This window comes from Perissodus microlepis, chromosome 6 (assembly GCF_051167445.1).
Source record: "Perissodus microlepis isolate ML-2025 ecotype Zambia chromosome 6, ASM5116744v1, whole genome shotgun sequence".
Lineage (NCBI taxonomy): Eukaryota > Metazoa > Chordata > Actinopteri > Cichliformes > Cichlidae > Perissodus > Perissodus microlepis.
In genome coordinates this window covers 36,051,693-36,122,982 of record NC_140466.1, presented here as the reverse complement: position 1 = coordinate 36,122,982, position 71,290 = coordinate 36,051,693, and positions in this window count along the sequence as shown.

Sequence of the window (71,290 nt, the reverse complement as noted above, 5' to 3'; positions counted from 1 at the left end):
TGCGTGTCACAAAGTCTTTTTCTGCCTGCGTGTCACAAAGTCTAGTTCTGCCTGCGTGTCACAAAGTCTTTTTCTGCCTGCGTGTCACAAAGTCTTTTTCCCGCGTGCGTGTCACAAAGTCTAGTTCTGCCTGCGTGTCACAAAGTCTTTTTCTGCCTGCGTGTCACAAAGTCTTTGTTCTGCCTGCGTGTCACAAAGTCTTTTTCCCGCGTGCGTGTCACAAAGTCTAGTTCTGCATGCGTGTCACAAAGTCTAGTTCTGCCTGCGTGTCACAAAGTCTTTTTCTGCCTGCGTGTCACAAAGTCTTTTTCTGCCTGCGTGTCACAAAGTCTAGTTCTGCCTGCGTGTCACAAAGTCTTTTTCTGCCTGCGTGTCACAAAGTCTAGTTCTGCCTGCGTGTCACAAAGTCTTTTTCTGCCTGCGTGTCACAAAGTCTTTTTCCCGCTTGCGTGTCACAAAGTCTTTTTCTGCCTGCGTGTCACAAAGTCTTTTTCTGCCTGCGTGTCACAAAGTCTAGTTCTGCCTGCGTGTCACAAAGTCTTTTTCTGCCTGCGTGTCACAAAGTCTAGTTCTGCCTGCGTGCCACAAAGTCTTTTTCTGCCTGCGTGTCACAAAGTCTAGTTCTGCCTGCGTGTCACAAACTCTTTTTCTGCCTGCGTGTCACAAAGTCTAGTTCTGCCTGCGTGTCACAAACTCTTTTTCTGCCTCTGTGTCACAAAGTCTTGTTCTGCCTGCGTGCCACAAAGTCTTTTTATGCCTGCGTGTCACAAAGTCTACTTCTGTTTGCGTGTCACAAAGTCTTTTTCTGCCTGCGTGTCACAAAGTCTTTTTCTGCCTGCGTGTCACAAAGTGTTTTTCTGCCTGCTTGTCACAAAGTCTTGTTCTGCCTGCGTGTCACAAAGTCTTTTTCTGCCTGCGTGTCAAAAAGTCTATTTCTATGGAACGCCAGGACTGCCATAATGAATTAATTAAATACACCATTAAATAATTAATTAAATGTGTCAATAATTAATTAATTAAATGTGTCAATAATTAATTAATTAAATGTGTCAATAAGTAATTAAAATGTGAAATACATAAATAATTAATTAAATGTGTCAACAATTAATTAATTACATGTGTCAAAACTATTTATTTAATTAATTAATTCCAATTTTAATTAATTATTGCCACATTTAATTAATTATTTAATGGTCTATTTAATTAATTCATTATGGCAATCCTGGCGTTCCATATATTTCTGCCTGCGTGTCACAAATTCTTTTTCTGCATGCGTGTCACAAAGTATTGTTCTGCACGCGTGTCACAAAGTCTAGTTCTGCCTGCGTGTCACAAAGTCTATTCCTATGGAACGCCAGGACTGCCATAATGAATTAATTAAATACACCATTAAATAATTAATTAAATGTGTCAATAATTAATTAATTAAATGTGTCAATAATTAATTAATTAAATGTGTCAATAATTAATTAATTACATGTGTCAAAACTATTTATTTAATTAATTAATTCCAATTTTAATTAATTATTGCCACATTTAATTAATTATTTAATGGTCTATTTAATTAATTCATTATGGCAATCCTGGCGTTCCATATATTTCTGCCTGCGTGTCACAAAGTCTAGTTCTGCATGCGTGTCACAAAGTCTAGTTCTGCATGCGTGTCACAAAGTCTTTGTTCTGCATGCGTGTCACAAAGTCTTTTTCCCGCTTGCGTGTCACAAAGTCTTGTTCTGCATGCGTGTCACAAAGTCTATTTCTGCCTCTGTGTCACAAAGTCTTGTTCTGCCTGCGTGTCACAAAGTCTTTTTCTGCCTGCGTGTCACAAAGTCTAGTTCTGCCTGCGTGTCACAAAGTCTAGTTCTGCCTGCGTGTCACAAATTCTTTTTCTGCCTGCGTGTCACAAAGTCTAGTTCTGCCTGCGTGTCACAAAGTCTTTTTCTGCCTCTGTGTCACAAAGTCTTGTTCTGCCTGCGTGCCACAAAGTCTTTTTCTGCCTGCGTGTCACAAAGTCTAGTTCTGTTTGCGTGTCACAAAGTCTTTTTCTGCCTGCGTGTCACAAAGTCTTTTTCTGCCTGCGTGTCACAAAGTCTTGTTCTGCCTGCGTGTCAAAAAGTCTATTTCTATGGAACGCCAGGACTGCCATAATGAATTAATTAAATACACCATTAAATAATTAATTAAATGTGTCAATAATTAAGTAATTAAATTTGTCAATAATTAATTAATTACATGTGTCATAACTATTTATTTAATAAATTAATTCCAATTTTAATTAATTATTGCCACATTTAATTAATTATTTAATGGTGTATTTAATTAATTCATTATGGAAGTCCTGGCGTTCCATATATTTCTGCCTGCGTGTCACAAAGTCTTTTTCTGCTTGCGTGTCACAAAGTCTAGTTCTGCATGCGTGTCACAAAGTCTTTGTTCTGCCTGCGTGTCACAAAGTCTTGTTCTGCATGCGTGTCACAACGTCTAGTTCTTCATGCGTGTCACAAAGTCTTGTTCTGCCTGCGTGTCACAAAGTCTAGTTCTGCCTGCGTGTCACAAAGTCTAGTTCTTCATGCGTGTCACAAAGTCTTGTTCTGCCTGCGTGTCACAAAGTCTTTTTCTACCTGCGTGTCACAAAGTCTTTTTCTATGGAACGCCAGGACTGCCATAATGAATTAATTAAATACACCATTAAATAATTAATTAAATGTGTCAATAATTAATTAATTAAATGTGTCAATAATTAATTAATTAAATGTGTCAATAAGTAATTAAAATGTGAAATACATAAATAATTAATTAAATGTGTCAATAATTAATTAATTACATGTGTCAAAACTATTTATTTAATTAATTAATTCCAATTGTAATTAATTATTGCCACATTTAATTAATTATTTAATGGTCTATTTAATTAATTCATTATGGCAATCCTGGCGTTCCATATATTTCTGCCTGCGTGTCACAAAGTCTAGTTCTGCATGCGTGTCACAAAGTCTAGTTCTGCCTGCGTGTCACAAAGTCTTTTTCTGCCTGCGTGTCACAAAGTCTTTTTCTGCATCCGTGTCACAAAGTCTAGTTCTGCCTGCGTGTCACAAAGTCTAGTTCTGCCTGCGTGTCACAAAGTCTTTTTCTGCCTGCGTGTCACAAAGTCTAGTTCTGCCTGCGTGTCACAAAGTCTTTTTCTGCCTGCGTGTCACAAAGTCTTTTTCCCGCGTGCGTGTCACAAAGTCTAGTTCTGCCTGCGTGTCACAAAGTCTTTTTCTGCCTGCGTGTCACAAAGTCTTTGTTCTGCCTGCGTGTCACAAAGTCTTTTTCCCGCGTGCGTGTCACAAAGTCTAGTTCTGCATGCGTGTCACAAAGTCTAGTTCTGCCTGCGTGTCACAAAGTCTTTTTCTGCCTGCGTGTCACAAAGTCTTTTTCTGCCTGCGTGTCACAAAGTCTAGTTCTGCCTGCGTGTCACAAAGTCTTTTTGTGCCTGCGTGTCACAAAGTCTAGTTCTGCCTGCGTGTCACAAAGTCTTTTTCTGCCTGCGTGTCACAAAGTCTTTTTCCCGCTTGCGTGTCACAAAGTCTTTTTCTGCCTGCGTGTCACAAAGTCTTTTTCTGCCTGCGTGTCACAAAGTCTAGTTCTGCCTGCATGTCACAAAGTCTTTTTCTGCCTGCGTGTCACAAAGTCTAGTTCTGCCTGCGTGCCACAAAGTCTTTTTCTGCCTGCGTGTCACAAAGTCTTGTTCTGCCTGCGTGCCACAAAGTCTTTTTATGCCTGCGTGTCACAAAGTCTACTTCTGTTTGCGTGTCACAAAGTCTTTTTCTGCCTGCGTGTCACAAAGTCTTTTTCTGCCTGCGTGTCACAAAGTGTTTTTCTGCCTGCTTGTCACAAAGTCTTGTTCTGCCTGCGTGTCACAAAGTCTTTTTCTGCCTGCGTGTCAAAAAGTCTATTTCTATGGAACGCCAGGACTGCCATAATGAATTAATTAAATACACCATTAAATAATTAATTAAATGTGTCAATAATTAATTAATTAAATGTGTCAATAATTAATTAATTAAATGTGTCAATAAGTAATTAAAATGTGAAATACATAAATAATTAATTAAATGTGTCAATAATTAATTAATTACATGTGTCAAAACTATTTATTTAATTAATTAATTCCAATTTTAATTAATTATTGCCACATTTAATTAATTGTTTAATGGTCTATTTAATTAATTCATTATGGCAATCCTGGCGTTCCATATATTTCTGCCTGCGTGTCACAAAGTCTAGTTCTGCATGCGTGTCACAAAGTATTGTTCTGCACGCGTGTCACAAAGTCTAGTTCTGCCTGCGTGTCACAAAGTCTATTCCTATGGAACGCCAGGACTGCCATAATGAATTAATTAAATACACCATTAAATAATTAATTAAATGTGTCAATAATTAATTAATTAAATGTGTCAATAATTAATTAATTAAATGTGTCAATAATTAATTAATTACATGTGTCAAAACTATTTATTTAATTAATTAATTCCAATTTTAATTAATTATTGCCACATTTAATTAATTATTTAATGGTCTATTTAATTAATTCATTATGGCAATCCTGCCGTTCCATATATTTCTGCCTGCGTGTCACAAAGTCTAGTTCTGCATGCGTGTCACAAAGTCTAGTTCTGCATGCGTGTCACAAAGTCTTTGTTCTGCATGCGTGTCACAAAGTCTTTTTCCCGCTTGCGTGTCACAAAGTCTTGTTCTGCATGCGTGTCACAAAGTCTATTTCTGCCTCTGTGTCACAAAGTCTTGTTCTGCCTGCGTGTCACAAAGTCTTTTTCTGCCTGCGTGTCACAAAGTCTAGTTCTGCCTGCGTGTCACAAAGTCTAGTTCTGCCTGCGTGTCACAAATTCTTTTTCTGCCTGCGTGTCACAAAGTCTAGTTCTGCCTGCGTGTCACAAAGTCTTTTTCTGCCTCTGTGTCACAAAGTCTTGTTCTGCCTGCGTGCCACAAAGTCTTTTTCTGCCTGCGTGTCACAAAGTCTAGTTCTGTTTGCGTGTCACAAAGTCTTTTTCTGCCTGCGTGTCACAAAGTCTTTTTCTGCCTGCGTGTCACAAAGTCTTGTTCTGCCTGCGTGTCAAAAAGTCTATTTCTATGGAACGCCAGGACTGCCATAATGAATTAATTAAATACACCATTAAATAATTAATTAAATGTGTCAATAATTAAGTAATTAAATTTGTCAATAATTAATTAATTACATGTGTCATAACTATTTATTTAATAAATTAATTCCAATTTTAATTAATTATTGCCACATTTAATTAATTATTTAATGGTGTATTTAATTAATTCATTATGGAAGTCCTGGCGTTCCATATATTTCTGCCTGCGTATCACAAAGTCTTTTTCTGCTTGCGTGTCACAAAGTCTAGTTCTGCATGCGTGTCACAAAGTCTTTGTTCTGCCTGCGTGTCACAAAGTCTTGTTCTGCATGCGTGTCACAACGTCTAGTTCTTCATGCGTGTCACAAAGTCTTGTTCTGCCTGCGTGTCACAAAGTCTTTTCTGCCTGCGTGTCACAAAGTCTTTTTCTATGGAACGCCAGGACTGCCATAATGAATTAATTAAATACACCATTAAATAATTAATTAAATGTGTCAATAATTAATTAATTAAATGTGTCAATAATTAATTAATTAAATGTGTCAATAAGTAATTAAAATGTGAAATACATAAATAATTAATTAAATGTGTCAATAATTAATTAATTACATGTGTCAAAACTATTTATTTAATTAATTAATTCCAATTTTAATTAATTATTGCCACATTTAATTAATTATTTAATGGTCTATTTAATTAATTCATTATGGCAATCCTGGCGTTCCATATATTTCTGCCTGCGTGTCACAAAGTCTAGTTCTGCATGCGTGTCACAAAGTCTAGTTCTGCCTGCGTGTCACAAAGTCTTTTTCTGCCTGCGTGTCACAAAGTCTTTTTCTGCATCCGTGTCACAAAGTCTAGTTCTGCCTGCGTGTCACAAAGTCTAGTTCTGCCTGCGTGTCACAAAGTCTTTTTCTGCCTGCGTGTCACAAAGTCTAGTTCTGCCTGCGTGTCACAAAGTCTTTTTCTGCCTGCGTGTCACAAAGTCTTTTTCTGCCTGCGTGTCACAAAGTCTTTGTTCTGCCTGCGTGTCACAAAGTCTTTTTCCCGCGTGCGTGTCACAAAGTCTAGTTCTGCATGCGTGTCACAAAGTCTAGTTCTGCCTGCGTGTCACAAAGTCTTTTTCTGCCTGCGTGTCACAAAGTCTTTTTCTGCCTGCGTGTCACAAAGTCTAGTTCTGCCTGCGTGTCACAAAGTCTTTTTCTGCCTGCGTGTCACAAAGTCTAGTTCTGCCTGCGTGTCACAAAGTCTTTTTCTGCCTGCGTGTCACAAAGTCTTTTTCCCGCTTGCGTGTCACAAAGTCTTTTTCTGCCTGCGTGTCACAAAGTCTTTTTCTGCCTGCGTGTCACAAAGTCTAGTTCTGCCTGCGTGTCACAAAGTCTTTTTCTGCCTGCGTGTCACAAAGTCTAGTTCTGCCTGCGTGCCACAAAGTCTTTTTCTGCCTGCGTGTCACAAAGTCTAGTTCTGCCTGCGTGTCACAAACTCTTTTTCTGCCTGCGTGTCACAAAGTCTAGTTCTGCCTGCGTGTCACAAACTCTTTTTCTGCCTCTGTGTCACAAAGTCTTGTTCTGCCTGCGTGTCACAAAGTCTTTTTATGCCTGCGTGTCACAAAGTCTACTTCTGTTTGCGTGTCACAAAGTCTTTTTCTGCCTGCGTGTCACAAAGTCTTTTTCTGCCTGCGTGTCACAAAGTGTTTTTCTGCCTGCTTGTCACAAAGTCTTGTTCTGCCTGCGTGTCACAAAGTCTTTTTCTGCCTGTGTGTCAAAAAGTCTATTTCTATGGAACGCCAGGACTGCCATAATGAATTAATTAAATACACCATTAAATAATTAATTAAATGTGTCAATAATTAATTAATTAAATGTGTCAATAATTAATTAATTAAATGTGTCAATAAGTAATTAAAATGTGAAATACATAAATAATTAATTAAATGTGTCAATAATTAATTAATTACATGTGTCAAAACTATTTATTTAATTAATTAATTCCAATTTTAATTAATTATTGCCACATTTAATTAATTATTTAATGGTCTATTTAATTAATTCATTATGGCAATCCTGGCGTTCCATATATTTCTGCCTGCGTGTCACAAAGTCTAGTTCTGCCTCTGTGTCACAAAGTCTTGTTCTGCCTGCGTGTCACAAAGTCTTTTTCTGCCTGCGTGTCACAAAGTCTAGTTCTGCCTGCGTGTCACAAAGTCTAGTTCTGCCTGCGTGTCACAAATTCTTTTTCTGCCTGCGTGTCACAAAGTCTAGTTCTGCCTGCGTGTCACAAAGTCTTTTTCTGCCTCTGTGTCACAAAGTCTTGTTCTGCCTGCGTGCCACAAAGTCTTTTTCTGCCTGCGTGTCACAAAGTCTAGTTCTGTTTGCGTGTCACAAAGTCTTTTTCTGCCTGCGTGTCACAAAGTCTTTTTCTGCCTGCGTGTCACAAAGTCTTGTTCTGCCTGCGTGTCAAAAAGTCTATTTCTATGGAACGCCAGGACTGCCATAATGAATTAATTAAATACACCATTAAATAATTAATTAAATGTGTCAATAATTAAGTAATTAAATTTGTCAATAATTAATTAATTACATGTGTCATAACTATTTATTTAATAAATTAATTCCAATTTTAATTAATTATTGCCACATTTAATTAATTATTTAATGGTGTATTTAATTAATTCATTATGGAAGTCCTGGCGTTCCATATATTTCTGCCTGCGTGTCACAAAGTCTTTTTCTGCTTGCGTGTCACAAAGTCTAGTTCTGCATGCGTGTCACAAAGTCTTTGTTCTGCCTGCGTGTCACAAAGTCTTGTTCTGCATGCGTGTCACAACGTCTAGTTCTGCCTGCGTGTCACAAAGTCTAGTTCTTCATGCGTGTCACAAAGTCTTGTTCTGCATGCGTGTCACAACGTCTAGTTCTGCATGCGTGTCACAAAGTCTAGTTCTGCCTGCGTGTCACAAAGTCTTTTTCTGCCTGCGTGTCACAAAGTCTATTTCTATGGAACGCCAGGACTGCCATAATGAATTAATTAAATACACCATTAAATAATTAATTAAATGTGTCAATAATTAATTAATTAAATGTGTCAATAATTAATTAATTAAATGTGTCAATAAGTAATTAAAATGTGAAATACATAAATAATTAATTAAATGTGTCAATAATTAATTAATTACATGTGTCAAAACTATTTATTTAATTAATTAATTCCAATTTTAATTAATTATTGCCACATTTAATTAATTATTTAATGGTCTATTTAATTAATTCATTATGGCAATCCTGGCGTTCCATATATTTCTGCCTGCGTGTCACAAAGTCTACTTCTGCATGCGTGTCACAAAGTCTAGTTCTGCCTGCGTGTCACAAAGTCTTTTTCTGCCTGCGTGTCACAAAGTCTTTTTCTGCCTGCGTGTCACAAAGTCTAGTTCTGCCTGCGTGTCACAAAGTCTTTTTCTGCCTGCGTGTCACAAAGTCTTTTTCCCGCGTGCGTGTCACAAAGTCTAGTTCTGCCTGCGTGTCACAAAGTCTTTTTCTGCCTGCGTGTCACAAAGTCTTTGTTCTGCCTGCGTGTCACAAAGTCTTTTTCCCGCGTGCGTGTCACAAAGTCTAGTTCTGCCTGCGTGTCACAAAGTCTTTTTCTGCCTGCGTGTCACAAAGTCTTTTTCTGCCTGCGTGTCACAAAGTCTAGTTCTGCCTGCGTGTCACAAAGTCTTTTTCTGCCTGCGTGTCACAAAGTCTAGTTCTGCCTGCGTGTCACAAAGTCTTTTTCTGCCTGCGTGTCACAAAGTCTTTTTCCCGCTTGCGTGTCACAAAGTCTTTTTCTGCCTGCGTGTCACAAAGTCTTTTTCTGCCTGCGTGTCACAAAGTCTAGTTCTGCCTGCGTGTCACAAAGTCTTTTTCTGCCTGCGTGTCACAAAGTCTAGTTCTGCCTGCGTGCCACAAAGTCTTTTTCTGCCTGCGTGTCACAAAGTCTAGTTCTGCCTGCGTGTCACAAACTCTTTTTCTGCCTGCGTGTCACAAAGTCTAGTTCTGCCTGCGTGTCACAAACTCTTTTTCTGCCTCTGTGTCACAAAGTCTTGTTCTGCCTGCGTGCCACAAAGTCTTTTTATGCCTGCGTGTCACAAAGTCTACTTCTGTTTGCGTGTCACAAAGTCTTTTTCTGCCTGCGTGTCACAAAGTCTTTTTCTGCCTGCGTGTCACAAAGTGTTTTTCTGCCTGCTTGTCACAAAGTCTTGTTCTGCCTGCGTGTCACAAAGTCTTTTTCTGCCTGCGTGTCAAAAAGTCTATTTCTATGGAACGCCAGGACTGCCATAATGAATTAATTAAATACACCATTAAATAATTAATTAAATGTGGCAATAATTAATTAATTAAATGTGGCAATAATTAATTAATTAAATGTGTCAATAAGTAATTAAAATGTGAAATACATAAATAATTAATTAAATGTGTCAATAATTAATTAATTACATGTGTCAAAACTATTTATTTAATTAATTAATTCCAATTTTAATTAATTATTGCCACATTTAATTAATTATTTAATGGTCTATTTAATTAATTCATTATGGCAATCCTGGCGTTCCATATATTTCTGCCTGCGTGTCACAAAGTCTAGTTCTGCATGCGTGTCACAAAGTCTAGTTCTGCATGCGTGTCACAAAGTCTAGTTCTGCCTGCGTGTCACAAAGTCTTTTTCTGCCTGCGTGTCACAAAGTTTATTTCTGCATCCGTGTCACAAAGTCTAGTTCTGCATGCGTGTCACAAAGTCTAGTTCTGCCTGCGTGTCACAAAGGCTTTTTCTGCCTGCGTGTCACAGTCTAGTTCTGCCTGCGTGTCACAAAGTCTTTTTCTGCCTCCGTGTCACAAAGTCTTTTTCTACCTGCGTGTCACAAAGTCTTTTTCCCGCGTGCGTGTCACAAAGTCTAGATCTGCCAGCGTGTCACAAAGTCTAGTTCTGCATGCGTGTCACAAAGTCTAGTTCTGCCTGCGTGTCACGAAGTCTAGTTCTGCCTGCGTGTCACAAAGTCTTGTTCTGCATGCGTGTCACAAAGTCTAGTTCTGCATGCGTGTCACAAAGTCTAGTTCTGCCTGCGTGTCACAAAGTCTTTTTCTGCCTGCGTGTCACAAAGTCTAGTTCTGCCTGCGTGTCACAAAGTCTTTTTCTGCCTGCGTGTCACAAAGTCTTTTTCTACCTGCGTGTCACAAAGTCTTTTTCCCGCGTGCGTGTCACAATGTCTAGTTCTGCCAGCGTGTCACAAAGTCTAGTTCTGCCTGCGTGTCACGAAGTCTAGTTCTGCCTGCGTGTCACAAAGTCTTTTTCTGCCTGCGTGTCACAAAGTCTAGTTCTGCCTGCGTGTCACAAAGTCTTTGTTCTGCCTGCGTGTCACAAAGTCTTTTTCCCGCGTGCGTGTCACAAAGTCTAGTTCTGCATGCGTGTCACAAAGTCTAGTTCTGCCTGCGTGTCACAAAGTCTAGTTCTGCACGCGTGTCACAAAGTCTAGTTCTGCACGCGTGTCACAAAGTCTAGTTCTGCATGTGTGTCACAAAGTCTACTTCTGCCTGCGTTTCACAAAGTCTAGTTCTGCACGCGTGTCACAAAGTCTTGTTCTGCACGCGTGTCACAAAGTCTTGTTCTGCACGCGTGTCACAAAGTCTATTCCTACGGAACGCCAGGACTACCATAATGAATTAATTAAATACACCATTAAATAATTAATTAAATGTGTCAATAATTATTTAATTAAATGTGTCAATAATTAATTAATTAAATGTGTCAATAATTAATTAATTACATGTGTCAAAACTATTTATTTAATTAATTAATTCCAATTTTAATTAATTATTGCCACATTCAATTTATTATTTAATGGTCTATTTAATTAATTCATTATGGCAATCCTGGCGTTCCATATATTTCTGCCTGCGTGTCACAAAGTCTAGTTCTGCATCCGTGTCACAAAGTCTAGTTCTGCATGCGTGTCACAAAGTCTAGTTCTGCATGCGTGTCACAAAGTCTAGTTCTGCCTGCGTGTCACAAAGTCTAGTTCTGCACGCGTGTCACAAAGTCTTGTTCTGCACGCGTGTCACAAAGTCTAGTTCTGCACGCGTGTCACAAAGTCTAGTTCTGCACGCGTGTCACAAAGTCTTGTTCTGCATGCGTGTCACAAAATCTTGTTCTGCCTGCGTGTCACAAAGTCTATTCCTACGGAACGCCAGGACTGCCATAATGAATTAATTAAATACACCATTAAATAATTAATTAAATGTGTCAATAATTAATTAATTAAATGTGTCAATAATTAATTAATTACATGTGTCAATAATTAATTAATTACATGTGTCAAAACTATTTATTTAATTAATTAATTCCAATTTTAATTAATTATTGCCACATTCAATTTATTATTTAATGGTCTATTTAATTAATTCATTATGGCAATCCTGGCGTTCCATATATTTCTGCCTGCGTGTCACAAAGTCTAGTTCTGCATGCGTGTCACAAAGTCTAGTTCTGCCTGCGTGTCACAAAGTCTAGTTCTGCCTGCGTGTCACAAAGTCTTTTTCTGCCTGCGTGTCACAAAGTCTTTGTTCTGCCTGCGTGTCACAAAGTCTTTTTCCCGCGTGCGTGTCACAAAGTCTAGTTCTGCATGCGTGTCACAAAGTCTAGTTCTGCCTGCGTGTCACAAAGTCTTTTTCTGCCTGCGTGTCACAAAGTCTTTTTCTGCCTGCGTGTCACAAAGTCTAGTTCTGCCTGCGTGTCACAAAGTCTTTTTCTGCCTGCGTGTCACAAAGTCTAGTTCTGCCTGCGTGTCACAAAGTCTTTTTCTGCCTGCGTGTCACAAAGTCTTTTTCCCGCTTGCGTGTCACAAAGTCTTTTTCTGCCTGCGTGTCACAAAGTCTTTTTCTGCCTGCGTGTCACAAAGTCTAGTTCTGCCTGCGTGTCACAAAGTCTTTTTCTGCCTGCGTGTCACAAAGTCTAGTTCTGCCTGCGTGCCACAAAGTCTTTTTCTGCCTGCGTGTCACAAAGTCTAGTTCTGCCTGCGTGTCACAAACTCTTTTTCTGCCTGCGTGTCACAAAGTCTAGTTCTGCCTGCGTGTCACAAACTCTTTTTCTGCCTCTGTGTCACAAAGTCTTGTTCTGCCTGCGTGCCACAAAGTCTTTTTATGCCTGCGTGTCACAAAGTCTACTTCTGTTTGCGTGTCACAAAGTCTTTTTCTGCCTGCGTGTCACAAAGTCTTTTTCTGCCTGCGTGTCACAAAGTGTTTTTCTGCCTGCTTGTCACAAAGTCTTGTTCTGCCTGCGTGTCACAAAGTCTTTTTCTGCCTGCGTGTCAAAAAGTCTATTTCTATGGAACGCCAGGACTGCCATAATGAATTAATTAAATACACCATTAAATAATTAATTAAATGTGTCAATAATTAATTAATTAAATGTGTCAATAATTAATTAATTAAATGTGTCAATAAGTAATTAAAATGTGAAATACATAAATAATTAATTAAATGTGTCAATAATTAATTAATTACATGTGTCAAAACTATTTATTTAATTAATTAATTCCAATTTTAATTAATTATTGCCACATTTAATTAATTATTTAATGGTCTATTTAATTAATTCATTATGGCAATCCTGGCGTTCCATATATTTCTGCCTGCGTGTCACAAAGTCTAGTTCTGCATGCGTGTCACAAAGTCTAGTTCTGCATGCGTGTCACAAAGTCTAGTTCTGCCTGCGTGTCACAAAGTCTTTTTCTGCCTGCGTGTCACAAAGTTTATTTCTGCATCCGTGTCACAAAGTCTAGTTCTGCATGCGTGTCACAAAGTCTAGTTCTGCCTGCGTGTCACAAAGGCTTTTTCTGCCTGCGTGTCACAAAGTCTAGTTCTGCCTGCGTGTCACAAAGACTTTTTCTGCCTCCGTGTCACAAAGTCTTTTTCTACCTGCGTGTCACAAAGTCTTTTTCCCGCGTGCGTGTCACAAAGTCTAGATCTGCCAGCGTGTCACAAAGTCTAGTTCTGCATGCGTGTCACAAAGTCTAGTTCTGCCTGCGTGTCACGAAGTCTAGTTCTGCCTGCGTGTCACAAAGTCTTGTTCTGCATGCGTGTCACAAAGTCTAGTTCTGCATGCGTGTCACAAAGTCTAGTTCTGCCTGCGTGTCACAAAGTCTTTTTCTGCCTGCGTGTCACAAAGTCTAGTTCTGCCTGCGTGTCACAAAGTCTTTTTCTGCCTGCGTGTCACAAAGTCTTTTTCTACCTGCGTGTCACAAAGTCTTTTTCCCGCGTGCGTGTCACAAAGTCTAGTTCTGCCAGCGTGTCACAAAGTCTAGTTCTGCATGCGTGTCACAAAGTCTAGTTCTGCCTGCGTGTCACGAAGTCTAGTTCTGCCTGCGTGTCACAAAGTCTTTTTCTGCCTGCGTGTCACAAAGTCTAGTTCTGCCTGCGTGTCACAAAGTCTTTGTTCTGCCTGCGTGTCACAAAGTCTTTTTCCCGCGTGCGTGTCACAAAGTCTAGTTCTGCATGCGTGTCACAAAGTCTAGTTCTGCCTGCGTGTCACAAAGTCTAGTTCTGCACGCGTGTCACAAAGTCTAGTTCTGCACGCGTGTCACAAAGTCTAGTTCTGCATGTGTGTCACAAAGTCTACTTCTGCCTGCGTTTCACAAAGTCTAGTTCTGCACGCGTGTCACAAAGTCTTGTTCTGCACGCGTGTCACAAAGTCTTGTTCTGCACGCGTGTCACAAAGTCTATTCCTACGGAACGCCAGGACTGCCATAATGAATTAATTAAATACACCATTAAATAATTAATTAAATGTGTCAATAATTATTTAATTAAATGTGTCAATAATTAATTAATTAAATGTGTCAATAATTAATTAATTACATGTGTCAAAACTATTTATTTAATTAATTAATTCCAATTTTAATTAATTATTGCCACATTCAATTTATTATTTAATGGTCTATTTAATTAATTCATTATGGCAATCCTGGCGTTCCATATATTTCTGCCTGCGTGTCACAAAGTCTAGTTCTGCATGCGTGTTACAAAGTCTAGTTCTGCATGCGTGTCACAAAGTCTAGTTCTGCATGCGTGTCACAAAGTCTAGTTCTGCCTGCGTGTCACAAAGTCTAGTTCTGCACGCGTGTCACAAAGTCTTGTTCTGCACGCGTGTCACAAAGTCTAGTTCTGCACGCGTGTCACAAAGTCTAGTTCTGCACGCTTGTCACAAAGTCTTGTTCTGCATGCGTGTCACAAAATCTTGTTCTGCCTGCGTGTCACAAAGTCTATTCCTACGGAACGCCAGGACTGCCATAATGAATTAATTAAATACACCATTAAATAATTAATTAAATGTGTCAATAATTAATTAATTAAATGTGTCAATAATTAATTAATTACATGTGTCAATAATTAATTAATTACATGTGTCAAAACTATTTATTTAATTAATTAATTCCAATTTTAATTAATTATTGCCACATTCAATTTATTATTTAATGGTCTATTTAATTAATTCATTATGGCAATCCTGGCGTTCCATATATTTCTGCCTGCGTGTCACAAAGTCTTTGTTCTGCATGCGTGTCACAAAGTCTTTGTTCTGCATGCTTGTCACAAAGTCTTTGTTCTGCCTGCGTGTCACAAAGTCTTGTTCTGCATGCGTGTCACAAAGTCTTTTTCTGCCTCTGTGTCACAAAGTCTTGTTCTGCCTGCGTGTCACAAAGTCTTTTTCTGCCTGCGTGTCACAAAGTCTAGTTCTGCCTGCGTGTCACAAAGTCTAGTTCTGCCTGCGTGTCACAAAGTCTTGTTCTGCCTGCGTGTCACAAATTCTTTTTCTCCCTGCGTGTCACAAAGTCTTTTTCTGCCTGCGTGTCACAAAGTCTTTTTCTGCCTGCGTGTCACAAAGTCTAGTTCTGCCTGCGTGTCACAAAGTCTTGTTCTGCCTGCGTGTCACAAAGTCTTTGTTCTGCCTGCGTGTCACAAAGTCTTTTTCCCGCGTGCGTGTCACAAAGTCTAGTTCTGCATGCGTGTCACAAAGTCTAGTTCTGCCTGCGTGTCACAAAGTCTAGTTCTGCACGCGTGTCACAAAGTCTTGTTCTGCACGCGTGTCACAAAGTCTAGTTCTGCACGCGTGTCACAAAGTCTTGTTCTGCATGCGTGTCACAAAATCTTGTTCTGCCTGCGTGTCACAAAGTCTATTCCTATGGAACGCCAGGACTGCCATAATGAATTAATTAAATACACCATTAAATAATTAATTAAATGTGTCAATAATTAATTAATTAAATGTGTCAATAATCAATTAATTAAATGTGTCAATAATCAATTAATTACATGTGTCAAAACTATTTATTTAATTAATTAATTCCAATTTTAATTAATTATTGCCACATTTAATTAATTTATTATGGCAGTCCTGGCGTTCCATATATTTCTGCCTGCGTGTCACAAAGTCTAGTTCTGCATGCGTGTCACAAAGTCTAGTTCTTCATGCGTGTCACAAAGTCTTTGTTCTGCATGCGTGTCACAAAGTCTTTTTCCCGCTTGCGTGTCACAAAGTCTTTGTTCTGCCTGCGTGTCACAAAGTCTTGTTCTGCATGCGTGTCACAAAGTCTATTTCTGCCTCTGTGTCACAAAGTCTTGTTCTGCCTGCGTGTCACAAAGTCTTTTTCTGCCTGCGTGTCACAAAGTCTAGTTCTGCCTGCGTGTCACAAAGTCTTTTTCTGCCTGCGTGTCACAAAGTCTAGTTCTGCCTGCGTGTCACAAATTCTTTTTCTGCCTGCGTGTCAAGAAGTCTTTTTCTGCCTGCGTGTCACAAAGTCTTTTTCTGCCTGCGTGTCACAAAGTCTAGTTCTGCCTGCGTGTCACAAAGTCTTTTTCTGCCTCTGTATCAGAAAGTCTTGTTCTGCCTGCGTTCCACAAAGTCTTTTTCTGCCTGCGTGTCACAAAGTCTAGTTCTGCCTGCGTGTCACAAAGTCTTTTTCTGCCTGCGTGTCACAAAGTCTAGTTCTGCCTGCGTGTCACAAATTCTTTTTCTGCCTGCGTGTCAAGAAGTCTTTTTCTGCCTGCGTGTCACAAAGTCTTTTTCTGCCTGCGTGTCACAAAGTCTAGTTCTGCCTGCGTGTCACAAAGTCTTTTTCTGCCTGCGTGTCAAAAAGTCTATTTCTATGGAACGCCAGGACTGCCATAATGAATTAATTAAATACACCATTAAATAATTAATTAAATGTGTCAATAATTAATTAATTAAATGTGTCAATAATTAATTAATTAAATGTGTCAATAAGTAATTAAAATGTGAAATACATAAATAATTAATTAAATGTGTCAATAATTAATTAATTACATGTGTCAAAACTATTTATTTAATTAATTTTTCCAATTTTAATTAATTATTGCCACATTTAATTAATTATTTAATGGTCTATTTAATTAATTCATTATGGCAATCCTGGCGTTCCATATATTTCTGCCTGCGTGTCACAAAGTCTAGTTCTGCATGCGTGTCACAAAGTCTAGTTCTGCCTGCGTGTCACAAAGTCTTGTTCTGCCTGCGTGTCACAAAGTTTATTTCTGCATTCGTGTCACAAAGTCTAGTTCTGCATGCGTGTCACAAAGTCTAGTTCTGCCTGCGTGTCACAAAGTCTTTTTCTGCCTGCGTGTCACAAAGTCTACTTCTGCCTGCGTGTCACAAAGTCTAGTTCTGCCAGCGTGTCACAAAGTCTAGTTCTGCATGCGTGTCACAAAGTCTAGTTCTGCCTGCGTGTCACGAAGTCTAGTTCTGCCTGCGTGTCACAAAGTCTTTTTCTGCCTGCGTGTCACAAAGTCTTTGTTCTGCCTGCTTGTCAAAAAATCTTGTTCTGCCTGCGTGTCACAAAGTCTATTCCTATGGAACGCCAGGACTGCCATAATGAATTAATTAAATACACCATTAAATAGTTAATTAAATGTGTCAATAATTAATTAATTAAATGTGTCAATAATTAATTAATTACATGTGTCAAAACTATTTATTTAATTAATTATTTCCAATTTTAATTAATTATTGCCACATTCAATTAATTATTTAATGGTCTATTTAATTAATTCATTATGGCAATCCTGGCGTTCCATATATTTCTGCCTGCGTGTCACAAAGTCTAGTTCTGCATGCGTGTCACAAAGTCTTTGTTCTGCATGCGTGTCACAAAGTCTTTTTCCCGCTTGCGTGTCACAAAGTCTTTGTTCTGCCTGCGTGTCACAAAGTCTTGTTCTGCATGCGTTTCACGAAGTCTATTTCTGCCTCTGTGTCACAAAGTCTTGTTCTGCCTGCGTGTCACAAAGTCTTTTTCTGCCTGCGTTTCACAAAGTCTAGTTCTGCCTGCGTGTCACAAAGTCTTTTTCTGCCTGCGTGTCACAAAGTCTAGTTCTGTCTGCGTGTCACAAATTCTTTTTCTTCCTGCGTGTCACAAAGTGTAGTTCTGCCTGCGTGTCACAAAGTCTTGTTCTGCACGCGTGTCACAAAGTCTTGTTCTGCCTGCGTGCCACAAAGTCTTTTTCTGCCTGCGTGTCACAAAATCTTGTTCTGCCTGCGTGTCACAAAGTCTATTCCTATGGAACGCCAGGACTGCCATAATGAATTAATTAAATACACCATTAAATAATTAATTAAATGTGTCAATAATTAATTAATTAAATGTGTCAATAATTCATTAATTAAATGTGTCAATAATTAATTAATTACATGTGTAAAACTATTTATTTAATTAATTAATTCCAATTTTAATTAATTATTGCCACATTTAATTAATTATTTAATGGTCTATTTAATTAATTCATTATGGCAATCCTGGCGTTCCATATATTTCTGCCTGCGTGTCACAAAGTCTAGTTCTGCATGCGTGTCACAAAGTCTTTGTTCTGCATGCTTGTCACAAAGTCTTTTTCCCGCTTGCGTGTCACAAAGTCTTTGTTCTGCCTGCGTGTCACAAAGTCTTGTTCTGCATGCGTTTCACGAAGTCTATTTCTGCCTCTGTGTCACAAAGTCTTGTTCTGCCTGCGTGTCACAAAGTCTTTTTCTGCCTGCGTTTCACAAAGTCTAGTTCTGCCTGCGTGTCACAAAGTCTTTTTCTGCCTGCGTGTCACAAAGTCTAGTTCTGTCTGCGTGTCACAAATTCTTTTTCTTCCTGCGTGTCACAAAGTCTTTTTCTGCCTGCGTGTCACAAAGTCTTTTTCTGCCTGCGTGTCACAAAGTCTAGTTCTGCCTGCGTGTCACAAAGTCTTTTTCTGCCTGCGTGTCACAAAGTCTAGTTCTGCCTGCGTGTCACAAAGTCTTTGTTCTGCCTGCGTGTCACAAAGTCTAGTTCTGCATGCGTGTCACAAAGTCTTTTTCTGCCTGCGTGTCACAAAGTCTTTGTTCTGCCTGCGTGTCACAAAGTCTTTTTCTGCCTGCGTGTCACAAAGTCTTTTTCTGCCTGCGTGTCACAAAGTCTTTTTCTGCCTGCGTGTCACAAAGTCTAGTTCTGCCTGCGTGTCACAAAGTCTTTGTTCTGCCTGCGTGTCACAAAGTCTAGTTCTGCATGCGTGTCACAAAGTCTTTGTTCTGCATGCGTGTCACAAAGTCTTGTTCTGCATGCGTGTCACAAAGTCTATTTCTGCCTCTGTGTCACAAAGTCTTGTTCTGCCTGCGTGTCACAAAGTCTTTTTCTGCCTGCGTGTCACAAAGTCCAGTTCTGCCTGCGTGTCACAAAGTCTTTTTCTGCCTGCGTGTCACAAAGTCTAGTTCTGCCTGCGTGTCACAAAGTCTTTTTCTGCCTGCGTGTCACAAAGTCTATTTCTGCATCCGTGTCACAAAGTCTAGTTCTGCCTGCGTGTCACAAAGTCTTTTTCTGCCTGCGTGTCACAAAGTCTAGTTCTGCCTGCGTGTCACAAAGTCTTTTTCTGCCTGCGTGTCACAAAGTCTTTGTTCTGCCTGCGTGTCACAAAGTCTTTTTTCCGCGTGCGTGTCACAAAGTCTTTGTTCTGCATGCGTGTCACAAAGTCTAGTTCTGCCTGCGTGTCACAAAGTCTAGTTCTGCACGCGTGTCACAAAGTCTTGTTCTGCACGCGTGTCACAAAGTCTAGTTCTGCACGCGTGTCACAAAGTCTTGTTCTGCATGCGTGTCACAAAATCTTGTTCTGCCTGCGTGTCACAAAGTCTATTCCTATGGAACGCCAGGACTGCCATAATGAATTAATTAAATACACCATTAAATAATTAATTAAATGTGTCAATAATTAATTAATTAAATGTGTCAATAATTAATTAATTACATGTGTCAAAACTATTTATTTAATTAATTAATTCCAATTTTAATTAATTATTGCCACATTTAATTAATTATTTAATGGTCTATTTAATTAATCCATTATGGCAATCCTGGCGTTCCATATATTTCTGCCTGCGTGTCACAAAGTCTAGTTCTGCATGCGTGTCACAAAGTCTAGTTCTGCATGCGTGTCACAAAGTCTTTGTTCTGCATGCGTGTCACAAAGTCTTTTTCCCGCTTGCGTGTCACAAAGTCTTTGTTCTGCCTGCGTGTCACAAAGTCTTGTTCTGCATGCGTGTCACAAAGTCTATTTCTGCCTCTGTGTCACAAAGTCTTGTTCTGCCTGCATGTCACAAAGTCTAGTTCTGCCTGCGTGTCACAAAGTCTTTGTTCTGCATGCGTGTCACAAAGTCTTTTTCCCGCTTGCGTGTCACAAAGTCTTTGTTCTGCCTGCGTGTCACAAAGTCTTGTTCTGCATGCGTGTCACAAAGTCTATTTCTGCCTCTGTGTCACAAAGTCTTTTTCTGCCTGCGTGTCACAAAGTCTAGTTCTGCCTGCGTGTCACAAAGTCTTTGTTCTGCATGCGTGTCACAAAGTCTTTTTCCCGCTTGCGTGTCACAAAGTCTTTGTTCTGCCTGCGTGTCACAAAGTCTTGTTCTGCATGCGTGTCACAAAGTCTATTTCTGCATCCGTGTCACAAAGTGTAGTTCTGCATGCGTGTCAAAAAGTCTAGTTCTGCCTGCGTGTCACAAAGTCTTTTTCTGCTTGCGTGTCACAAAGTCTAGTTCTGCCTGCGTGACACAAAGTCTAGTTCTGCATGCGTGTCACAAAGTCTTTGTTCTGCCTGCGTGTCACAAAGTCTAGTTCTGCCTTCGTGTCACAGAGTCTTTGTTCTGCATGCGTGTCACAAAGTCTTTTTCCCGCGTGCGTGTCACAAAGTCTAGTTCTGCCAGCGTGTCACAAAGTCTAGTTCTGCATGCGTGTCACAAAGTCTTTTTCCCGCGTGCGTGTCGCAAAGTCTAGTTCTGCCTGCGTGTCACAAAGTCTAGTTCTGCATGCGTGTCACAAAGTCTAGTTCTGCCTGCGTGTCACAAAGTCTAGTTCTGCACGCGTGTCACAAAGTCTTGTTCTGCACGCGTGTCACAAAGTCTATTTCTGCACGCGTGTCACAAAGTCTTGTTCTGCATGCGTGTCACAAAATCTTGTTCTGCCTGCGTGTCACAAAGTCTATTCCTATGGAACGCCAGGACTGCCATAATGAATTAATTAAATGTGTCAATAATTAATTAATTAAATGTGTCAATAATTAATTAATTAAATGTGTCAATAATTAATTAATTACATGTGTCAAAACTATTTATTTAATTAATTATTTCCAATTTTAATTAATTATTGCCACATTCAATTAATTATTTAATGGTCTATTTAATTAATTCATTATGGCAATCCTGGCGTTCCATATATTTCTGCCTGCGTGTCACAAAGTCTAGTTCTGCATGCGTGTCACAAAGTCTTTGTTCTGCATGCTTGTCACAAAGTCTTTTTCCCGCTTGCGTGTCACAAAGTCTTTGTTCTGCCTGCGTGTCACAAAGTCTTGTTCTGCATGCGTGTCACGAAGTCTATTTCTGCCTCTGTGTCACAAAGTCTTGTTCTGCCTGCGTGTCACAAAGTCTTTTTCTGCCTGCGTTTCACAAAGTCTTTTTCTGCCTGCGTGTCACAAAGTCTAGTTCTGTCTGCGTGTCACAAATTCTTTTTCTTCCTGCGTGTCACAAAGTCTTTTTCTGCCTGCGTGTCACAAAGTCTTTTTCTGCACGCGTGTCACAAAGTCTTGTTCTGCCTGCGTGCCACAAAGTCTTTTTCTGCCTGCGTGTCACAAAATCTTGTTCTGCCTGCGTGTCACAAAGTCTATTCCTATGGAACGCCAGGACTGCCATAATGAATTAATTAAATACACCATTAAATAATTAATTAAATGTGTCAATAATTAATTAATTAAATGTGTCAATAATTCATTAATTAAATGTGTCAATAATTAATTAATTACATGTGTAAAACTATTTATTTAATTAATTAATTCCAATTTTAATTAATTATTGCCACATTTAATTAATTATTTAATGGTCTATTTAATTAATTCATTATGGCAATCCTGGCGTTCCATATATTTCTGCCTGCGTGTCACAAAGTGTAGTTCTGCATGCGTGTCACAAAGTCTAGTTCTGCATGCGTGTCACAAAGTCTAGTTCTGCCTGCGTGTCACAAAGTCTTTTTCTGCCTGCGTGTCACAAAGTCTATTTCTGCATCCGTGTCACAAAGTCTAGTTCTGCATGCGTGTCACAAAGTCTAGTTCTGCCTGCGTGTCACAAAGTCTTTTTCTGCCTGCGTGTCACAAAGTCTAGTTCTGCCTGCGTGTCACAAAGTCTTTTTCTGCCTGCGTGTCACAAAGTCTAGTTCTGCCTGCGTGTCACAAAGTCTTTTTCTGCCTGCGTGTCACAAATTCTTTTTCTGCCTGCGTGTCACAAAGTCTTTTTCTGCCTGCGTGTCACAAAGTCTAGTTCTGCCTGCGTGTCACAAAGTCTTTTTCTGCCTGCGTGTCACAAAGTCTAGTTCTGCCTGCGTGTCACAAAGTCTTTTTCTGCCTCTGTGTCACAAAGTCTTGTTCTGCCTGCGTGTCACAAAGTCTTTTTCTGCCTGCGTGTCACAAAGTCTTTGTTCTGCCTGCGTGTCACAAAGTCTTTTTCTGCCTCTGTGTCACAAAGTCTTTTTCAGCCTGCGTGTCACAAAGTCTTTTTCTGCCTGCGTGTCACAAAGTCTTTTTCTGCCTGCGTGTCACAAAGTCTAGTTCTGCCTGCGTGTCACAAAGTCTTTTTCTGCCTGCGTGTCACAAAGTCTAGTTCTGCCTGCGTGTCACAAAGTCTTTTTCTGCCTCTGTGTCACAAAGTCTTGTTCTGCCTGCGTGCCACAAAGTCTTTTTCTGCCTGCGTGTCACAAAGTCTAGTTCTGTTTGCGTGTCACAAAGTCTTTTTCTGCCTGCGTGTCACAAAGTCTTTTTCTGCATGCGTGTCACAAAATCTTGTTCTGCCTGCGTGTCAAAAAGTCTATTTCTATGGAACGCCAGGACTGCCATAATGAATTAATTAAATACACCATTAAATAATTAATTAAATGTGGCAATAATTAAGTAATTAAATGTGTCAATAATTAATTGATTACATGTGTCATAACTATTTTTTTAATAAATTAATTCCAATTTGAATTAATTATTGCCACATTTAATTAATTATTTAATGGTGTATTTAATTAATTCATTATGGCAGTCCTGGCGTTCCATATATTTCTGCCTGCGTGTCACAAAGTCTTTTTCTGCTTGCGTGTCACAAAGTCTAGTTCTGCCTGCGTGTCACAAAGTCTAGTTCTGCCTGCGTGACACAAAGTCTAGTTCTGCATGCGTGTCACAAAGTCTTTGTTCTGCCTGCGTGTCACAAAGTCTAGTTCTGCCTGCGTGTCACAGAGTCTTTGTTCTGCATGCGTGTCACAAAGTCTTTTTCCCGCGTGCGTGTCACAAAGTCTAGTTCTGCCAGCGTGTCACAAAGTCTAGTTCTGCCTGCGTGTCACAAAGTCTAGTTCTGCACGCGTGTCACAAAGTCTTGTTCTGCACGCGTGTCACAAAGTCTAGTTCTGCATGCGTGTCACAAAGTCTAGTTCTGCATGCGTGTCACAAAGTCTTTGTTCTGCATGCGTGTCACAAAGTCTTTTTCCCGCTTGCGTGTCACAAAGTCTTTGTTCTGCCTGCGTGTCACAAAGTCTTGTTCTGCATGCGTGTCACAAAGTCTATTTCTGCATCCGTGTCACAAAGTGTAGTTCTGCATGCGTGTCAAAAAGTCTAGTTCTGCCTGCGTGTCACAAAGTCTTTTTCTGCTTGCGTGTCACAAAGTCTAGTTCTGCCTGCGTGACACAAAGTCTAGTTCTGCATGCGTGTCACAAAGTCTTTGTTCTGCCTGCGTGTCACAAAGTCTAGTTCTGCCTGCGTGTCACAGAGTCTTTGTTCTGCATGCGTGTCACAAAGTCTTTTTCCCGCGTGCGTGTCACAAAGTCTAGTTCTGCCAGCGTGTCACAAAGTCTAGTTCTGCATGCGTGTCACAAAGTCTTTTTCCCGCGTGCGTGTCGCAAAGTCTAGTTCTGCCTGCGTGTCACAAAGTCTAGTTCTGCCTGCGTGTCACAAAGTCTAGTTCTGCACGCGTGTCACAAAGTCTTGTTCTGCACGCGTGTCACAAAGTCTAGTTCTGCATGCGTGTCACAAAGTCTAGTTCTGCATGCGTGTCACAAAGTCTTTGTTCTGCATGCGTGTCACAAAGTCTTTTTCCCGCTTGCGTGTCACAAAGTCTTTGCTCTGCCTGCGTGTCACAAAGTCTTCTTCTGCATGCGTGTCACAAAGTCTATTTCTGCATCCGTGTCACAAAGTGTAGTTCTGCATGCGTGTCAAAAAGTCTAGTTCTGCCTGCGTGTCACAAAGTCTTTTTCTGCTTGCGTGTCACAAAGTCTAGTTCTGCCTGCGTGACACAAAGTCTAGTTCTGCATGCGTGTCACAAAGTCTTTGTTCTGCCTGCGTGTCACAAAGTCTAGTTCTGCCTGCGTGTCACAGAGTCTTTGTTCTGCATGCGTGTCACAAAGTCTTTTTCCCGCGTGCGTGTCACAAAGTCTAGTTCTGCCAGCGTGTCACAAAGTCTAGTTCTGCATGCGTGTCACAAAGTCTTTTTCCCGCGTGCGTGTCGCAAAGTCTAGTTCTGCCTGCGTGTCACAAAGTCTAGTTCTGCATGCGTGTCACAAAGTCTAGTTCTGCCTGCGTGTCACAAAGTCTAGTTCTGCATGCGTGTCACAAAGTCTAGTTCTGCCTGCGTGTCACAAAGTCTAGTTCTGCACGCGTGTCACAAAGTCTTGTTCTGCCTGCGTGTCACAAAGTCTATTCCTATGGAACGCCAGGACTGCCATAATGAATTAATTAAATACACCATTAAATAGTTAATTAAATGTGTCAATAATTAATTAATTAAATGTGTCAATAATTAATTAATTACATGTGTCAAAACTATTTATTTAATTAATTATTTCCAATTTTAATTAATTATTGCCACATTCAATTAATTATTTAATGGTCTATTTAATTAATTCATTATGGCAATCCTGGCGTTCCATATATTTCTGCCTGCGTGTCACAAAGTCTAGTTCTGCATGCGTGTCACAAAGTCTTTGTTCTGCATGCTTGTCACAAAGTCTTTTTCCCGCTTGCGTGTCACAAAGTCTTTGTTCTGCCTGCGTGTCACAAAGTCTTGTTCTGCATGCGTGTCACGAAGTCTATTTCTGCCTCTGTGTCACAAAGTCTTGTTCTGCCTGCGTGTCACAAAGTCTTTTTCCCGCCTGCGTTTCACAAAGTCTAGTTCTGCCTGCGTGTCACAAAGTCTAGTTCTGTCTGCGTGTCACAAATTCTTTTTCTTCCTGCGTGTCACAAAGTCTTTTTCTGCCTGCGTGTCACAAAGTCTTTTTCTGCACGCGTGTCACAAAGTCTTGTTCTGCCTGCGTGCCACAAAGTCTTTTTCTGCCTGCGTGTCACAAAATCTTGTTCTGCCTGCGTGTCACAAAGTCTATTCCTATGGAACGCCAGGACTGCCATAATGAATTAATTAAATACACCATTAAATAATTAATTAAATGTGTCAATAATTAATTAATTAAATGTGTCAATAATTCATTAATTAAATGTGTCAATAATTAATTAATTACATGTGTAAAACTATTTATTTAATTAATTAATTCCAATTTTAATTAATTATTGCCACATTTAATTAATTATTTAATGGTCTATTTAATTAATTCATTATGGCAATCCTGGCGTTCCATATATTTCTGCCTGCGTGTCACAAAGTGTAGTTCTGCATGCGTGTCACAAAGTCTAGTTCTGCATGCGTGTCACAAAGTCTAGTTCTGCCTGCGTGTCACAAAGTCTTTTTCTGCCTGCGTGTCACAAAGTCTATTTCTGCATCCGTGTCACAAAGTCTAGTTCTGCATGCGTGTCACAAAGTCTAGTTCTGCCTGCGTGTCACAAAGTCTTTTTCTGCCTGCGTGTCACAAAGTCTAGTTCTGCCTGCGTGTCACAAAGTCTTTTTCTGCCTGCGTGTCACAAAGTCTTTTTCCCGCGTGCGTGTCACAAAGTCTAGTTCTGCCAGCGTGTCACAAAGTCTAGTTCTGCCTGCGTGTCACAAAGTCTAGTTCTGCCTGCGTGTCACGAAGTCTAGTTCTACCTGCGTGTCACAAAGTCTTTTTCTGCCTGCGTGTCACAAAGTCTAGTTCTGCCTGCGTGTCACAAAGTCTTTTTCTGCCTGCGTGTCACAAAGTCTTTGTTCTGCCTGCGTGTCACAAAGTCTTTTTTCCGCGTGCGTGTCACAAAGTCTTTGTTCTGCATGCGTGTCACAAAGTCTAGTTCTGCCTGCGTGTCACAAAGTCTAGTTCTGCACGCGTGTCACAAAGTCTTGTTCTGCACGCGTGTCACAAAGTCTAGTTCTGCACGCGTGTCACAAAGTCTTGTTCTGCATGCGTGTCACAAAATCTTGTTCTGCCTGCGTGTCACAAAGTCTATTCCTATGGAACGCCAGGACTGCCATAATGAATTAATTAAATACACCATTAAATAATTAATTAAATGTGTCAATAATTAATTAATTAAATGTGTCAATAATTAATTAATTACATGTGTCAAAACTATTTATTTAATTAATTAATTCCAATTTTAATTAATTATTGCCACATTTAATTAATTATTTAATGGTCTATTTAATTAATCCATTATGGCAATCCTGGCGTTCCATATATTTCTGCCTGCGTGTCACAAAGTCTAGTTCTGCATGCGTGTCACAAAGTCTAGTTCTGCATGCGTGTCACAAAGTCTTTGTTCTGCATGCGTGTCACAAAGTCTTTTTCCCGCTTGCGTGTCACAAAGTCTTTGTTCTGCCTGCGTGTCACAAAGTCTTGTTCTGCATGCGTGTCACAAAGTCTATTTCTGCCTCTGTGTCACAAAGTCTTGTTCTGCCTGCGTGTCACAAAGTCTTTTTCTGCCTGCGTGTCACAAAGTCTAGTTCTGCCTGCGTGTCACAAAGTCTTTGTTCTGCATGCGTGTCACAAAGTCTTTTTCCCGCTTGCGTGTCACAAAGTCTTTGTTCTGCCTGCGTGTCACAAAGTCTTGTTCTGCATGCGTGTCACAAAGTCTTTTTCCCGCGTGCGTGTCACAAAGTCTAGTTCTGCCAGCGTGTCACAAAGTCTAGTTCTGCCTGCGTGTCACAAAGTCTAGTTCTGCCTGCGTGTCACGAAGTCTAGTTCTACCTGCGTGTCACAAAGTCTTTTTCTGCCTGCGTGTCACAAAGTCTAGTTCTGCCTGCGTGTCACAAAGTCTTTTTCTGCCTGCGTGTCACAAAGTCTTTGTTCTGCCTGCGTGTCACAAAGTCTTTTTTCCGCGTGCGTGTCACAAAGTCTTTGTTCTGCATGCGTGTCACAAAGTCTAGTTCTGCCTGCGTGTCACAAAGTCTAGTTCTGCACGCGTGTCACAAAGTCTTGTTCTGCACGCGTGTCACAAAGTCTAGTTCTGCACGCGTGTCACAAAGTCTTGTTCTGCATGCGTGTCACAAAATCTTGTTCTGCCTGCGTGTCACAAAGTCTATTCCTATGGAACGCCAGGACTGCCATAATGAATTAATTAAATACACCATTAAATAATTAATTAAATGTGTCAATAATTAATTAATTAAATGTGTCAATAATTAATTAATTACATGTGTCAAAACTATTTATTTAATTAATTAATTCCAATTTTAATTAATTATTGCCACATTTAATTAATTATTTAATGGTCTATTTAATTAATCCATTATGGCAATCCTGGCGTTCCATATATTTCTGCCTGCGTGTCACAAAGTCTAGTTCTGCATGCGTGTCACAAAGTCTAGTTCTGCATGCGTGTCACAAAGTCTTTGTTCTGCATGCGTGTCACAAAGTCTTTTTCCCGCTTGCGTGTCACAAAGTCTTTGTTCTGCCTGCGTGTCACAAAGTCTTGTTCTGCATGCGTGTCACAAAGTCTATTTCTGCCTCTGTGTCACAAAGTCTTGTTCTGCCTGCGTGTCACAAAGTCTTTTTCTGCCTGCGTGTCACAAAGTCTAGTTCTGCCTGCGTGTCACAAAGTCTTTGTTCTGCATGCGTGTCACAAAGTCTTTTTCCCGCTTGCGTGTCACAAAGTCTTTGTTCTGCCTGCGTGTCACAAAGTCTTGTTCTGCATGCGTGTCACAAAGTCTATTTCTGCATCCGTGTCACAAAGTGTAGTTCTGCATGCGTGTCAAAAAGTCTAGTTCTGCCTGCGTGTCACAAAGTCTTTTTCTGCTTGCGTGTCACAAAGTCTAGTTCTGCCTGCGTGACACAAAGTCTAGTTCTGCATGCGTGTCACAAAGTCTTTGTTCTGCCTGCGTGTCACAGAGTCTTTGTTCTGCATGCGTGTCACAAAGTCTTTTTCTGCCTGCGTGTCACAAAGTCTAGTTCTGCCTGCGTGTCACAAAGTCTAGTTCTGCCTGCGTGTCACAAAGTCTTTTTCTGCCTGCGTGTCACAAAGTCTTTTTCCCGCTTGCGTGTCACAAAGTCTTTGTTCTGCCTGCGTGTCACAAAGTCTTGTTCTGCATGCGTGTCACAAAGTCTTTTTCTGCCTGCGTGTCACAAAGTCTAGTTCTGCCTGCGTGTCACAAAGTCTTTGTTCTGCATGCGTGTCACAAAGTCTTTTTCCCGCTTGCGTGTCACAAAGTCTTTGTTCTGCCTGCGTGTCACAAAGTCTTGTTCTGCATGCGTGTCACAAAGTCTATTTCTGCATCCGTGTCACAAAGTGTAGTTCTGCATGCGTGTCAAAAAGTCTAGTTCTGCCTGCGTGTCACAAAGTCTTTTTCTGCTTGCGTGTCACAAAGTCTAGTTCTGCCTGCGTGACACAAAGTCTAGTTCTGCATGCGTGTCACAAAGTCTAGTTCTGCCTGCGTGTCACAGAGTCTTTGTTCTGCATGCGTGTCACAAAGTCTTTTTCCCGCGTGCGTGTCACAAAGTCTAGTTCTGCCAGCGTGTCACAAAGTCTAGTTCTGCATGCGTGTCACAAAGTCTTTTTCCCGCGTGCGTGTCGCAAAGTCTAGTTCTGCCTGCGTGTCACAAAGTCTAGTTCTGCATGCGTGTCACAAAGTCTAGTTCTGCCTGCGTGTCACAAAGTCTAGTTCTGCACGCGTGTCACAAAGTCTTGTTCTGCACGCGTGTCACAAAGTCTATTTCTGCACGCGTGTCACAAAGTCTTGTTCTGCATGCGTGTCACAAAATCTTGTTCTGCCTGCGTGTCACAAAGTCTATTTCTATGGAACGCCAGGACTGCCATAATGAATTAATTAAATACACCATTAAATAGTTAATTAAATGTGTCAATAATTAATTAATTAAATGTGTCAATAATTAATTAATTACATGTGTCAAAACTATTTATTTAATTAATTATTTCCAATTTTAATTAATTATTGCCACATTCAATTAATTATTTAATGGTCTATTTAATTAATTCATTATGGCAATCCTGGCGTTCCATATATTTCTGCCTGCGTGTCACAAAGTCTAGTTCTGCACGCGTGTCACAAAGTCTAGTTCTGCATGCGTGTCACAAAGTCTACTTCTGCCTGCGTGTCACAAAGTCTAGTTCTGCACGCGTGTCACAAAGTCTTGTTCTGCACGCGTGTCACAAAGTCTTGTTCTGCACGCGTGTCACAAAGTCTAGTTCTGCATGCGTGTCACAAAGTCTTGTTCTGCCTGCGTGTCACAAAGTCTATGCCTACGGAACGCCAGGACTACCATAATGAATTAATTAAATACACCATTAAATAATTAATTAAATGTGTCAATAATTATTTAATTAAATGTGTCAATAATTAATTAATTAAATGTGTCAATAATTAATTAATTACATGTGTCAAAACTATTTATTTAATTAATTAATTCCAATTTTAATTAATTATTGCCACATTCAATTTATTATTTAATGGTCTATTTAATTAATTCATTATGGCAATCCTGGCGTTCCATATATTTCTGCCTGCGTGTCACAAAGTCTAGTTCTGCATGCGTGTCACAAAGTCTAGTTCTGCATGCGTGTCACAAAGTCTAGTTCTGCATGCGTGTCACAAAGTCTAGTTCTGCCTGCGTGTCACAAAGTCTAGTTCTGCACGCGTGTCACAAAGTCTTGTTCTGCACGCGTGTCACAAAGTCTTGTTCTGCACGCGTGTCACAAAGTCTAGTTCTGCACGCGTGTCACAAAGTCTAGTTCTGCACGCGTGTCACAAAATCTTGTTCTGCCTGCGTGTCACAAAGTCTATTCCTACGGAACGCCAGGACTGCCATAATGAATTAATTAAATACACCATTAAATAATTAATTAAATGTGTCAATAATTAATTAATTAAATGTGTCAATAATTAATTAATTACATGTGTCAATAATTAATTAATTACATGTGTCAAAACTATTTATTTAATTAATTAATTCCAATTTTAATTAATTATTGCCACATTCAATTTATTATTTAATGGTCTATTTAATTAATTCATTATGGCAATCCTGGCGTTCCATATATTTCTGCCTGCGTGTCACAAAGTCTTTGTTCTGCATGCGTGTCACAAAGTCTTTGTTCTGCATGCTTGTCACAAAGTCTTTGTTCTGCCTGCGTGTCACAAAGTCTTGTTCTGCATGCGTGTCACAAAGTCTTTTTCTGCCTGCGTGTCACAAAGTCTAGTTCTGCCTGCGTGTCACAAAGTCTAGTTCTGCCTGCGTGTCACAAAGTCTTGTTCTGCCTGCGTGTCACAAATTCTTTTTCTCCCTGCGTGTCACAAAGTCTTTTTCTGCCTGCGTGTCACAAAGTCTTTTTCTGCCTGCGTGTCACAAAGTCTAGTTCTGCCTGCGTGTCACAAAGTCTTGTTCTGCCTGCGTGTCACAAAGTCTTTGTTCTGCCTGCGTGTCACAAAGTCTTTTTCCCGCGTGCGTGTCACAAAGTCTAGTTCTGCATGCGTGTCACAAAGTCTAGTTCTGCCTGCGTGTCACAAAGTCTTTTTCTGCCTGCGTGTCACAAAGTCTTTTTCTGCCTGCGTGTCAGAAAGTCTAGTTCTGCCTGCGTGTCACAAAGTCTTTTTCTGCCTGCGTGTCACAAAGTCTAGTTCTGCCTGCGTGTCACAAAGTCTTTTTCTGCCTGCGTGTCACAAAGTCTTTTTCCCGCTTGCGTGTCACAAAGTCTTTTTCTGCCTGCGTGTCACAAAGTCTTTTTCCCGCGTGCGTGTCACAAAGTCTAGTTCTGCATGCGTGTCACAAAGTCTAGTTCTGCCTGCGTGTCACAAAGTCTAGTTCTGCCTGCGTGTCACAAAGTCTTTTTCTGCCTGCGTGTCACAAAGTCCAGTTCTGCCTGCGTGTCACAAAGTCTTTTTCTGCATCCGTGTCACAAAATCTAGTTCTGCATGCGTGTCACAAAGTCTTTGTTCTGCCTGCGTGTCACAAAGTCTTTTTCCCGCGTGCGTGTCACAAAGTCTAGTTCTGCACGCGTGTCACAAAGTCTAGTTCTGCACGCGTGTCACAAAGTCTTGTTCTGCATGCGTGTCACAAAATCTTGTTCTGCCTGCGTGTCACAAAGTCTATTCCTATGGAACGCCAGGACTGCCATAATGAATTAATTAAATACACCATTAAATAATTAATTAAATGTGTCAATAATTAATTAATTAAATGTGTCAATAATTAATTAATTAAATGTGTCAATAATTAATTAATTACAATTTTCTAAACTATTTATTTAATTAATTAATTCCAATTTTAATTAATTATTGCCACATTTAATTAATTTATTATGGCAGTCCTGGCGTTCCATATTTTTCTGCCTGCGTGTCACAAAGTCTAGTTCTGCATGCGTGTCACAAAGTCTAGTTCTGCATGCGTGTCACAAAGTCTTTGTTCTGCATGCGTGTCACAAAGTCTTTTTCCCGCTTGCGTGTCACAAAGTCTTTGTTCTGCCTGCGTGTCACAAAGTCTTTTTCTGCATGCGTGTCACAAAGTCTATTTCTGCCTCTGTGTCACAAAGTCTTGTTCTGCCTGCGTGTCACAAAGTCTTTTTCTGCCTGCGTGTCACAAAGTCTAGTTCTGCCTGCGTGTCACAAAGTCTTGTTCTGCCTGCGTGTCACAAAGTCTAGTTCTGCCTGCGTGTCACAAATTCTTTTTCTGCCTGCGTGTCACAAAGTCTTTTTCTGCCTGCGTGTCACAAAGTCTTTTTCTGCCTGCGTGTCACAAAGTCTAGTTCTGCCTGCGTGTCACAAAGTCTTTTTCTGCCTGCGTGTCACAAAGTCTAGTTCTGCCTGCGTGTCACAAACTCTTTTTCTGCCTCTGTGTCACAAAGTCTTGTTCTGCCTGCGTGCCACAAAGTCTTTTTATGCCTGCGTGTCACAAAGTCTACTTCTGTTTGCGTGTCACAAAGTCTTTTTCTGCCTGCGTGTCACAAAGTCTTTTTTTGCCTGCGTGTCACAAAGTGTTTTTCTGCCTGCTTGTCACAAAGTCTTGTTCTGCCTGCGTGTCACAAAGTCTTTTTCTGCCTGCGTGTCAAAAAGTCTATTTCTATGGAACGCCAGGACTGCCATAATGAATTAATTAAATACACCATTAAATAATTAATTAAATGTGGCAATAATTAATTAATTAAATGTGGCAATAATTAATTAATTAAATGTGTCAATAAGTAATTAAAATGTGAAATACATAAATAATTAATTAAATGTGTCAATAATTAATTAATTACATGTGTCAAAACTATTTATTTAATTAATTAATTCCAATTTTAATTAATTATTGCCACATTTAATTAATTATTTAATGGTCTATTTAATTAATTCATTATGGCAATCCTGGCGTTCCATATATTTCTGCCTGCGTGTCACAAAGTCTAGTTCTGCCTGCGTGTCACAAAGTCTAGTTCTGCATGCGTGTCACAAAGTCTAGTTCTGCCTGCGTGTCACAAAGTCTTTTTCTGCCTGCGTGTCACAAAGTTTATTTCTGCATCCGTGTCACAAAGTCTAGTTCTGCATGCGTGTCACAAAGTCTAGTTCTGCCTGCGTGTCACAAAGTCTTTTTCTGCCTGCGTGTCACAAAGTCTAGTTCTGCATGCGTGTCACAAAGTCTAGTTCTGCCTGCGTGTCACAAAGTCTTTTTCTGCCTGCGTGTCACAAAGTCTTTTTCTGCCTGCGTGTCACAAAGTCTAGTTCTGCCTGCGTGTCACAAAGTCTTTTTCTGCCTGCGTGTCACAAAGTCTAGTTCTGCCTGCGTGTCACAAAGTCTTTTTCTGCCTGCGTGTCACAAAGTCTTTTTCCCGCTTGCGTGTCACAAAGTCTTTTTCTGCCTGCGTGTCACAAAGTCTTTTTCTGCCTGCGTGTCACAAAGTCTAGTTCTGCCTGCGTGTCACAAAGTCTTTTTCTGCCTGCGTGTCACAAAGTCTAGTTCTGCCTGCGTGCCACAAAGTCTTTTTCTGCCTGCGTGTCACAAAGTCTAGTTCTGCCTGCGTGTCACAAACTCTTTTTCTGCCTGCGTGTCACAAAGTCTAGTTCTGCCTGCGTGTCACAAACTCTTTTTCTGCCTCTGTGTCACAAAGTCTTGTTCTGCCTGCGTGCCACAAAGTCTTTTTATGCCTGCGTGTCACAAAGTCTACTTCTGTTTGCGTGTCACAAAGTCTTTTTCTGCCTGCGTGTCACAAAGTCTTTTTCTGCCTGCGTGTCACAAAGTGTTTTTCTGCCTGCTTGTCACAAAGTCTTGTTCTGCCTGCGTGTCACAAAGTCTTTTTCTGCCTGCGTGTCAAAAAGTCTATTGCTATGGAACGCCAGGACTGCCATAATGAATTAATTAAATGTGTCAATAATTAATTAATTAAATGTGTCAATAATTAATTAATTAAATGTGTCAATAATTAATTAATTAAATGTGTCAATAAGTAATTAAAATGTGAAATACATAAATAATTAATTAAATGTGTCAATAATTAATTAATTACATGTGTCAAAACTATTTATTTAATTAATTAATTCCAATTTTAATTAATTATTGCCACATTTAATTAATTATTTAATGGTCTATTTAATTAATTCATTATGGCAATCCTGGCGTTCCATATATTTCTGCCTGCGTGTCACAAAGTCTAGTTCTGCATGCGTGTCACAAAGTCTAGTTCTGCATGCGTGTCACAAAGTCTAGTTCTGCCTGCGTGTCACAAAGTCTTTTTCTGCCTGCGTGTCACAAAGTTTATTTCTGCATCCGTGTCACAAAGTCTAGTTCTGCATGCGTGTCACAAAGTCTAGTTCTGCCTGCGTGTCACAAAGGCTTTTTCTGCCTGCGTGTCACAAAGTCTAGTTCTGCCTGCGTGTCACAAAGTCTTTTTCTGCCTGCGTGTCACAAAGTCTTTTTCTACCTGCGTGTCACAAAGTCTTTTTCCCGCGTGCGTGTCACAAAGTCTAGATCTGCCAGCGTGTCACAAAGTCTAGTTCTGCATGCGTGTCACAAAGTCTAGTTCTGCCTGCGTGTCACGAAGTCTAGTTCTGCCTGCGTGTCACAAAGTCTTGTTCTGCATGCGTGTCACAAAGTCTAGTTCTGCATGCGTGTCACAAAGTCTAGTTCTGCCTGCGTGTCACAAAGTCTTTTTCTGCCTGCGTGTCACAAAGTCTAGTTCTGCCTGCGTGTCACAAAGTCTTTTTCTACCTGCGTGTCACAAAGTCTTTTTCCCGCGTGCGTGTCACAAAGTCTAGTTCTGCCAGCGTGTCACAAAGTCTAGTTCTGCACGCGTGTCACAAAGTCTAGTTCTGCATGCGTGTCACAAAGTCTACTTCTGCCTGCGTGTCACAAAGTCTAGTTCTGCACGCGTGTCACAAAGTCTTGTTCTGCACGCGTGTCACAAAGTCTTGTTCTGCACGCGTGTCACAAAGTCTAGTTCTGCATGCGTGTCACAAAGTCTTGTTCTGCCTGCGTGTCACAAAGTCTATTCCTACGGAACGCCAGGACTGCCATAATGAATTAATTAAATACACCATTAAATAATTAATTAAATGTGTCAATAATTATTTAATTAAATGTGTCAATAATTAATTAATTAAATGTGTCAATAATTAATTAATTACATGTGTCAAAACTATTTATTTAATTAATTAATTCCAATTTTAATTAATTATTGCCACATTCAATTTATTATTTAATGGTCTATTTAATTAATTCATTATGGCAATCCTGGCGTTCCATATATTTCTGCCTGCGTGTCACAAAGTCTAGTTCTGCATGCGTGTCACAAAGTCTAGTTCTGCATGCGTGTCACAAAGTCTAGTTCTGCATGCGTGTCACAAAGTCTAGTTCTGCCTGCGTGTCACAAAGTCTAGTTCTGCACGCGTGTCACAAAGTCTTGTTCTGCACGCGTATCACAAAGTCTAGTTCTGCACGCGTGTCACAAAGTCTAGTTCTGCACGCGTGTCACAAAGTCTTGTTCTGCATGCGTGTCACAAAATCTTGTTCTGCCTGCGTGTCACAAAGTCTATTCCTACGGAACGCCAGGACTGCCATAATGAATTAATTAAATACACCATTAAATAATTGATTAAATGTGTCAATAATTAATTAATTAAATGTGTCAATAATTAATTAATTACATGTGTCAATAATTAATTAATTACATGTGTCAATAATTAATTAATTACATGTGTCAAAACTATTTATTTAATTAATTAATTCCAATTTTAATTAATTATTGCCACATTCAATTTATTATTTAATGGTCTATTTAATTAATTCATTATGGCAATCCTGGCGTTCCATATATTTCTGCCTGCGTGTCACAAAGTCTTTGTTCTGCATGCGTGTCACAAAGTCTTTGTTCTGCATGCTTGTCACAAAGTCTTTGTTCTGCCTGCGTGTCACAAAGTCTTGTTCTGCATGCGTGTCACAAAGTCTTTTTCTGCCTGCGTGTCACAAAGTCTAGTTCTGCCTGCGTGTCACAAAGTCTAGTTCTGCCTGCGTGTCACAAAGTCTTGTTCTGCCTGCGTGTCACAAATTCTTTTTCTCCCTGCGTGTCACAAAGTCTTTTTCTGCCTGCGTGTCACAAAGTCTTTTTCTGCCTGCGTGTCACAAAGTCTAGTTCTGCCTGCGTGTCACAAAGTCTTGTTCTGCCTGCGTGTCACAAAGTCTTTGTTCTGCCTGCGTGTCACAAAGTCTTTTTCCCGCGTGCGTGTCACAAAGTCTAGTTCTGCATGCGTGTCACAAAGTCTAGTTCTGCCTGCGTGTCACAAAGTCTTTTTCTGCCTGCGTGTCACAAAGTCTTTTTCTGCCTGCGTGTCACAAAGTCTAGTTCTGCCTGCGTGTCACAAAGTCTTTTTCTGCCTGCGTGTCACAAAGTCTAGTTCTGCCTGCGTGTCACAAAGTCTTTTTCTGCCTGCGTGTCACAAAGTCTTTTTCCCGCTTGCGTGTCACAAAGTCTTTTTCTGCCTGCGTGTCACAAAGTCTTTTTCTGCCTGCGTGTCACAAAGTCTAGTTCTGCCTGCGTGTCACAAAGTCTTTTTCTGCCTGCGTGTCACAAAGTCTAGTTCTGCCTGCGTGCCACAAAGTCTTTTTCTGCCTGCGTGTCACAAAGTCTAGTTCTGCCTGCGTGTCACAAACTCTTTTTCTGCCTGCGTGTCACAAAGTCTAGTTCTGCCTGCGTGTCACAAACTCTTTTTCTGCCTCTGTGTCACAAAGTCTTGTTCTGCCTGCGTGCCACAAAGTCTTTTTATGCCTGCGTGTCACAAAGTCTAGTTCTGCACGCGTGTCACAAAGTCTTGTTCTGCACGCGTGTCACAAAGTCTAGTTCTGCACGCGTGTCACAAAGTCTTGTTCTGCATGCGTGTCACAAAATCTTGTTCTGCCTGCGTGTCACAAAGTCTATTTCTATGGAACGCCAGGAATGCCATAATGAATTAATTAAATACACCATTAAATAATTAATTAAATGTGTCAATAATTAATTAATTACATGTGTCAAAACTATTTATTTAATTAATTAATTCCAATTTTAATTAATTATTGCCACATTTAATTAATTATTTAATGGTCTATTTAATTAATTCATTATGGCAATCCTGGCGTTCCATATATTTCTGCCTGCGTGTCACAAAGTCTAGTTCTGCATGCGTGTCACAAAGTCTAGTTCTGCATGCGTGTCACAAAGTCTAGTTCTGCCTGCGTGTCACAAAGTCTTTTTCTGCCTGCGTGTCACAAAGTTTATTTCTGCATCCGTATCACAAAGTCTAGTTCTGCATGCGTGTCACAAAGTCTAGTTCTACCTGCGTGTCACAAAGGCTTTTTCTGCCTGCGTGTCACAAAGTCTAGTTCTGCCTGCGTGTCACAAAGTCTTTTTCTGCCTGCGTGTCACAAAGTCTTGTTCTGCATGCGTGTCACAAAGTCTAGTTCTGCATGCGTGTCACAAAGTCTAGTTCTGCCTGCGTGTCACAAAGTCTTTTTCTGCCTGCGTGTCACAAAGTCTAGTTCTGCCTGCGTGTCACAAAGTCTTTTTCTGCCTGCGTGTCACAAAGTCTTTTTCCCGCATGCGTGTCACAAAGTCTTTTTCCCGCGTGCGTGTCACAAAGTCTAGTTCTGCCAGCGTGTCACAAAGTCTAGTTCTGCATGCGTGTCACAAAGTCTAGTTCTGCCTGCGTGTCACGAAGTCTAGTTCTGCCTGCGTGTCACAAAGTCTTTTTCTGCCTGCGTGTCACAAAGTCTAGTTCTGCCTGCGTGTCACAAAGTCTTTGTTCTGCCTGCGTGTCACAAAGTCTTTTTCCCGCGTGCGTGTCACAAAGTCTAGTTCTGCATGCGTGTCACAAAGTCTAGTTCTGCCTGCGTGTCACAAAGTCTAGTTCTGCACGCGTGTCACAAAGTCTAGTTCTGCACGCGTGTCACAAAGTCTAGTTCTGCATGCGTGTCACAAAGTCTACTTCTGCCTGCGTGTCACAAAGTCTAGTTCTGCACGCGTGTCACAAAGTCTTGTTCTGCACGCGTGTCACAAAGTCTTGTTCTGCACGCGTGTCACAAAGTCTAGTTCTGCATGCGTGTCACAAAGTCTTGTTCTGCCTGCGTGTCACAAAGTCTATTCCTACGGAACGCCAGGACTACCATAATGAATTAATTAAATACACCATTAAATAATTAATTAAATGTGTCAATAATTATTTAATTAAATGTGTCAATAATTAATTAATTAAATGTGTCAATAATTAATTAATTACATGTGTCCAAATTATTTATTTAATTAATTAATTCCAATTTTAATTAATTATTACCACATTCAATTTATTATTTAATGGTCTATTTAATTAATTCATTATGGCAATCCTGGCGTTCCATATATTTCTGCCTGCGTGTCACAAAGTCTAGTTCTGCATGCGTGTCACAAAGTCTAGTTCTGCATGCGTGTCACAAAGTCTTTGTTCTGCATGCGTGTCACAAAGTCTTTTTCCCGCTTGCGTGTCACAAAGTCTTTGTTCTGCCTGCGTGTCACAAAGTCTTTTTCCCGCATGCGTGTCACAAAGTCTAGTTCTGCCTGCGTGTCACAAAGTCTAGTTCTGCACGCGTGTCACAAAGTCTTGTTCTGCACGCGTGTCACAAAGTCTAGTTCTGCACGCGTGTCACAAAGTCTAGTTCTGCACGCGTGTCACAAAGTCTTGTTCTGCATGCGTGTCACAAAATCTTGTTCTGCCTGCGTGTCACAAAGTCTATTCCTACGGAACGCCAGGACTGCCATAATGAATTAATTAAATACACCATTAAATAATTAATTAAATGTGTCAATAATTAATTAATTAAATGTGTCAATAATTAATTAATTACATGTGTCAATAATTAATTAATTACATGTGTCAAAACTATTTATTTAATTAATTAATTCCAATTTTAATTAATTATTGCCACATTCAATTTATTATTTAATGGTCTATTTAATTAATTCATTATGGCAATCCTGGCGTTCCATATATTTCTGCCTGCGTGTCACAAAGTCTTTGTTCTGCATGCGTGTCACAAAGTCTTTGTTCTGCATGCTTGTCACAAAGTCTTTGTTCTGCCTGCGTGTCACAAAGTCTTGTTCTGCATGCGTGTCACAAAGTCTTTTTCTGCCTCTGTGTCACAAAGTCTTGTTCTGCCTGCGTGTCACAAAGTCTTTTTCTGCCTGCGTGTCACAAAGTCTAGTTCTGCCTGCGTGTCACAAAGTCTAGTTCTGCCTGCGTGTCACAAAGTCTTGTTCTGCCTGCGTGTCACAAATTCTTTTTCTCCCTGCGTGTCACAAAGTCTTTTTCTGCCTGCGTGTCACAAAGTCTAGTTCTGCCTGCGTGTCACAAAGTCTTGTTCTGCCTGCGTGTCACAAAGTCTTTGTTCTGCCTGCGTGTCACAAAGTCTTTTTCCCGCGTGCGTGTCACAAAGTCTAGTTCTGCATGCGTGTCACAAAGTCTAGTTCTGCCTGCGTGTCACAAAGTCTAGTTCTGCACGCGTGTCACAAAGTCTTGTTCTGCACGCGTGTCACAAAGTCTAGTTCTGCACGCGTGTCACAAAGTCTTGTTCTGCATGCGTGTCACAAAATCTTGTTCTGCCTGCGTGTCACAAAGTCTATTCCTATGGAACGCCAGGACTGCCATAATGAATTAATTAAATACACCATTAAATAATTAATTAAATGTGTCAATAATTAATTAATTAAATGTGTCAATAATTAATTAATTAAATGTGTCAATAATTAATTAATTACATGTGTCAAAACTGTTTATTTAATTAATTAATTCCAATTTTAATTAATTATTGCCACATTTAATTAATTTATTATGGCAGTCCTGGCGTTCCATATATTTCTGCCTGCGTGTCACAAAGTCTAGTTCTGCATGCGTGTCACAAAGTCTAGTTCTGCATGCGTGTCACAAAGTCTTTGTTCTGCATGCGTGTCACAAAGTCTTTTTCCCGCTTGCGTGTCACAAAGTCTTTGTTCTGCCTGCGTGTCACAAAGTCTTGTTCTGCATGCGTGTCACAAAGTCTATTTCTGCCTGCGTGTCACAAAGTCTAGTTCTGCCTGCGTGTCACAAAGTCTTGTTCTGCCTGCGTGTCACAAAGTCTTTGTTCTGCCTGCGTGTCACAAAGTCTTTTTCCCGCATGCGTGTCACAAAGTCTAGTTCTGCATGCGTGTCACAAAGTCTAGTTCTGCCTGCGTGTCACAAAGTCTAGTTCTGCACGCGTGTCACAAAGTCTTGTTCTGCACGCGTGTCACAAAGTCTAGTTCTGCACGCGTGTCACAAAGTCTTGTTCTGCATGCGTGTCACAAAATCTTGTTCTGCCTGCGTGTCACAAAGTCTATTCCTATGGAACGCCAGGACTGCCATAATGAATTAATTAAATACACCATTAAATAATTAATTAAATGTGTCAATAATTAATTAATTAAATGTGTCAATAATTAATTAATTAAATGTGTCAATAATTAATTAATTACATGTGTCAAAACTATTTATTTAATTAATTAATTCCAATTTTAATTAATTATTGCCACATTTAATTAATTTATTATGGCAGTCCTGGCGTTCCATATATTTCTGCCTGCGTGTCACAAAGTCTAGTTCTGCCTGCGTGTCACAAAGTCTAGTTCTGCATGCGAGTCACAAAGTCTTTGTTCTGCATGCGTGTCACAAAGTCTTTTTCCCGCTTGCGTGTCACAAAGTCTTTGTTCTGCCTGCGTGTCACAAAGTCTTGTTCTGCATGCGTGTCACAAAGTCTATTTCTGCCTCTGTGTCACAAAGTCTTGTTCTGCCTGCGTGTCACAAAGTCTTTTTCTGCCTGCGTGTCACAAAGTCTAGTTCTGCCTGCGTGTCACAAAGTCTTTTTCTGCCTGCGTGTCACAAAGTCTAGTTCTGCCTGCGTGTCACAAATTCTTTTTCTGCCTGCGTGTCACAAAGTCTTTTTCTGCCTGCGTGTCACAAAGTCTTTTTCTGCCTGCGTGTCACAAAGTCTAGTTCTGCCTGCGTGTCACAAAGTCTTTTTCTGCCTGCGTGTCACAAAGTCTAGTTCTGCCTGCGTGTCACAAAGTCTTTTTCTGCCTGCGTGTCACAAAGTCTAGTTCTGCCTGCGTGTCACAAACTCTTTTTCTGCCTCTGTGTCACAAAGTCTTGTTCTGCCTGCGTGCCACAAAGTCTTTTTATGCCTGCGTGTCACAAAGTCTACTTCTGTTTGCGTGTCACAAAGTCTTTTTCTGCCTGCGTGTCACAAAGTCTTTTTCTGCCTGCGTGTCACAAATTCTTTTTCTGCCTGCGTGTCACAAAGTCTTTTTCTGCCTGCGTGTCACAAAGTCTTTTTCTGCCTGCGTGTCACAAAGTCTAGTTCTGCCTGCGTGTCACAAAGTCTTTTTCTGCCTGCGTGTCACAAAGTCTAGTTCTGCCTGCGTGTCACAAAGTCTTTTTCTGCCTGCGTGTCACAAAGTCTAGTTCTGCCTGCGTGTCACAAACTCTTTTTCTGCCTCTGTGTCACAAAGTCTTGTTCTGCCTGCGTGCCACAAAGTCTTTTTATGCCTGCGTGTCACAAAGTCTACTTCTGTTTGCGTGTCACAAAGTCTTTTTCTGCCTGCGTGTCACAAAGTCTTTTTCTGCCTGCGAGTCACAAAGTGTTTTTCTGCCTGCTTGTCACAAAGTCTTGTTCTGCCTGCGTGTCACAAAGTCTTTTTCTGCATGCGTGTCAAAAAGTCTATTTCTATGGAACGCCAGGACTGCCATAATGAATTAATTAAATACACCATTAAATAATTAATTAAATGTGTCAATAATTAATTAATTAAATGTGTCAATAATTAATTAATTAAATGTGTCAATAAGTAATTAAAATGTGAAATACATAAATAATTAATTAAATGTGTCAATAATTAATTAATTACATGTGTCAAAACTATTTATTTAATTAATTAATTCCAATTTTAATTAATTATTGCCACATTTAATTAATTATTTAATGGTCTATTTAATTAATTCATTATGGCAATCCTGGCGTTCCATATATTTCTGCCTGCGTGTCACAAAGTCTAGTTCTGCATGCGTGTCACAAAGTCTAGTTCTGCATGCGTGTCACAAAGTCTAGTTCTGCCTGCGTGTCACAAAGTCTTGTTCTGCCTGCGTGTCACAAAGTTTATTTCTGCATCCGTGTCACAAAGTCTAGTTCTGCATGCGTGTCACAAAGTCTAGTTCTGCCTGCGTGTCACGAAGTCTAGTTCTGCCTGTGTGTCACAAAGTCTTTTTCTGCCTGCGTGTCACAAAGTCTATTTCTGCATCCGTGTCACAAAGTCTAGTTATGCATGCGTGTCACAAAGTCTAGTTCTGCCTGCGTGTCACAAAGTCTTTTTCTACCTGCGTGTCACAAAGTCTAGTTCTGCCTGCGTGTCACAAAGTCTTTTTCTGCCTGCGTGTCACAAAGTCTTTTTCTACCTGCGTGTCACAAAGTCTTTTTCCCGCGTGCGTGTCACAAAGTCTAGTTCTGCCAGCGTGTCACAAAGTCTAGTTCTGCATGCGTGTCACAAAGTCTAGTTCTGCCTGCGTCTCACGAAGTCTAGTTCTGCCTGCGTGTCACAAAGTCTTTGTTCTGCCTGCGTGTCACAAAGTCTTTTTCCCGCGTGCGTGTCACAAAGTCTTGTTCTGCCTGCGTGCCACAGTCTTTTTCTGCCTGCGTGTCACAAAATCTTGTTCTGCCTGCGTGTCACAAAGTCTATTCCTATGGAACGCCAGGACTGCCATAATGAATTAATTAAATACACCATTAAATAATTTATTAAATGTCTCAATAATTAATTAATTAAATTTGTCAATAATTAATTAATTAAATGTGTCAATAATTAATTAATTACATGTGTAAAACTATTTATGTAATTAATTAATTCCAATTTTAATTAATCTTTGCCACATTTAATTAATTATTTAATGGTCTATTTAATTAATTCATTATGGCAATCCTGGCGTTCCATATATTTCTGCCTGCGTGTCACAAAGTCTAGTTCTGCATGCGTGTCACAAAGTCTAGTTCTGCATGCGTGTCACAAAGTCTAGTTCTGCCTGCGTGTCACAAAGTCTTTTTCTGCCTGCGTGTCACAAAGTCTATTTCTGCATCCGTGTCACAAAGTCTAGTTCTGCCTGCGTGTCACAAAGTCTAGTTCTGCCTGCGTGTCACAAAGTCTTTTTCTGCCTGCGTGTCACAAAGTCTAGTTCTGCCTGCGTGTCACAAAGTCTTTTTCTGCCTGCGTGTCACAAAGTCTTTTTCTACCTGCGTGTCACAAAGTCTTTTTCCCGCGTGCGTGTCACAAAGTCTAGTTCTGCATGCGTGTCACAAAGTCTAGTTCTGCCTGCGTGTCACGAAGTCTAGTTCTGCCTGCGTGTCACAAAGTCTTTTTCTGCCTGCGTGTCACAAAGTCTAGTTCTGCCTGCGTGTCACAAAGTCTTTTTCTGCCTGCGTGTCACAAAGTCTTTGTTCTGCCTGCGTGTCACAAAGTCTTTTTCCCGCGTGCGTGTCACAAAGTCTAGTTCTGCATGCGTGTCACAAAGTCTAGTCCTGCCTGCGTGTCACAAAGTCTAGTTCTGCACGCGTGTCACAAAGTCTTGTTCTGCACGCGTGTCACAAAGTCTAGTTCTGCACGCGTGTCACAAAGTCTTGTTCTGCATGCGTGTCACAAAATCTTGTTCTGCCTGCGTGTCACAAAGTCTATTCCTATGGAACGCCAGGACTGCCATAATGAATTAATTAAATACAACATTAAATAGTTAATTAAATGTGTCAATAATTAATTAATTAAATGTGTCAATAATTAATTAATTACATGTGTCAAAACTATTTATTTAATTAATTATTTCCAATTTTAATTAATTATTGCCACATTCAATTAATTATTTAATGGTCTATTTAATTAATTCATTATGGCAATCCTGGCGTTCCATATATTTCTGCCTGCGTGTCACAAAGTCTAGTTCTGCATGCGTGTCACAAAGTCTTTGTTCTGCATGCGTGTCACAAAGTCTTTTTCCCGCTTGCGTGTCACAAAGTCTTTGTTCTGCCTGCGTGTCACAAAGTCTTGTTCTGCATGCGTTTCACGAAGTCTATTTCTGCCTCTGTGTCACAAAGTCTTGTTCTGCCTGCGTGTCACAAAGTCTTTTTCTGCCTGCGTTTCACAAAGTCTAGTTCTGCCTGCGTGTCACAAAGTCTTTTTCTGCCTGCGTGTCACAAAGTCTAGTTCTGTCTGCGTGTCACAAATTCTTTTTCTTCCTGCGTGTCACAAAGTCTTTTTCTGCCTGCGTGTCACAAAGTCTAGTTCTGCCTGCGTGTCACAAAGTCTAGTTCTTCCAGCGTGTCACAAAGTGTAGTTCTGCCTGCGTGTCACAAAGTCTTGTTCTGCACGCGTGTCACAAAGTCTTGTTCTGCCTGCGTGCCACAAAGTCTTTTTCTGCCTGCGTGTCACAAAATCTTGTTCTGCCTGCGTGTCACAAAGTCTATTCCTATGGAACGCCAGGACTGCCATAATGAATTAATTAAATACACCATTAAATAATTAATTAAATGTGTCAATAATTAATTAATTAAATGTGTCAATAATTCATTAATTAAATGTGTCAATAATTAATTAATTACATGTGTAAAACTATTTATTTAATTAATTAATTCCAATTTTAATTAATTATTGCCACATTTAATTAATTATTTAATGGTCTATTTAATTAATTCATTATGGCAATCCTGGCGTTCCATATATTTCTGCCTGCGTGTCACAAAGTCTAGTTCTGCATGCGTGTCACAAAGTCTTTGTTCTGCATGCTTGTCACAAAGTCTTTTTCCCGCTTGCGTGTCACAAAGTCTTTGTTCTGCCTGCGTGTCACAAAGTCTTGTTCTGCATGCGTGTCACGAAGTCTATTTCTGCCTCTGTGTCACAAAGTCTTGTTCTGCCTGCGTGTCACAAAGTCTTTTTCTGCCTGCGTTTCACAAAGTCTAGTTCTGCCTGCGTGTCACAAAGTCTTTTTCTGCCTGCGTGTCACAAAGTCTAGTTCTGTCTGCGTGTCACAAATTCTTTTTCTTCCTGCGTGTCACAAAGTCTTTTTCTGCCTGCGTGTCACAAAGTCTTTTTCTGCCTGCGTGTCACAAAGTCTAGTTCTGCCTGCGTGTCACAAAGTCTAGTTCTTCCAGCGTGTCACAAAGTGTAGTTCTGCCTGCGTGTCACAAAGTCTTGTTCTGCACGCGTGTCACAAAGTCTAGTTCTGCCTGCGTGTCACAAAGTCTTTTTCTGCCTGCGTGTCACAAAGTCTAGTTCTGCCTGCGTGTCACAAAGTCTTTTTCTGCCTGCGTGTCACAAAGTCTTTTTCCCGCGTGCGTGTCACAAAGTCTAGTTCTGCCAGCGTGTCACAAAGTCTAGTTCTGCATGCGTGTCACAAAGTCTAGTTCTGCCTGCGTGTCACGAAGTCTAGTTCTGCCTGCGTGTCACAAAGTCTTTTTCTGCCTGCGTGTCACAAAGTCTAGTTCTGCCTGCGTGTCACAAAGTCTTTTTCTGCCTGCGTGTCACAAAGTCTTTGTTCTGCCTGCGTGTCACAAAGTCTTTTTCCCGCGTGCGTGTCACAAAGTCTTTGTTCTGGAAGCGTGTCACAAAGTCTAGTTCTGCCTGCGTGTCACAAAGTCTAGTTCTGCACGCGTGTCACAAAGTCTTGTTCTGCACGCGTGTCACAAAGTCTAGTTCTGCACGCGTGTCACAAAGTCTTGTTCTGCATGCGTGTCACAAAATCTTGTTCTGCCTGCGTGTCACAAAGTCTATTCCTATGGAACGCCAGGACTGCCATAATGAATTAATTAAATACACCATTAAATAATTAATTAAATGTGTCAATAATTAATTAATTAAATGTGTCAATAATTAATTAATTACATGTGTCAAAACTATTTATTTAATTAATTAATTCCAATTTTAATTAATTATTGCCACATTTAATTAATTATTTAATGGTCTATTTAATTAATCCATTATGGCAATCCTGGCGTTCCATATATTTCTGCCTGCGTGTCACAAAGTCTAGTTCTGCATGCGTGTCACAATGTCTAGTTCTGCATGCGTGTCACAAAGTCTTTTTCCTGCATGCGTGTCACAAAGTCTTGTTCTGCATGCGTGTCACAAAGTCTATTTCTGCCTCTGTGTCACAAAGTCTTGTTCTGCCTGCGTGTCACAAAGTCTTTTTCTGCCTGCGTGTCACAAAGTCTATTTCTGCATCCGTGTCACAAAGTCTAGTTATGCATGCGTGTCACAAAGTCTAGTTCTGCCTGCGTGTCACAAAGTCTTTTTCTACCTGCGTGTCACAAAGTCTAGTTCTGCCTGCGTGTCACAAAGTCTTTTTCTGCCTGCGTGTCACAAAGTCTTTTTCTACCTGCGTGTCACAAAGTCTTTTTCCCGCGTGCGTGTCACAAAGTCTAGTTCTGCCAGCGTGTCACAAAGTCTAGTTCTGCATGCGTGTCACAAAGTCTAGTTCTGCCTGCGTCTCACGAAGTCTAGTTCTGCCTGCGTGTCACAAAGTCTTTGTTCTGCCTGCGTGTCACAAAGTCTTTTTCCCGCGTGCGTGTCACAAAGTCTTGTTCTGCCTGCGTGCCACAGTCTTTTTCTGCCTGCGTGTCACAAAATCTTGTTCTGCCTGCGTGTCACAAAGTCTATTCCTATGGAACGCCAGGACTGCCATAATGAATTAATTAAATACACCATTAAATAATTAATTAAATGTCTCAATAATTAATTAATTAAATTTGTCAATAATTAATTAATTAAATGTGTCAATAATTAATTAATTACATGTGTAAAACTATTTATTTAATTAATTAATTCCAATTTTAATTAATTATTGCCACATTTAATTAATTATTTAATGGTCTATTTAATTAATTCATTATGGCAATCCTGGCGTTCCATATATTTCTGCCTGCGTGTCACAAAGTCTAGTTCTGCATGCGTGTCACAAAGTCTAGTTCTGCATGCGTGTCACAAAGTCTAGTTCTGCCTGCGTGTCACAAAGTCTTTTTCTGCCTGCGTGTCACAAAGTCTATTTCTGCATCCGTGTCACAAAGTCTAGTTCTGCCTGCGTGTCACAAAGTCTAGTTCTGCCTGCGTGTCACAAAGTCTTTTTCTGCCTGCGTGTCACAAAGTCTAGTTCTGCCTGCGTGTCACAAAGTCTTTTTCTGCCTGCGTGTCACAAAGTCTTTTTCTACCTGCGTGTCACAAAGTCTTTTTCCCGCGTGCGTGTCACAAAGTCTAGTTCTGCATGCGTGTCACAAAGTCTAGTTCTGCCTGCGTGTCACGAAGTCTAGTTCTGCCTGCGTGTCACAAAGTCTTTTTCTGCCTGCGTGTCACAAAGTCTAGTTCTGCCTGCGTGTCACAAAGTCTTTTTCTGCCTGCGTGTCACAAAGTCTTTGTTCTGCCTGCGTGTCACAAAGTCTTTTTCCCGCGTGCGTGTCACAAAGTCTAGTTCTGCATGCGTGTCACAAAGTCTAGTCCTGCCTGCGTGTCACAAAGTCTAGTTCTGCACGCGTGTCACAAAGTCTTGTTCTGCACGCGTGTCACAAAGTCTAGTTCTGCACGCGTGTCACAAAGTCTTGTTCTGCATGCGTGTCACAAAATCTTGTTCTGCCTGCGTGTCACAAAGTCTATTCCTATGGAACGCCAGGACTGCCATAATGAATTAATTAAATACAACATTAAATAGTTAATTAAATGTGTCAATAATTAATTAATTAAATGTGTCAATAATTAATTAATTACATGTGTCAAAACTATTTATTTAATTAATTATTTCCAATTTTAATTAATTATTGCCACATTCAATTAATTATTTAATGGTCTATTTAATTAATTCATTATGGCAATCCTGGCGTTCCATATATTTCTGCCTGCGTGTCACAAAGTCTAGTTCTGCATGCGTGTCACAAAGTCTTTGTTCTGCATGCGTGTCACAAAGTCTTTTTCCCGCTTGCGTGTCACAAAGTCTTTGTTCTGCCTGCGTGTCACAAAGTCTTGTTCTGCATGCGTTTCACGAAGTCTATTTCTGCCTCTGTGTCACAAAGTCTTGTTCTGCCTGCGTGTCACAAAGTCTTTTTCTGCCTGCGTTTCACAAAGTCTAGTTCTGCCTGCGTGTCACAAAGTCTTTTTCTGCCTGCGTGTCACAAAGTCTAGTTCTGTCTGCGTGTCACAAATTCTTTTTCTTCCTGCGTGTCACAAAGTCTTTTTCTGCCTGCGTGTCACAAAGTCTAGTTCTGCCTGCGTGTCACAAAGTCTAGTTCTTCCAGCGTGTCACAAAGTGTAGTTCTGCCTGCGTGTCACAAAGTCTTGTTCTGCACGCGTGTCACAAAGTCTTGTTCTGCCTGCGTGCCACAAAGTCTTTTTCTGCCTGCGTGTCACAAAATCTTGTTCTGCCTGCGTGTCACAAAGTCTATTCCTATGGAACGCCAGGACTGCCATAATGAATTAATTAAATACACCATTAAATAATTAATTAAATGTGTCAATAATTAATTAATTAAATGTGTCAATAATTCATTAATTAAATGTGTCAATAATTAATTAATTACATGTGTAAAACTATTTATTTAATTAATTAATTCCAATTTTAATTAATTATTGCCACATTTAATTAATTATTTAATGGTCTATTTAATTAATTCATTATGGCAATCCTGGCGTTCCATATATTTCTGCCTGCGTGTCACAAAGTCTAGTTCTGCATGCGTGTCACAAAGTCTTTGTTCTGCATGCTTGTCACAAAGTCTTTTTCCCGCTTGCGTGTCACAAAGTCTTTGTTCTGCCTGCGTGTCACAAAGTCTTGTTCTGCATGCGTGTCACGAAGTCTATTTCTGCCTCTGTGTCACAAAGTCTTGTTCTGCCTGCGTGTCACAAAGTCTTTTTCTGCCTGCGTTTCACAAAGTCTAGTTCTGCCTGCGTGTCACAAAGTCTTTTTCTGCCTGCGTGTCACAAAGTCTAGTTCTGTCTGCGTGTCACAAATTCTTTTTCTTCCTGCGTGTCACAAAGTCTTTTTCTGCCTGCGTGTCACAAAGTCTTTTTCTGCCTGCGTGTCACAAAGTCTAGTTCTGCCTGCGTGTCACAAAGTCTAGTTCTTCCAGCGTGTCACAAAGTGTAGTTCTGCCTGCGTGTCACAAAGTCTTGTTCTGCACGCGTGTCACAAAGTCTAGTTCTGCCTGCGTGTCACAAAGTCTTTTTCTGCCTGCGTGTCACAAAGTCTAGTTCTGCCTGCGTGTCACAAAGTCTTTTTCTGCCTGCGTGTCACAAAGTCTTTTTCCCGCGTGCGTGTCACAAAGTCTAGTTCTGCCAGCGTGTCACAAAGTCTAGTTCTGCATGCGTGTCACAAAGTCTAGTTCTGCCTGCGTGTCACGAAGTCTAGTTCTGCCTGCGTGTCACAAAGTCTTTTTCTGCCTGCGTGTCACAAAGTCTAGTTCTGCCTGCGTGTCACAAAGTCTTTTTCTGCCTGCGTGTCACAAAGTCTTTGTTCTGCCTGCGTGTCACAAAGTCTTTTTCCCGCGTGCGTGTCACAAAGTCTTTGTTCTGGAAGCGTGTCACAAAGTCTAGTTCTGCCTGCGTGTCACAAAGTCTAGTTCTGCACGCGTGTCACAAAGTCTTGTTCTGCACGCGTGTCACAAAGTCTAGTTCTGCACGCGTGTCACAAAGTCTTGTTCTGCATGCGTGTCACAAAATCTTGTTCTGCCTGCGTGTCACAAAGTCTATTCCTATGGAACGCCAGGACTGCCATAATGAATTAATTAAATACACCATTAAATAATTAATTAAATGTGTCAATAATTAATTAATTAAATGTGTCAATAATTAATTAATTACATGTGTCAAAACTATTTATTTAATTAATTAATTCCAATTTTAATTAATTATTGCCACATTTAATTAATTATTTAATGGTCTATTTAATTAATCCATTATGGCAATCCTGGCGTTCCATATATTTCTGCCTGCGTGTCACAAAGTCTAGTTCTGCATGCGTGTCACAATGTCTAGTTCTGCATGCGTGTCACAAAGTCTTTTTCCTGCATGCGTGTCACAAAGTCTTGTTCTGCATGCGTGTCACAAAGTCTATTTCTGCCTCTGTGTCACAAAGTCTTGTTCTGCCTGCGTGTCACAAAGTCTTTTTCTGCCTGCGTGTCACAAAGTCCAGTTCTGCCTGCGTGTCACAAAGTCTTTTTCTGCCTGCGTGTCACAAAGTCTAGTTCTGCCTGCGTGTCACAAAGTCTTTTTCTGCCTGCGTGTCACAAATTCTTTTTCTGCCTGCGTGTCACAAAGTCTTTTTCTGCCTGCGTGTCACAAAGTCTAGTTCTGCCTGCGTGTCACAAAGTCTTTTTCTGCCTGCGTGTCACAAAGTCTAGTTCTGCCTGCGTGTCACAAAGTCTTTTTCTGCCTCTGTGTCACAAAGTCTTGTTCTGCCTGCGTGTCACAAAGTCTTTTTCTGCCTGCGTGTCACAAAGTCTAGTTCTGCCTGCGTGTCACAAAGTCTTTTTCTGCCTCTGTGTCACAAAGTCTTTTTCTGCCTGCGTGTCACAAAGTCTTTTTCTGCCTGCGTGTCACAAAGTCTAGTTCTGCCTGCGTGTCACAAAGTCTTTTTCTGCCTGCGTGTCACAAAGTCTAGTTCTGCCTGCGTGTCACAAAGTCTTTTTCTGCCTGAGTGTCACAAAGTCTAGTTCTGCCTGCGTGTCACAAACTCTTTTTCTGCCTCTGTGTCACAAAGTCTTGTTCTGCCTGCGTGCCACAAAGTCTTTTTCTGCCTGCGTGTCACAAAGTCTAGTTCTGTTTGCGTGTCACAAAGTCTTTTTCTGCCTGCGTGTCACAAAGTCTTTTTCTGCCTGCGTGTCACAAACTCTTTTTCTGCCTCTGTGTCACAAAGTCTTGTTCTGCCTGCGTGCCACAAAGTCTTTTTCTGCCTGCGTGTCACAAAGTCTAGTTCTGTTTGCGTGTCACAAAGTCTTTTTCTGCCTGCGTGTCACAAAGTCTTTTTCTGCCTGCGTGTCACAAAGTCTTTTTCTGCCTGCGTGTCACAAAGTCTAGTTCTGCCTGCGTGTCACAAAGTCTAGTTCTGCACGCGTGTCACAAAGTCTTGTTCTGCACGCGTGTCACAAAGTCTAGTTCTGCATGCGTGTCACAAAGTCTAGTTCTGCATGCGTGTCACAAAGTCTTTGTTCTGCATGCGTGTCACAAAGTCTTTTTCCCGCTTGCGTGTCACAAAGTCTTTGTTCTGCCTGCGTGTCACAAAGTCTAGTTCTGCCTGCGTGTCACAAAGTCTTTTTCTGCTTGCGTGTCACAAAGTCTAGTTCTGCCTGCGTGACACAAAGTCTAGTTCTGCATGCGTGTCACAAAGTCTTTGTTCTGCCTGCGTGTCACAAAGTCTAGTTCTGCCTGCGTGTCACAGAGTCTTTGTTCTGCATGCGTGTCACAAAGTCTTTTTCCCGCTTGCGTGTCACAAAGTCTAGTTCTGCCAGCGTGTCACAAAGTCTAGTTCTGCATGCGTGTCACAAAGTCTTTTTCCCGCGTGCGTGTCGCAAAGTCTAGTTCTGCCTGCGTGTCACAAAGTCTAGTTCTGCATGCGTGTCACAAAGTCTAGTTCTGCCTGCGTGTCACAAAGTCTAGTTCTGCACGCGTGTCACAAAGTCTTGTTCTGCACGCGTGTCACAAAGTCTATTTCTGCACGCGTGTCACAAAGTCTTGTTCTGCATGCGTGTCACAAAATCTTGTTCTGCCTGCGTGTCACAAAGTCTATTCCTATGGAACGCCAGGACTGCCATAATGAATTAATTAAATACACCATTAAATAGTTAATTAAATGTGTCAATAATTAATTAATTAAATGTGTCAATAATTAATTAATTACATGTGTCAAAACTATTTATTTAATTAATTATTTCCAATTTTAATTAATTATTGCCACATTCAATTAATTATTTAATGGTCTATTTAATTAATTCATTATGGCAATCCTGGCGTTCCATATATTTCTGCCTGCGTGTCACAAAGTCTAGTTCTGCATGCGTGTCACAAAGTCTTTGTTCTGCATGCTTGTCAAAAAGTCTTTTTCCCGCTTGCGTGTCACAAAGTCTTTGTTCTGCCTGCGTGTCACAAAGTCTTGTTCTGCATGCGTGTCACGAAGTCTATTTCTGCCTCTGTGTCACAAAGTCTTGTTCTGCCTGCGTGTCACAAAGTCTTTTTCTGCCTGCGTTTCACAAAGTCTAGTTCTGCCTGCGTGTCACAAAGTCTTTTTCTGCCTGCGTGTCACAAAGTCTAGTTCTGTCTGCGTGTCACAAATTCTTTTTCTTCCTGCGTGTCACAAAGTCTTTTTCTGCCTGCGTGTCACAAAGTCTTTTTCTGCACGCGTGTCACAAAGTCTTGTTCTGCCTGCGTGCCACAAAGTCTTTTTCTGCCTGCGTGTCACAAAATCTTGTTCTGCCTGCGTGTCACAAAGTCTATTCCTATGGAACGCCAGGATTGCCATAATGAATTAATTAAATACACCATTAAATAATTAATTAAATGTGTCAATAATTAATTAATTAAATGTGTCAATAATTCATTAATTACATGTGTAAAACTATTTATTTAATTAATTAATTCCAATTTTAATTAATTATTGCCACATTTAATTAATTATTTAATGGTCTATTTAATTAATTCATTATGGCAATCCTGGCGTTCCATATATTTCTGCCTGCGTGTCACAAAGTGTAGTTCTGCATGCGTGTCACAAAGTCTTTTTCTGCATCCGTGTCACAAAGTCTAGTTCTGCATGCGTGTCACAAAGTCTAGTTCTGCCTGCGTGTCACAAAGTCTTTTTCTGCCTGCGTGTCACAAAGTCTAGTTCTGCCTGCGTGTCACAAAGTCTTTTTCTGCCTGCGTGTCACAAAGTCTTTTTCCCGCGTGCGTGTCACAAAGTCTAGTTCTGCCAGCGTGTCACAAAGTCTAGTTCTGCCTGCGTGTCACAAAGTCTAGTTCTGCCTGCGTGTCACAAAGTCTTGTTCTGCACGCGTGTCACAAAGTCTAGTTCTGCACGCGTGTCACAAAGTCTTGTTCTGCATGCGTGTCACAAAATCTTGTTCTGCCTGCGTGTCACAAAGTCTATTCCTATGGAACGCCAGGACTGCCATAATGAATTAATTAAATACACCATTAAATAATTAATTAAATGTGTCAATAATTAATTAATTAAATGTGTCAATAATTAATTAATTACATGTGTCAAAACTATTTATTTAATTAATTAATTCCAATTTTAATTAATTATTGCCACATTTAATTAATTATTTAATGGTCTATTTAATTAATCCATTATGGCAATCCTGGCGTTCCATATATTTCTGCCTGCGTGTCACAAAGTCTAGTTCTGCATGCGTGTCACAAAGTCTAGTTCTGCATGCGTGTCACAAAGTCTTTGTTCTGCATGCGTGTCACAAAGTCTTTTTCCCGCTTGCGTGTCACAAAGTCTTTGTTCTGCCTGCGTGTCACAAAGTCTTGTTCTGCATGCGTGTCACAAAGTCTATTTCTGCCTCTGTGTCACAAAGTCTTGTTCTGCCTGCGTGTCACAAAGTCTTTTTCTGCCTGCGTGTCACAAAGTCTAGTTCTGCCTGCGTGTCACAAAGTCTTTTTCTGCCTGCGTGTCACAAAGTCTAGTTCTTCCTGCGTGTCACAAAGTCTTTTTCTGCCTGCGTGTCACAAATTCTTTTTCTGCCTGCGTGTCACAAAGTCTTTTTCTGCCTGCGTGTCACAAAGTCTAGTTCTGCCTGCGTGTCACAAAGTCTTTTTCTGCCTGCGTGTCACAAAGTCTAGTTCTGCCTGCGTGTCACAAAGTCTTTTTCTGCCTCTGTGTCACAAAGTCTTGTTCTGCCTGCGTGTCACAAAGTCTTTTTCTGCCTGCGTGTCACAAAGTCTTTGTTCTGCCTGCGTGTCACAAAGTCTTTTTCTGCCTCTGTGTCACAAAGTCTTTTTCTGCCTGCGTGTCACAAAGTCTTTTTCTGCCTGCGTGTCACAAAGTCTTTTTCTGCCTGCGTGTCACAAAGTCTAGTTCTGCCTGCGTGTCACAAAGTCTTTTTCTGCCTGCGTGTCACAAAGTCTTGTTCTGCCTGCGTGCCACAAAGTCTTTTTCTGCCTGCGTGTCACAAAGTCTAGTTCTGTTTGCGTGTCACAAAGTCTTTTTCTGCCTGCGTGTCACAAAGTCTTTTTCTGCATGCGTGTCACAAAATCTTGTTCTGCCTGCGTGTCAAAAAGTCTATTTCTATGGAACGCCAGGACTGCCATAATGAATTAATTAAATACACCATTAAATAATTAATTAAATGTGGCAATAATTAAGTAATTAAATGTGTCAATAATTAATTAATTACATGTGTCATAACTATTTTTTTAATAAATTAATTCCAATTTTAATTAATTATTGCCACATTTAATTAATTATTTAATGGTGTATTTAATTAATTCATTATGGCAGTCCTGGCGTTCCATATATTTCTGCCTGCGTGTCACAAAGTGTAGTTCTGCATGCGTGTCACAAAGTCTAGTTCTGCATGCGTGTCACAAAGTCTAGTTCTGCCTGCGTGTCACAAAGTCTTTTTCTGCCTGCGTGTCACAAAGTCTATTTCTGCATCCGTGTCACAAAGTCTAGTTCTGCATGCGTGTCACAAAGTCTAGTTCTGCCTGCGTGTCACAAAGTCTTTTTCTGCCTGCGTGTCACAAAGTCTTTTTCTGCCTGCGTGTCACAAAGTCTTTTTCCCGCGTGCGTGTCACAAAGTCTAGTTCTGCCAGCGTGTCACAAAGTCTAGTTCTGCCTGCGTGTCACAAAGTCTAGTTCTGCCTGCGTGTCACGAAGTCTAGTTCTGCCTGCGTGTCACAAAGTCTTTTTCTGCCTGCGTGTCACAAAGTCTAGTTCTGCCTGCGTGTCACAAAGTCTAGTTCTGCCTGCGTGTCACAAAGTCTTTGTTCTGCCTGCGTGTCACAAAGTCTTTTTCTGCCTGCGTGCGTGTCACAAAGTCTTTGTTCTTTATGCGTGTCACAAAGTCTAGTCCTGCCTGCGTGTCACAAAGTCTAGTTCTGCACGCGTGTCACAAAGTCTTGTTCTGCACGCGTGTCACAAAGTCTAGTTCTGCACGCGTGTCACAAAGTCTTGTTCTGCATGCGTGTCACAAAATCTTGTTCTGCCTGCGTGTCACAAAGTCTATTCCTATAGAACGCCAGGACTGCCATAATGAATTAATTAAATACACCATTAAATAATTAATTAAATGTGTCAATAATTAATTAATTACATGTGTCAAAACTATTTATTTAATTAATTAATTCCAATTTTAATTAATTATTGCCACATTTAATTAATTATTTAATGGTCTATTTAATTAATCCATTATGGCAATCCTGGCGTTCCATATATTTCTGCCTGCGTGTCACAAAGTCTAGTTCTGCATGCGTGTCACAAAGTCTAGTTCTGCATGCGTGTCACAAAGTCTTTGTTCTGCATGCGTGTCACAAAGTCTTTTTCCCGCTTGCGTGTCACAAAGTCTTTGTTCTGCCTGCGTGTCACAAAGTCTTGTTCTGCATGCGTGTCACAAAGTCTATTTCTGCCTCTGTGTCACAAAGTCTTGTTCTGCCTGCGTGTCACAAAGTCTTTTTCTGCCTGCGTGTCACAAAGTCTAGTTCTGCCTGCGTGTCACAAAGTCTTTTTCTGCCTGCGTGTCACAAAGTCTAGTTCTGCCTGCGTGTCACAAAGTCTTTTTCTGCCTGCGTGTCACAAATTCTTTTTCTGCCTGCGTGTCACAAAGTCTTTTTCTGCCTGCGTGTCACAAAGTCTAGTTCTGCCTGCGTGTCACAAAGTCTTTTTCTGCCTGCGTGTCACAAAGTCTAGTTCTGCCTGCGTGTCACAAAGTCTAGTTCTGCCTGCGTGACACAAAGTCTAGTTCTGCATGCGTGTCACAAAGTCTTTGTTCTGCCTGCGTGTCACAAAGTCTAGTTCTGCCTGCGTGTCACAGAGTCTTTGTTCTGCATGCGTGTCACAAAGTCTTTTTCCCGCGTGCGTGTCACAAAGTCTAGTTCTGCCAGCGTGTCACAAAGTCTAGTTCTGCATGCGTTTCACAAAGTCTTTTTCCCGCGTGCGTGTCGCAAAGTCTAGTTCTGCCTGCGTGTCACAAAGTCTAGTTCTGCCTGCGTGTCACAAAGTCTAGTTCTGCACGCGTGTCACAAAGTCTTGTTCTGCACGCGTGTCACAAAGTCTAGTTCTGCATGCGTGTCACAAAGTCTAGTTCTGCATGCGTGTCACAAAGTCTTTGTTCTGCATGCGTGTCACAAAGTCTTTTTCCCGCTTGCGTGTCACAAAGTCTTTGTTCTGCCTGCGTGTCACAAAGTCTTGTTCTGCATGCGTGTCACAAAGTCTATTTCTGCATCCGTGTCACAAAGTGTAGTTCTGCATGCGTGTCAAAAAGTCTAGTTCTGCCTGCGTGTCACAAAGTCTTTTTCTGCTTGCGTGTCACAAAGTCTAGTTCTGCCTGCGTGACACAAACTCTAGTTCTGCATGCGTGTCACAAAGTCTTTGTTCTGCCTGCGTGTCACAAAGTCTAGTTCTGCCTGCGTGTCACAGAGTCTTTGTTCTGCATGCGTGTCACAAAGTCTTTTTCCCGCGTGCGTGTCACAAAGTCTAGTTCTGCAAGCGTGTCACAAAGTCTAGTTCTGCATGCGTGTCACAAAGTCTTTTTCCCGCGTGCGTGTCGCAAAGTCTAGTTCTGCCTGCGTGTCACAAAGTCTAGTTCTGCCTGCGTGTCACAAAGTCTAGTTCTGCACGCGTGTCACAAAGTCTTGTTCTGCACGCGTGTCACAAAGTCTAGTTCTGCACGCGTGTCACAAAGTCTAGTTCTGCATGCGTGTCACAAAGTCTTTGTTCTGCATGCGTGTCACAAAGTCTTTTTCCCGCTTGCGTGTCACAAAGTCTTTGTTCTGCCTGCGTGTCACAAAGTCTTCTTCTGCATGCGTGTCACAAAGTCTATTTCTGCATCCGTGTCACAAAGTGTAGTTCTGCCTGCGTGTCACAAAGTCTAGTTCTGCCTGCGTGTCACAAAGTCTTTTTCTGCCTGCGTGTCACAAAGTCTTTTTCCCGCGTGCGTGTCACAAAGTCTAGTTCTGCATGCGTGTCACAAAGTCTAGTTCTGCCTGCGTGTCACAAAGTCTAGTTCTGCACGCGTGTCACAAAGTCTTGTTCTGCACGCGTGTCACAAAGTCTAGTTCTGCACGCGTGTCACAAAGTCTTGTTCTGCATGCGTGTCACAAAATCTTGTTCTGCCTGCGTGTCACAAAGTCTATTCCTATGGAACGCCAGGACTGCCATAATGAATTAATTAAATACACCATTAAATAATTAATTAAATGTGTCAATAATTAATTAATTAAATGTGTCAATAATTAATTAATTAAATGTGTCAATAATTAATTAATTAAATGTGTCAATAATTAATTAATTAAATGTGTCAATAATTAATTAATTACATGTGTCAAAACTATTTATTTAATTAATTAATTCCAATTTTAATTAATTATTGCCACATTTAATTAATTTATTATGGCAGTCCTGGCGTTCCATATATTTCTGCCTGCGTGTCACAAAGTCTAGTTCTGCATGCGTGTCACAAAGTCTAGTTCTGCATGCGTGTCACAAAGTCTTTGTTCTGCATGCGTGTCACAAAGTCTTTTTCCCGCTTGCGTGTCACAAAGTCTTTGTTCTGCCTGCGTGTCACAAAGTCTTTTTCTGCATGCGTGTCACAAAGTCTATTTCTGCCTCTGTGTCACAAAGTCTTGTTCTGCCTGCGTGTCACAAAGTCTTTTTCTGCCTGCGTGTCACAAAGTCTAGTTCTGCATGCGTGTCACAAAGTCTTTTTCTGCCTGCGTGTCACAAAGTCTAGTTCTGCCTGCGTGTCACAAATTCTTTTTCTGCCTGCGTGTCACAAAGTCTTTTTCTGCCTGCGTGTCACAAAGTCTTTTTCTGCCTGCGTGTCACAAAGTCTAGTTCTGCCTGCGTTTCACAAAGTCTTTTTCTGCCTGCGTGTCACAAAGTCTAGTTCTGCCTGCGTGTCACAAAGTCTTTTTCTGCCTGCGTGTCACAAAGTCTAGTTCTGCCTGCGTGTCACAAACTCTTTTTCTGCCTCTGTGTCACAAAGTCTTGTTCTGCCTGCGTGCCACAAAGTCTTTTTATGCCTGCGTGTCACAAAGTCTACTTCTGTTTGCGTGTCACAAAGTCTTTTTCTGCCTGCGTGTCACAAAGTCTTTTTCTGCCTGCGTGTCACAAAGTGTTTTTCTGCCTGCTTGTCACAAAGTCTTGTTCTGCCTGCGTGTCACAAAGTCTTTTTCTGCCTGCGTGTCAAAAAGTCTATTTCTATGGAACGCCAGGACTGCCATAATGAATTAATTAAATACACCATTAAATAATTAATTAAATGTGGCAATAATTAATTAATTAAATGTGGCAATAATTAATTAATTAAATGTGTCAATAAGTAATTAAAATGTGAAATACATAAATAATTAATTAAATGTGTCAATAATTAATTAATTACATGTGTCAAAACTATTTATTTAATTAATTAATTCCAATTTTAATTAATTATTGCCACATTTAATTAATTATTTAATGGTCTATTTAATTAATTCATTATGGCAATCTTGGCGTTCCATATATTTCTGCCTGCGTGTCACAAAGTCTAGTTCTGCATGCGTGTCACAAATTCTAGTTCTGCCTGCGTGTCACGAAGTCTAGTTCTGCCTGCGTGTCACAAAGTCTTTTTCTGCCTGCGTGTCACAAAGTCTATTTCTGCATCCGTGTCACAAAGTCTAGTTCTGCATGCGTGTCACAAAGTCTAGTTCTGCCTGCGTGTCACAAAGTCTTTTCCTGCCTGCGTGTCACAAAGTCTAGTTCTGCCTGCGTGTCACAAAGTCTTTTTCTGCCTGCGTGTCACAAAGTCTTTTTCTACCTGCGTGTCACAAAGTCTTTTTCCCACGCGCGTGTCACAAAGTCTAGTTCTGCCAGCGTGTCACAAAGTCTAGTTCTGCATGCGTGTCACAAAGTCTAGTTCTGCCTGCGTGTCACGAAGTCTAGTTCTGCCTGCGTGTCACAAAGTCTAGTTCTGCCTGCGTGTCACAAAGTCTAGTTCTGCCTGCGTGTCACAAAGTCTTTTTCTGCCTGCGTGTCACAAAGTCTTTGTTCTGCCTGCGTGTCACAAAGTCTAGTTCTGCACGCGTGTCACAAAGTCTAGTTCTGCACGCGTGTCACAAAGTCTAGTTCTGCATGCGTGTCACAAAGTCTACTTCTGCCTGCGTGTCACAAAGTCTAGTTCTGCACGCGTGTCACAAAGTCTTGTTCTGCACGCGTGTCACAAAGTCTAGTTCTGCACGCGTGTCACAAAGTCTAGTTCTGCATGCGTGTCACAAAGTCTTGTTCTGCATGCGTGTCACAAAATCTTGTTCTGCCTGCGTGTCACAAAGTCTATTCCTACGGAACGCCAGGACTACCATAATGAATTAATTAAATACACCATTAAATAATTAATTAAATGTGTCAATAATTATTTAATTAAATGTGTCAATAATTAATTAATTAAATGTGTCAATAATTAATTAATTACATGTGTCAAAACTATTTATTTAATTAATTAATTCCAATTTTAATTAATTATTGCCACATTCAATTTATTATTTAATGGTCTATTTAATTAATTCATTATGGCAATCCTGGCGTTCCATATATTTCTGCCTGCGTGTCACAAAGTCTAGTTCTGCATGCGTGTCACAAAGTCTAGTTCTGCATGCGTGTCACAAAGTCTAGTTCTGCATGCGTGTCACAAAGTCTAGTTCTGCATGCGTGTCACAAAGTCTAGTTCTGCACGCGTGTCACAAAGTCTTGTTCTGCACGCGTGTCACAAAGTCTAGTTCTGCACGCGTGTCACAAAGTCTAGTTCTGCACGCGTGTCACAAAGTCTTGTTCTGCATGCGTGTCACAAAATCTTGTTCTGCCTGCGTGTCACAAAGTCTATTCCTACGGAACGCCAGGACTGCCATAATGAATTAATTAAATACACCATTAAATAATTAATTAAATGTGTCAATAATTAATTAATTAAATGTGTCAATAATTAATTAATTACATGTGTCAATAATTAATTAATTACATGTGTCAAAACTATTTATTGAATTAATTAATTCCAATTTTAATTAATTATTGCCACATTCAATTTATTATTTAATGGTCTATTTAATTAATTCATTATGGCAATCCTGGCGTTCCATATATTTCTGCCTGCGTGTCACAAAGTCTAGTTCTGCATGCGTGTCACAAAGTCTAGTTCTGCATGCGTGTCACAAAGTCTTTGTTCTGCATGCGTGTCACAAAGTCTTTTTCCCGCTTGCGTGTCACAAAGTCTTTGTTCTGCCTGCGTGTCACAAAGTCTTGTTCTGCATGCGTGTCACAAAGTCTTTTTCTGCCTCTGTGTCACAAAGTCTTGTTCTGCCTACGTGTCACAAAGTCTTTTTCTGCCTGCGTGTCACAAAGTCTAGTTCTGCCTGCGTGTCACAAAGTCTTTTTCTGCCTGCGTGTCACAAAGTCTAGTTCTGCCTGCGTGTCACAAATTCTTTTTCTGCCTGCGTGTCACAAAGTCTTTTTCTGCCTGCGTGTCACAAAGTCTTTTTCTGCCTGCGTGTCACAAAGTCTAGTTCTGCCTGCGTGTCACAAAGTCTTTGTTCTGCCTGCGTGTCACAAAGTCTTTTTCCCGCGTGCGTGTCACAAAGTCTTGTTCTGCCTGCGTGCCACAAAGTCTTTTTCTGCCTGCGTGTCACAAAATCTTGTTCTGCCTGCGTGTCACAAAGTCTATTCCTATGGAACGCCAGGACTGCCATAATGAATTAATTAAATACACCATTAAATAATTAATTAAATGTGTCAATAATTAATTAATTACATGTGTAAAACTATTTATTTAATTAATTAATTCCAATTTTAATTAATTAATTCCAATTTTAATTAATTATTGCCACATTTAATTAATTATTTAATGGTCTATTTAATTAATTCATTATGGCAATCCTGGCGTTCCATATATTTCTGCCTGCGTGTCACAAAGTCTAGTTCTGCATGCGTGTCACAAAGTCTAGTTCTGCATGCGTGTCACAAAGTCTAGTTCTGCCTGCGTGTCACAAAGTCTTTTTCTGCCTGCGTGTCACAAAGTCTAGTTCTGCCTGCGTGTCACAAAGTCTTTTTCTGCCTGCGTGTCACAAAGTCTTTTTCTACCTGCGTGTCACAAAGTCTTTTTCCCGCGTGCGTGTCACAAAGTCTAGTTCTGCCAGCGTGTCACAAAGTCTAGTTCTGCATGCGTGTCACAAAGTCTAGTTCTGCATGCGTGTCACAAAGTCTAGTTCTGCCAGCGTGTCACAAAGTCTAGTTCTGCCTGCGTGTCACAAAGTCTAGTTCTGCATGCGTGTCACAAAGTCTAGTTCTGCATGCATGTCACAAAGTCTAGTTCTGCATGCGTGTCACAAAGTCTAGTTCTGCCTGCGTGTCACAAAGTCTTTTTCTGCCTGCGTGTCACAAATTCTTTTTCTGCCTGCGTGTCACAAAGTCTTTTTCTGCCTGCGTGTCACAAAGTCTAGTTCTGCCTGCGTGTCACAAAGTCTTTTTCTGCCTGCGTGTCACAAAGTCTAGTTCTGCCTGCGTGTCACAAAGTCTTTTTCTGCCTCTGTGTCACAAAGTCTTGTTCTGCCTGCGTGTCACAAAGTCTTTTTCTGCCTGCGTGTCACAAAGTCTTTGTTCTGCCTGCGTGTCACAAAGTCTTTTTCTGCCTCTGTGTCACAAAGTCTTTTTCTGCCTGCGTGTCACAAAGTCTTTTTCTGCCTGCGTGTCACAAAGTCTTTTTCTGCCTGCGTGTCACAAAGTCTAGTTCTGCCTGCGTGTCACAAAGTCTTTTTCTGCCTGCGTGTCACAAAGTCTTGTTCTGCCTGCGTGCCACAAAGTCTTTTTCTGCCTGCGTGTCACAAAGTCTAGTTCTGTTTGCGTGTCACAAAGTCTTTTTCTGCCTGCGTGTCACAAAGTCTTTTTCTGCATGCGTGTCACAAAATCTTGTTCTGCCTGCGTGTCAAAAAGTCTATTTCTATGGAACGCCAGGACTACCATAATGAATTAATTAAATACACCATTAAATAATTAATTAAATGTGGCAATAATTAAGTAATTAAATGTGTCAATAATTAATTAATTACATGTGTCATAACTATTTTTTTAATAAATTAATTCCAATTTTAATTAATTATTGCCACATTTAATTAATTATTTAATGGTGTATTTAATTAATTCATTATGGCAGTCCTGGCGTTCCATATATTTCTGCCTGCGTGTCACAAAGTCTTTTTCTGCTTGCGTGTCACAAAGTCTAGTTCTGCCTGCGTGTCACAAAGTCTAGTTCTGCCTGCGTGACACAAAGTCTAGTTCTGCATGCGTGTCACAAAGTCTTTGTTCTGCCTGCGTGTCACAAAGTCTAGTTCTGCCTGCGTGTCACAGAGTCTTTGTTCTGCATGCGTGTCACAAAGTCTTTTTCCCGCGTGCGTGTCACAAAGTCTAGTTCTGCCAGCGTGTCACAAAGTCTAGTTCTGCATGCGTTTCACAAAGTCTTTTTCCCGCGTGCGTGTCGCAAAGTCTAGTTCTGCCTGCGTGTCACAAAGTCTAGTTCTGCCTGCGTGTCACAAAGTCTAGTTCTGCACGCGTGTCACAAAGTCTTGTTCTGCACGCGTGTCACAAAGTCTAGTTCTGCATGCGTGTCACAAAGTCTAGTTCTGCATGCGTGTCACAAAGTCTTTGTTCTGCATGCGTTTCACAAAGTCTTTTTCCCGCTTGCGTGTCACAAAGTCTAGTTCTGCATGCGTGTCACAAAGTCTAGTTCTGCATGCGTGTCACAAAGTCTAGTTCTGCCTGCGTGTCACAAAGTCTTTTTCTGCCTGCGTGTCACAAAGTCTAGTTCTGCCTGCGTGTCACAAAGTCTTTTTCTGCCTGCGTGTCACAAAGTCTTTTTCTACCTGCGTGTCACAAAGTCTTTTTCCCGCGTGCGTGTCACAAAGTCTAGTTCTGCCAGCGTGTCACAAAGTCTAGTTCTGCATGCGTGTCACAAAGTCTAGTTCTGCATGCGTGTCACAAAGTCTAGTTCTGCCAGCGTGTCACAAAGTCTAGTTCTGCCTGCGTGTCACAAAGTCTAGTTCTGCATGCGTGTCACAAAGTCTAGTTCTGCATGCATGTCACAAAGTCTAGTTCTGCATGCGTGTCACAAAGTCTAGTTCTGCCTGCGTGTCACAAAGTCTTTTTCTGCCTGCGTGTCACAAATTCTTTTTCTGCCTGCGTGTCACAAAGTCTTTTTCTGCCTGCGTGTCACAAAGTCTAGTTCTGCCTGCGTGTCACAAAGTCTTTTTCTGCCTGCGTGTCACAAAGTCTAGTTCTGCCTGCGTGTCACAAAGTCTTTTTCTGCCTCTGTGTCACAAAGTCTTGTTCTGCCTGCGTGTCACAAAGTCTTTTTCTGCCTGCGTGTCACAAAGTCTTTGTTCTGCCTGCGTGTCACAAAGTCTTTTTCTGCCTCTGTGTCACAAAGTCTTTTTCTGCCTGCGTGTCACAAAGTCTTTTTCTGCCTGCGTGTCACAAAGTCTTTTTCTGCCTGCGTGTCACAAAGTCTAGTTCTGCCTGCGTGTCACAAAGTCTTTTTCTGCCTGCGTGTCACAAAGTCTTGTTCTGCCTGCGTGCCACAAAGTCTTTTTCTGCCTGCGTGTCACAAAGTCTAGTTCTGTTTGCGTGTCACAAAGTCTTTTTCTGCCTGCGTGTCACAAAGTCTTTTTCTGCATGCGTGTCACAAAATCTTGTTCTGCCTGCGTGTCAAAAAGTCTATTTCTATGGAACGCCAGGACTACCATAATGAATTAATTAAATACACCATTAAATAATTAATTAAATGTGGCAATAATTAAGTAATTAAATGTGTCAATAATTAATTAATTACATGTGTCATAACTATTTTTTTAATAAATTAATTCCAATTTTAATTAATTATTGCCACATTTAATTAATTATTTAATGGTGTATTTAATTAATTCATTATGGCAGTCCTGGCGTTCCATATATTTCTGCCTGCGTGTCACAAAGTCTTTTTCTGCTTGCGTGTCACAAAGTCTAGTTCTGCCTGCGTGTCACAAAGTCTAGTTCTGCCTGCGTGACACAAAGTCTAGTTCTGCATGCGTGTCACAAAGTCTTTGTTCTGCCTGCGTGTCACAAAGTCTAGTTCTGCCTGCGTGTCACAGAGTCTTTGTTCTGCATGCGTGTCACAAAGTCTTTTTCCCGCGTGCGTGTCACAAAGTCTAGTTCTGCCAGCGTGTCACAAAGTCTAGTTCTGCATGCGTTTCACAAAGTCTTTTTCCCGCGTGCGTGTCGCAAAGTCTAGTTCTGCCTGCGTGTCACAAAGTCTAGTTCTGCCTGCGTGTCACAAAGTCTAGTTCTGCACGCGTGTCACAAAGTCTTGTTCTGCACGCGTGTCACAAAGTCTAGTTCTGCATGCGTGTCACAAAGTCTAGTTCTGCATGCGTGTCACAAAGTCTTTGTTCTGCATGCGTTTCACAAAGTCTTTTTCCCGCTTGCGTGTCACAAAGTCTTTGTTCTGCCTGCGTGTCACAAAGTCTTGTTCTGCATGCGTGTCACAAAGTCTATTTCTGCATCCGTGTCACAAAGTGTAGTTCTGCATGCGTGTCAAAAAGTCTAGTTCTGCCTGCGTGTCACAAAGTCTTTTTCTGCTTGCGTGTCACAAAGTCTAGTTCTGCCTGCGTGACACAAACTCTAGTTCTGCATGCGTGTCACAAAGTCTTTGTTCTGCCTGCGTGTCACAAAGTCTAGTTCTGCCTGCGTGTCACAGAGTCTTTGTTCTGCATGCGTGTCACAAAGTCTTTTTCCCGCGTGCGTGTCACAAAGTCTAGTTCTGCAAGCGTGTCACAAAGTCTAGTTCTGCATGCGTGTCACAAAGTCTTTTTCCCGCGTGCGTGTCGCAAAGTCTAGTTCTGCCTGCGTGTCACAAAGTCTAGTTCTGCCTGCGTGTCACAAAGTCTAGTTCTGCACGCGTGTCACAAAGTCTTGTTCTGCACGCGTGTCACAAAGTCTAGTTCTGCATGCGTGTCACAAAGTCTAGTTCTGCATGCGTGTCACAAAGTCTTTGTTCTGCATGCGTGTCACAAAGTCTTTTTCCCGCTTGCGTGTCACAAAGTCTTTGTTCTGCCTGCGTGTCACAAAGTCTTCTTCTGCATGCGTGTCACAAAGTCTATTTCTGCATCCGTGTCACAAAGTGTAGTTCTGCCTGCGTGTCACAAAGTCTAGTTCTGCCTGCGTGTCACAAAGTCTTTTTCTGCCTGCGTGTCACAAAGTCTTTTTCCCGCGTGCGTGTCACAAAGTCTAGTTCTGCATGCGTGTCACAAAGTCTAGTTCTGCCTGCGTGTCACAAAGTCTAGTTCTGCACGCGTGTCACAAAGTCTTGTTCTGCACGCGTGTCACAAAGTCTAGTTCTGCACGCGTGTCACAAAGTCTTGTTCTGCATGCGTGTCACAAAATCTTGTTCTGCCTGCGTGTCACAAAGTCTATTCCTATGGAACGCCAGGACTGCCATAATGAATTAATTAAATACACCATTAAATAATTAATTAAATGTGTCAATAATTAATTAATTAAATGTGTCAATAATTAATTAATTAAATGTGTCAATAATTAATTAATTAAATGTGTCAATAATTAATTAATTAAATGTGTCAATAATTAATTAATTACATGTGTCAAAACTATTTATTTAATTAATTAATTCCAATTTTAATTAATTATTGCCACATTTAATTAATTTATTATGGCAGTCCTGGCGTTCCATATATTTCTGCCTGCGTGTCACAAAGTCTAGTTCTGCATGCGTGTCACAAAGTCTAGTTCTGCATGCGTGTCACAAAGTCTTTGTTCTGCATGCGTGTCACAAAGTCTTTTTCCCGCTTGCGTGTCACAAAGTCTTTGTTCTGCCTGCGTGTCACAAAGTCTTTTTCTGCATGCGTGTCACAAAGTCTATTTCTGCCTCTGTGTCACAAAGTCTTGTTCTGCCTGCGTGTCACAAAGTCTTTTTCTGCCTGCGTGTCACAAAGTCTAGTTCTGCATGCGTGTCACAAAGTCTTTTTCTGCCTGCGTGTCACAAAGTCTAGTTCTGCCTGCGTGTCACAAATTCTTTTTCTGCCTGCGTGTCACAAAGTCTTTTTCTGCCTGCGTGTCACAAAGTCTTTTTCTGCCTGCGTGTCACAAAGTCTAGTTCTGCCTGCGTTTCACAAAGTCTTTTTCTGCCTGCGTGTCACAAAGTCTAGTTCTGCCTGCGTGTCACAAAGTCTTTTTCTGCCTGCGTGTCACAAAGTCTAGTTCTGCCTGCGTGTCACAAACTCTTTTTCTGCCTCTGTGTCACAAAGTCTTGTTCTGCCTGCGTGCCACAAAGTCTTTTTATGCCTGCGTGTCACAAAGTCTACTTCTGTTTGCGTGTCACAAAGTCTTTTTCTGCCTGCGTGTCACAAAGTCTTTTTCTGCCTGCGTGTCACAAAGTGTTTTTCTGCCTGCTTGTCACAAAGTCTTGTTCTGCCTGCGTGTCACAAAGTCTTGTTCTGCACGCGTGTCACAAAGTCTAGTTCTGCACGCGTGTCACAAAGTCTTGTTCTGCATGCGTGTCACAAAATCTTGTTCTGCCTGCGTGTCACAAAGTCTATTCCTATGGAACGCCAGGACTGCCATAATGAATTAATTAAATACACCATTAAATAATTAATTAAATGTGTCAATAATTAATTAATTAAATGTGTCAATAATTAATTAATTAAATGTGTCAATAATTAATTAATTAAATGTGTCAATAATTAATTAATTAAATGTGTCAATAATTAATTAATTACATGTGTCAAAACTATTTATTTAATTAATTAATTCCAATTTTAATTAATTATTGCCACATTTAATTAATTTATTATGGCAGTCCTGGCGTTCCATATATTTCTGCCTGCGTGTCACAAAGTCTAGTTCTGCATGCGTGTCACAAAGTCTAGTTCTGCATGCGTGTCACAAAGTCTTTGTTCTGCATGCGTGTCACAAAGTCTTTTTCCCGCTTGCGTGTCACAAAGTCTTTGTTCTGCCTGCGTGTCACAAAGTCTTTTTCTGCATGCGTGTCACAAAGTCTATTTCTGCCTCTGTGTCACAAAGTCTTGTTCTGCCTGCGTGTCACAAAGTCTTTTTCTGCCTGCGTGTCACAAAGTCTAGTTCTGCATGCGTGTCACAAAGTCTTTTTCTGCCTGCGTGTCACAAAGTCTAGTTCTGCCTGCGTGTCACAAATTCTTTTTCTGCCTGCGTGTCACAAAGTCTTTTTCTGCCTGCGTGTCACAAAGTCTTTTTCTGCCTGCGTGTCACAAAGTCTAGTTCTGCCTGCGTTTCACAAAGTCTTTTTCTGCCTGCGTGTCACAAAGTCTAGTTCTGCCTGCGTGTCACAAAGTCTTTTTCTGCCTGCGTGTCACAAAGTCTAGTTCTGCCTGCGTGTCACAAACTCTTTTTCTGCCTCTGTGTCACAAAGTCTTGTTCTGCCTGCGTGCCACAAAGTCTTTTTATGCCTGCGTGTCACAAAGTCTACTTCTGTTTGCGTGTCACAAAGTCTTTTTCTGCCTGCGTGTCACAAAGTCTTTTTCTGCCTGCGTGTCACAAAGTGTTTTTCTGCCTGCTTGTCACAAAGTCTTGTTCTGCCTGCGTGTCACAAAGTCTTTTTCTGCCTGCGTGTCAAAAAGTCTATTTCTATGGAACGCCAGGACTGCCATAATGAATTAATTAAATACACCATTAAATAATTAATTAAATGTGGCAATAATTAATTAATTAAATGTGGCAATAATTAATTAATTAAATGTGTCAATAAGTAATTAAAATGTGAAATACATAAATAATTAATTAAATGTGTCAATAATTAATTAATTACATGTGTCAAAACTATTTATTTAATTAATTAATTCCAATTTTAATTAATTATTGCCACATTTAATTAATTATTTAATGGTCTATTTAATTAATTCATTATGGCAATCTTGGCGTTCCATATATTTCTGCCTGCGTGTCACAAAGTCTAGTTCTGCATGCGTGTCACAAATTCTAGTTCTGCCTGCGTGTCACGAAGTCTAGTTCTGCCTGCGTGTCACAAAGTCTTTTTCTGCCTGCGTGTCACAAAGTCTATTTCTGCATCCGTGTCACAAAGTCTAGTTCTGCATGCGTGTCACAAAGTCTAGTTCTGCCTGCGTGTCACAAAGTCTTTTCCTGCCTGCGTGTCACAAAGTCTAGTTCTGCCTGCGTGTCACAAAGTCTTTTTCTGCCTGCGTGTCACAAAGTCTTTTTCTACCTGCGTGTCACAAAGTCTTTTTCCCGCGTGCGTATCACAAAGTCTAGTTCTGCCAGCGTGTCACAAAGTCTAGTTCTGCATGCGTGTCACAAAGTCTAGTTCTGCCTGCGTGTCACGAAGTCTAGTTCTGCCTGCGTGTCACAAAGTCTTTTTCTGCCTGCGTGTCACAAAGTCTAGTTCTGCCTGCGTGTCACAAAGTCTTTTTCTGCCTGCGTGTCACAAAGTCTTTGTTCTGCCTGCGTGTCACAAAGTCTAGTTCTGCACGCGTGTCACAAAGTCTAGTTCTGCACGCGTGTCACAAAGTCTAGTTCTGCATGCGTGTCACAAAGTCTACTTCTGCCTGCGTGTCACAAAGTCTAGTTCTGCACGCGTGTCACAAAGTCTTGTTCTGCACGCGTGTCACAAAGTCTAGTTCTGCACGCGTGTCACAAAGTCTAGTTCTGCATGCGTGTCACAAAGTCTTGTTCTGCATGCGTGTCACAAAATCTTGTTCTGCCTGCGTGTCACAAAGTCTATTCCTACGGAACGCCAGGACTACCATAATGAATTAATTAAATACACCATTAAATAATTAATTAAATGTGTCAATAATTATTTAATTAAATGTGTCAATAATTAATTAATTAAATGTGTCAATAATTAATTAATTACATGTGTCAAAACTATTTATTTAATTAATTAATTCCAATTTTAATTAATTATTGCCACATTCAATTTATTATTTAATGGTCTATTTAATTAATTCATTATGGCAATCCTGGCGTTCCATATATTTCTGCCTGCGTGTCACAAAGTCTAGTTCTGCATGCGTGTCACAAAGTCTAGTTCTGCATGCGTGTCACAAAGTCTAGTTCTGCATGCGTGTCACAAAGTCTAGTTCTGCATGCGTGTCACAAAGTCTAGTTCTGCACGCGTGTCACAAAGTCTTGTTCTGCACGCGTGTCACAAAGTCTTTTTCCCGCTTGCGTGTCACAAAGTCTTTGTTCTGCCTGCGTGTCACAAAGTCTTTTTCTGCATGCGTGTCACAAAGTCTATTTCTGCCTCTGTGTCACAAAGTCTTGTTCTGCCTGCGTGTCACAAAGTCTTTTTCTGCCTGCGTGTCACAAAGTCTAGTTCTGCATGCGTGTCACAAAGTCTTTTTCTGCCTGCGTGTCACAAAGTCTAGTTCTGCCTGCGTGTCACAAATTCTTTTTCTGCCTGCGTGTCACAAAGTCTTTTTCTGCCTGCGTGTCACAAAGTCTTTTTCTGCCTGCGTGTCACAAAGTCTTTTTCTGCCTGCGTTTCACAAAGTCTTTTTCTGCCTGCGTGTCACAAAGTCTTTTTCTGCCTGCGTGTCACAAAGTCTAGTTCTGCCTGCGTTTCACAAAGTCTTTTTCTGCCTGCGTGTCACAAAGTCTAGTTCTGCCTGCGTGTCACAAAGTCTTTTTCTGCCTGCGTGTCACAAAGTCTAGTTCTGCCTGCGTGTCACAAACTCTTTTTCTGCCTCTGTGTCACAAAGTCTTGTTCTGCCTGCGTGCCACAAAGTCTTTTTATGCCTGCGTGTCACAAAGTCTACTTCTGTTTGCGTGTCACAAAGTCTTTTTCTGCCTGCGTGTCACAAAGTCTTTTTCTGCCTGCGTGTCACAAAGTGTTTTTCTGCCTGCTTGTCACAAAGTCTTGTTCTGCCTGCGTGTCACAAAGTCTTGTTCTGCACGCGTGTCACAAAGTCTAGTTCTGCACGCGTGTCACAAAGTCTTGTTCTGCATGCGTGTCACAAAATCTTGTTCTGCCTGCGTGTCACAAAGTCTATTCCTATGGAACGCCAGGACTGCCATAATGAATTAATTAAATACACCATTAAATAATTAATTAAATGTGTCAATAATTAATTAATTAAATGTGTCAATAATTAATTAATTAAATGTGTCAATAATTAATTAATTAAATGTGTCAATAATTAATTAATTAAATGTGTCAATAATTAATTAATTACATGTGTCAAAACTATTTATTTAATTAATTAATTCCAATTTTAATTAATTATTGCCACATTTAATTAATTATTTAATGGTCTATTTAATTAATTCATTATGGCAATCTTGGCGTTCCATATATTTCTGCCTGCGTGTCACAAAGTCTAGTTCTGCATGCGTGTCACAAATTCTAGTTCTGCCTGCGTGTCACGAAGTCTAGTTCTGCCTGCGTGTCACAAAGTCTTTTTCTGCCTGCGTGTCACAAAGTCTATTTCTGCATCCGTGTCACAAAGTCTAGTTCTGCATGCGTGTCACAAAGTCTAGTTCTGCCTGCGTGTCACAAAGTCTTTTCCTGCCTGCGTGTCACAAAGTCTAGTTCTGCCTGCGTGTCACAAAGTCTTTTTCTGCCTGCGTGTCACAAAGTCTTCTTCTACCTGCGTGTCACAAAGTCTTTTTCCCGCGTGCGTATCACAAAGTCTAGTTCTGCCAGCGTGTCACAAAGTCTAGTTCTGCATGCGTGTCACAAAGTCTAGTTCTGCCTGCGTGTCACGAAGTCTAGTTCTGCCTGCGTGTCACAAAGTCTTTTTCTGCCTGCGTGTCACAAAGTCTAGTTCTGCCTGCGTGTCACAAAGTCTTTTTCTGCCTGCGTGTCACAAAGTCTTTGTTCTGCCTGCGTGTCACAAAGTCTAGTTCTGCACGCGTGTCACAAAGTCTAGTTCTGCACGCGTGTCACAAAGTCTAGTTCTGCCTGCGTGTCACAAACTCTTTTTCTGCCTCTGTGTCACAAAGTCTTGTTCTGCCTGCGTGCCACAAAGTCTTTTTATGCCTGCGTGTCACAAAGTCTACTTCTGTTTGCGTGTCACAAAGTCTTTTTCTGCCTGCGTGTCACAAAGTCTTTTTCTGCCTGCGTGTCACAAAGTGATTTTCTGCCTGCTTGTCACAAAGTCTTGTTCTGCCTGCGTGTCACAAAGTCTTTTTCTGCCTGCGTGTCAAAAAGTCTATTTCTATGGAACGCCAGGACTGCCATAATGAATTAATTAAATACACCATTAAATAATTAATTAAATGTGGCAATAATTAATTAATTAAATGTGGCAATAATTAATTAATTAAATGTGTCAATAAGTAATTAAAATGTGAAATACATAAATAATTAATTAAATGTGTCAATAATTAATTAATTACATGTGTCAAAACTATTTATTTAATTAATTAATTCCAATTTTAATTAATTATTGCCACATTTAATTAATTATTTAATGGTCTATTTAATTAATTCATTATGGCAATCT